Source organism: Rattus norvegicus, chromosome 2 (assembly GCF_036323735.1).
Source record: "Rattus norvegicus strain BN/NHsdMcwi chromosome 2, GRCr8, whole genome shotgun sequence".
Classification (NCBI taxonomy): Eukaryota; Metazoa; Chordata; class Mammalia; order Rodentia; family Muridae; genus Rattus; species Rattus norvegicus.
This window is the reverse complement of record NC_086020.1, coordinates 235,076,011-235,148,099: the sequence shown is the minus strand read 5'-3', so window position 1 is coordinate 235,148,099 and position 72,089 is coordinate 235,076,011. Positions and strand designations below refer to the sequence as shown.

The 72,089-nt window shown below is 39.6% G+C and overlaps 2 long non-coding RNA genes across 2 annotated transcripts; one reads left to right on the top strand and one right to left on the bottom strand.

Annotated features, from left to right (window-relative positions):
* The first annotated feature begins 31,275 nt into the window (after positions 1–31,275).
* LOC120100958 (uncharacterized) lies at positions 31,276–46,693 on the top strand. Its single transcript, XR_005501375.2, has 3 exons — positions 31,276–31,381; positions 34,871–35,142; positions 46,597–46,693. It is a non-coding gene; the product is annotated as an uncharacterized LOC120100958 (long non-coding RNA).
* On the bottom strand, positions 32,952–52,663 carry LOC120100959 (uncharacterized). Its single transcript, XR_005501376.2, has 3 exons — positions 52,528–52,663; positions 52,150–52,263; positions 32,952–33,728 (listed from the first exon to the last, which is right to left on the bottom strand). It is a non-coding gene; the product is annotated as an uncharacterized LOC120100959 (long non-coding RNA).
* Between the last annotated feature and the right edge of the window lie 19,426 nt (positions 52,664–72,089).

Sequence of the window (72,089 nt, the reverse complement as noted above, 5' to 3'; positions counted from 1 at the left end):
TCCGCCATGAGAAGTTTCAAAGTACTGGGCTGTGTAAATAAGAAGCAGGTCTGCTTTTATTATTATTTCATGATTTCTTTTTAAAAAAAGAAACATGCAAAGAGCTGAGTCATAATTATTATTGTTCTTAAACATGTGCTTCACATTTTGCAAAGATTTTTAAAGTCAACTTCGTGAAGTCTGAAAGGCGGCGCCTCATCTCCCACGAACCACCTCTAGCTCGAAGAAAGGACACAGAGGCTAGGGAAGGTCTGCAAAGTACCCTAAGCTTCTGTGCTAAGTCGTGGCAAAGTCGGAACAGAGTTCTCACCAGTCCCCGAAATTGTCTCCAAAGCATCACTTGTTTTAACATTTTAGTTTTCAGGAAAACTCAAAGATAATTTACTATTATGAAATGAAGGACAATTACAGGAGGTTTGAAATTTCACAATAAGTATCATCTACTGAAGAAAACATCTACACACAAATAGGCTTCAGAACTGGCCAAGGGCATCTGGCCAGGGAACAGGATTCCCTTTCACAGGTGGGCACCCTAAGCAGAGAAGTCTAACACTGGGCGAATGACACCACAAACATCGGGATACTCTTTTAAGGATCAAATGTTTATTCTATAACATGTGCTTTTTTTCAAAGTGGATTTTAGTGTAAAAAATACAACGGACTGGAAGGCCTCCCATCAATATCACGAAGTGCATAGAACATGGACATGTGTTATTTCCCTTAGAACACTTTTCTTTTAGAAATATCATAGCTATAAACTATTCTGAAAAATCCTGAAGGAGAAATGACATAACTAAGATTCTATGACAATGCATATACACTAGTCAGAATAACGCCTAAATTAAAAGCTGCCGCTAGGAAGAAACCCTGGAGGAAACGCGCATGTACGAATCCGGAGCGAACGGTAATAATGTTGCTGTTTTCCAAGTTTCCACAATGAGATCACGACTATATTAAAAGCCCGTGTCCAGCAGGAAAACAGCCACTTAGGGGAATTAAAAAGCCCACAGGATGCTTGTTCACTGAACCACACAAGACATAAGGTGGAGCAGACATTTGATGGAAGCCTGGTTCCAACACTGAATGTCTAGGTCTTCACATAGTGCACTCAGTATACATAGCAGAGTCCGCCAAGAAGTCACAAAACAGAATAGGGAGGCAGAAGGTGGTATTGGGATCCGGAGCAGGCTGGTTTGAAATTGGAGTTTCTATTGAATTCATTTTCCATGGGGAGCATTAGACAACCCCTTTACCTTCCCGCTAAAATGGTGCTTCCCTGGCTACAGGCTGGAAGGAAGATAAAAGTTGCAGGGCCCAGCCGTTTCCACCTCTGGCTAGGAAGGCAATAAAGGTGATGACCTAGGTTGTGTTTGTAGGTTTCACAAAATAGGATTAGAACATGCCCTCTGCACTGCAGCTACATGTATGCCACTAACATAGACCAGACACAGATGGAGAATGTTCAAATCATTTTCTTTTTTCAACTCAGGAGAAAACGTGTGCCTTAGGCTACAGAGAGAGTAAATGATGAAGCTGGTGGTAGCACAAATATTACATTGACTCTCCCACCAATCAGGATGCAGATATAGATAAACTTGATGACAGATACAGGTTCTTTGTCTCCCACCATCAATCAATATCTGGTAGCTGCTTCTCATGTGACTTAGAAAGGCCTCTCGCTTTCCCTTTTAGTCTGATTTGATTCTCCACTGCAGCTTCCAATTCTAATCTCCTCTGAAAAAAAAAAGGAATCCATCAGTGCAATGGAACTGCCACACTGACAATGCCTAAAGCTTCCACAGGAAAACTCCCCACAGATGCATTTCTAGTCTCAGCTGTGGAGAAGCTCGGGCTCCTGCTGAGGGCTCTGCACCAAGACCAGAGATATGGATGTCACAGTCCCATAAGAGACTTCAAGAAAGGATTCCTCCCTTCAGAGATGGGACAGCCTTGGAGAAAGAATTCTCAAGGCCCTACACCTGACCAGATAAAAAGAAACTCATTTAGAAGAAATACAACATTCAAAGCTATTGGCTTTCACCACAGAAATTAATTGATTAACTTTTCCCTCTGCAAATACATTACTGGAAGTTTCTCACTGCACAAACTCTCCAAACAAAATTAATGATTTTGTTTTGGAAATTAATTTAGATATTAAAAAATTATGTTTTCCACCAAGATCTCAGTTACTCAGATTAAATATTAACCAAAAGCTGTCTTCTGCTTAAATGGAATTTAGCCTTTGAAGTGTTTTTATTAATCTTTTCTGATGGAGGTGCTTGAAATTCTAAGAGAGTGGTGCTGCCACCGTTCCCGCATCACTTACTGTAATTTATTTTCAGAACATAATTCTATTTATAAATGAAAATCCTATTAAAAGAAGACAAGAAAAATTAGTCCTAGACTTTGCATTGGTAGAGTAGAAACAAAATGAGCGGCCTAACCTGAAGTGACATTTACAAATTACCTGTTAATTTAAACCGGGTTGAGGGATGACAGGATTTAGTCAGACTGACAGAAAGTACCAAAGGAATGACAGTTGAGTCTGGAGTGGTCATAAAGCTCTCCCTGCTACCACATTTATCTGTGTTCTCCTGCTCCCCCAATTCTTCCCCCCCAAAAGTTCCCTGCCTTATAAATAATATATTTCTAAAAATATTTACTCTTTTGGCAGGTGAAGGAGAAAGAGCAGTACCCAGGCAGGGGATTTATTCCTCTGTTTCAGGGTTTGAAGTCATGTCGTGAAGGTGGCTTCTCGCACTAGTCACGTGAGTGTCCAGCATACATGAACTGTAACAACAGTCACTTTCTTCAAAGGTGTCTTCAGTTAAGTACAAGGACAGGGAGTGTGAACAGTGCAACACCTGCATGTAAGCACGTTGACCTTCACCGTCTCCCATCCTGGATTCCGTGTGGTTAGACAAGAGCTTCATGAGGGTTTTTTGTTTTAGTTTTTGTTTTAAGAATTCTACTAGCTCTACAAAATGGAACATTCGAGAAAAATCTACAGAAAATCACAAGACAACAATTCTTTAAAAAGATGTCTTAGAAATAGAATTGCCTTGGACATGGATTGCTTTAGTTCAACCGAAGTCACTTTTAGCAACAATAACTAGCCGACTACATTAAGGATATCAGCTATCACCAGTGGAAGGGGAAGCCCTGGGTCCTGCTAAGACTGAACCCCCAGTGAACTAGATTGTTGGGGGGCGGGCAACAAGGGGGGGAGGATGGGGAGGGGAACACCCATAAAGAAGTGGAGGGGGGAGGGGGATATTTGCCCAGAAACCGGGAAAGGGAATAACACTCCAAATGTATATAAGAAATACTCAAGTTAATAAAAAAAAGGATATCAGCTATCGAAATTCTAGATATTTGACTAAATATCTAAATTGATTTAATAATTAATTTTTTCCCAAAGCTTTTAGTCTACTTTCAATTTATATTAGGATGCATGTTTTTCTCTGGTGAGGTATGTTCTTGGTAGCACTAATGAGTGGTATATTTTTAAAATATAGTGGACACACAACACACAAGAGATGTGCACATTCACAACACACAACACATCCAATGCATGCTGCACATATATTCACAGTGCACAAATACATAGACACACATGCTAGCACTTTGGTCTTTTCTGATTTCTATGTTTCTTAAAAAGCATGATTTCTGTTTGCCTCAAAAAATAGCAAATCTCATGTTTATTTATTTATTTATTTTTAAGAAATCTTTACATGTGTAATGCATCTATAGTAAACACATTAAGGAAAAATGGAATAAATACAAATTTAAAATATAGTTGAGTAAAGCGGGAATGTTTTTCTTAAATCCACACTGAGGCTCGCTGGTGTATCATTTGCTTGCTTCTCATCAGGACTCCTGTACTTTTCCCTCTTTACCTGAGTTTCTCGGTATCCAAACTCAGCACACTTCCGAGAACTGTTGTAGTCTTTCATTTTGTTGATCCACTCTCAAATTCTATTGAGAGGACAAGGATAATTCTGCAGCACAGAAATATTTACCGTCAATTATTCACACAGCTGTGTCCAGAATGTCCACACAGCGTTGAGCATCTACTCCACACTGGAGAGTTACCAGGAACAGGTCAACTTCTCTGAGCAATGACTCTTCATACTTGTGGTTAAGATGCTTAACAGAGTCAACGAGCCATTAGTGAATTATTTTATTAAAAAATGTTATTTTTAAAAGTAACTTACCTTCAAATTTTGATCCAATATTCCTGACTCTGAATTATTTGTTATCTGGCAATAAGGACTTAAATCCCTTAACATCCCTTTAATCAAAACAGCCTCATGAATAACTAGTATTTCTCAATGAGAGTCTAGTTGTCAATTTTTTCATTAAGAACAAAATTTGCAGACTGGGAAGTGGCTGAGTCGCACACTGTAGTCCAGTCTGTCCTCAAACCTCAGCTTCCCACAGACAGAATTATAGTTCTCTGCCATCACACTTGGCTTCAGTATTGATGCCATTTTGAATTCATTTAAATGCCAAAGTCTGAATCTAGGACTAGCTAAAAGAGAGCATAGACAGGATCCTCTGCTCTAACAGGTCCTCGGCCATGTTGAATGTTAGCCTGAACCATCTTACTTCCTGTCTTCTACTAGCAATAATTGAAAATTAGCATACAGTCCAAAACACTCTTAGAAAGGGAATAGCTAAAAGAAAAAAATTAATTTCTTCCTCCTTCTATCCCAAAAGTTTCTTCAAAAACCGTTGAAAACTGGGCGCTACTGTGAGTTCTGTGACAAACACTTTTTATACTAAATGCTACTTTTGAGTTTTTCTTCAGTCTGGGCTTAGAGATAAATTATAAATGATCTGAGTCTTGGGCTCCTCTGTCACTTTGCTGTCAAGAAGTATATGCTGGTTTGGACAATCGCAGCTATTTCTCTAAGATTTATGAAATGTTATTCTGCTCTAAGATTGATATCCGTGTCCTTATTCAGTATATCAAGGGCATATGATAATGATAACGATCAATGTTATTTTAACACCGCACAAAGGCCGGTGTCAAGGCTATCGCTTCATTAGACAACAAGACTATTGATTATTAACTAGAGACCAGCTGAAATAGAAAGGCCCTACCAATTTCTCCACAGCGAAGAAGAAAGTGTTATCACGAGGTGGGCAGATTACATAATCTGTCAACCGCTATGAAAACCTTAACAAAGCAGTCAGCGAGAGGTAGGCAGAGCATTTCAAAGTCTACTTCTCAGTAAGTGGTCTCTCTGTGATGTCCTCTGGCCCTCTGCTCTCCCCATTCCTACAGCTCAAGTCATTTAAGGCTTGCAACACTGCTCAAGTCTTGCTCCTCAAATGGAAACTTTGATCAGAAAGTGCTAGGTGGGGCTGCCTGTGAAGATTTGAGTGGTGTGGACTGAAGTAAATGGGGGGAAATAAACATGAAAGGCAAGAGCTAAAGCCTGCCAGTAATACCCTAAGCTGCCTTGTATGTCTAATGCTATTATTTTAAAAAGCAGATGTTTTCTAAATATCACAGGTCTAGAGAAAAATCTATATCATTTCCCCTTCCCGCCAAGATCCGTATTATTGTTTAGCTGTCCCTAATCACTTTTACATGCAAATTTATCAGCCTTCCACTTTCTTTGCCCTGAGCTATGCGCTCTGGAATTTGTACACTCTTTATGCAGGTGTTAAAGAGGCCCTCTAGCCTGCAGGTAGATATTTGGACTCTAAAGCGATTTCCCCATCATGTCTGACTTAATTGGACCATGCTTCCTAATCAACATAATTTCCCCCTTGACCAGCCCTCTATGCACAGGCACTTAAGAAAAAAAGAAGTGGGTTAAATGGAGGGCAGAGAGAGAGAGAGAGAGAGAGAGAGAGAGAGAGAGAGAGAGAGAAGGTGGCCAGCACAAGGCAGCAATTTGAGCTCTAGGAACTCATCCTAAATAAAGCAAATGGCAAGAGGCATGTGGAAAACTGATTAGTGAGGACCAAAGCAGACGTCTAGTGCCCAGAGGTAGAGAGTCCACTAATCTTTCCTGTTAAACCTGTCTTCATTTCCTTCCCAACCAACTTCACTATGAACCCAAATTCATCACCTGTCTTCAGTCTGAGACTGTTGCTGAAACCAAAGAGCTCAAAGGGGAAGGGACTAGACTGCCATGGGACTCTGTCTCCCTGCTCCCTCCTGGAGTTCCCATGATCATTTTGAAGTGTTGACCCATGGGGGATTTGGTCCCTTATATCATCCAATCAATTGCTCCTTTTAGAAACAGCCTTATGAAGCCTGCTATCAAAGGTCTGAGGACACCATTCCTGGTTTTGAGGAGGGATATAAGATTGACTAAAGTGAATTATTAAGCATGCTGAGGTAAATCTCTGACAAACTGCAATGCAGGGCTGTGACTAGAGTATTTGAGGACACTAGTCAGAATTGATAGTGTTATGCTAATAGGACAGAGTCCATTTTATAAGAGAGTGGCCCTGTACAGAGACGTCTTAAGATAAAAGCAACAAAATTTTGAGCCACAAACACAACCAAAATTATAATAATCCAAAATGTAAGATAAATATATGAGTTTATAATATCATAAATAGATGAAAGAAAAATAATAAGAGAAATATCTTCCCTGCACGAAAATTCAAAATAATTTTTGGAGAAGGTCTCCTCTCCAGGAGATGGTCCTTAGCACTCCTCACCAGTCTTCAGTGCCCTTGAGCATGGGACCTACATACTGATTTGTTTACCAAGAAGAGAATATGGTAGGCACATAAAGATACGAGAAGAGGACTCTGTTGAACATTAGTTGGACTTGGAAATTGAGATCAAAAGCCCCGGTGATGTCTCACACTGACTATAGTCTCTGAAAGTTTATAATAGGAAGGGTATCCTCCCAAATATATATAAAAACACTGATCTCATCAGCACAAAGGATATAAAATTAAAGGAAGAGGTATTCTACAGAATAACTGGCCAGTGTTTTTCAAAATTGTCATGGTTAGGACGATATTAGAAAACCTGAGAAACTATTACTGATCAGAAGAAAGATGATGTTTCTATGCAATGGTCCTTCTGTAAGGATGAAAGCATTAGTTAAATCCAATAAAGTCAGGAGTTTTAGCAGTAGTATGGTTTCCATGCAGGTTTCTTACCTCTGTAAAATATACCATGGTGACATAAAGTGTTAATATCAGGGGAAACTGTGAAAATAATATAAGCGATTTCTATATCCTCTCCAAATTTCCTTTGGAAATCAAGATAACTTCAAAGGAAAAGGGTATATACAATATACCAATATATTTTTATAATGACGACCCTAAAATTTATACACTTCATAGAAAGAAATAAAAGTGATATGATAGCATTTTGGTCCAGAAAATGAATGCAAGAAGAAAGGATAACCTGTTGACTGTTATTTTCTTTAGTAGCATGAATAGCATAGCACCTTCAAGCACTATAATAGCTATAGAGTGTGGACAAAACTTCCAAGTCCTTTCAGCTGAATTTAATCATGTGCTAAGATTCAGGCATGTGGTGTTTTCTGCAGTAGAATTCTGTCATTTGCTAGATAGCATGCCAATGCAACGGCAACTGCCTGTAATGTTTAGGAGCATCATAGAATCCCATGACAACCCAAGGCAAAAGAGGTAACCTGTGCCCTGGCCCTGAGCTTTCTGTTTAATAGCCCATGGTGTCTGGTAGGAAGCCATGTCCCTGTTCCTACCACCTTTATTAAAGGCCACCCCATTTAAACTCATTTGTATATGTTCACTACATTCTCCAGGAATCATTTAGCAGTAGGTTTCCACGTGGTGTCATCAAGGTCTTTAGTGTTAATTATTCCTTCTTCTAATCTGTCCTCCTATCCTCCACCTCATTTAAACTGTCTATAAAACGTGTCTTCTTGGTTTATCAGACTGCTTGGGTTCTGGTGTGGCTGATGGTGCCCACATTGAGATTCTCTATGACAGTCTGGTTAACGAACGAAACACAGTTTCCCACTTGCCTTCTAGGTGGTCTCATCCTCGCATCCACTCCACGGTCCTCCAGGAGAGGTCTTCTCTGCAAGCCTTACATGCATTCTTTCTCTTTCCTTATGAAGCACGGCACAACTAAATTATGTTATATCCTTGTGTATTAATGTTATATTTATAAGTGCACACATGCCCAAAGGCTTTAGCATGAGTTACATGTTCTGTAGCTTGAAAATAGTACATATTCAAAACATTAGTTTTCAAAAAACAAGAAAATTTCTTGAGTAGTTTTTCTCCTTCTACAAAACAAGAGTAAAGTCAAAAATTTCCCTAGGCTATTTAATAATGCATTAGACCAATTTGAAGAATTTTTTTTTTGCTTTAAGAAAAAAAATAGCTTTGGTCTTCTCTGGGTTTCTCCTTTCTTTTTCCTTTTCCTTCTTTTGTATATGGTATAGAGAGAGCTTATTTCCAGTCAATCTTTCAAGACCATGACTATCTATTGAGTTCTTTGCATTTTTCAAAGAATTTTCTTTCTAGTGACAATGTGGAATAAAGCAAACACCTAGAAAATAATAGTTTTAAATCCAGCTTAAAGCAGTTTAAGTTTAGTTGGAGCTCTTGGGAGTAAGAATAAAGGGGGAAAAAAGAAAAAGACATTTGAGTTGAAGCTTCAAGAATACTTATAAGTTAAAAGAGTAAGAAGTAGAAACCTAAACAGACAGGCACATGAACACAGTGCAAGAAACAATTATACAGGGCCCATGGTATGAGGGTTTTAAGAGGGTAAGACTAAGAAGAGACGGTATATGATTCTATGTTTGGGAGTGATGCTTGAGCCTTTTCTGTTTTATTCAGATTTGCATTAGCAAAACACCTTCACTGACTACTTTTAAAGGAGTTATGATTTACTTTGGTTCTCACTTTCATATATTTTTTCCAAAATCCTAATCTAATTGTCTGGGGGCTCGTGATAAAGTATTAAAGGTAGCTTACCTAATGGCACCTAGAGCATGGGAAAAAGCAATGGCCAGGCATGGAGAGTCCCTCCAAAAGCACGCCCTCAAGGATTCTGCTGGCCATTCAGGATATGCCTTCTAAGAAGCACAAAGGTTTGGAGACCAAGTTTCCAATCCATGAGCTCAGAGGCTCATTAAAAGTTCAACATATTTCAACGCAGGAACTAGAGAGATGGCTTAGTAGTCAAGAACACAGAGTGCCCTTCCAGAAGAGGCAGATTTGCCTCCCCAGCACCCATGTGGCATTTAACAAAAATCTCCAGCTCCAGTTCCAAGGGGATCTGTCATCCTCTTCTGACTCCTGTGAGGGCCTCATGCTCATGCTATACACTATTCATGCAGGCAAAATGCTCAGACACACAAAATAAAAACAAATACTATAAAAAATCCTAAAAGCTCATCAGAATACATAAAATAACTCTTAAAAATTGCATATTAAGCTAAAGAGTCTGAGGTTTTTAACCTAGCAACATCATATGGGTGATGCAGAAGTCATGACTAACATCAGAATTTAAAAATATAAACTAAGAAATATTGCATCTAGTAACTATTATTCGGGGGGAATTGTTATTGATTCGTTATACACACTGAATTCAGGTTTATAAATACAGATTGACTAACAACCGCATCCATTGTTCAGATCTCAGTTGAAAAGACAGAAGCTTCTCTGGACATTTTGCCCCAGAGTGAATTCAATATGCAAGATTAGATCTGTGAGGAAACTGGTGGAGAAAGGTCATGGAAGCCTCAAAGTGTTAAGGAAATCGGAAATAGAAAAATTGAAAGATACTGCCTCTGGTTTCAGCCATCTTCAGTATCTAAGTGTTACCAAGAAGAATCTTGCTTCTCTCCTTTGCCAGCCCAGACACCTTCCTAGCATTGTCCCACAGCAGCACCATCTCCTGATTCTGGGTTTCAACCTTTGCACAAATGTCTTCATTAGTAGATTCCAAACTAGAAGGCTGCTGGCAGAAATGATAAGAAATTCAGTTCCCATTCTCTAAGTTCCGGCTGTCGAGATGTGACAGGAAATGGCACTGAGTTGCCAAGAGTGACAAGCTATAATATGGATTAAAGGAAGTAAAAATACAACTTAAATTGTGTTTAAAGGACAGTGCTAGTAAACTATGTCATTCTCAAATATACCAGTAAAATAAAACAACATAATGCAAGAGGCAGTTAGTGTCTAAGAAGTTCGTAAGTCTAATTCCCCAACGTTCTCCCAACTCACGGGAACTAAGGAAGTGCGAGCCTTGCCCTGGCCAATCGCTGTACCCTCTGACTCCAGGGCTAGTTGATGCACTCTCAGATATTAATAATTGCATGCCACTGTTGCAGGATATTTGATTACACTGTGAAACCCCAAGCTTGTGTTGTGGACTGGGGAAAAAGTATCTGCTTTTTGTCGTGGTATGACTGACCCTAGCACACATCTTCAATCCACGAGCTATATGTTTATTGTAAACGGGACTAAATAAAGTCAACACTAGGTCAAGAATCAGAGCAAGCAACCTGTGGACAGGGTGTGAACATAGTAAGAAACCACATAGAGTAAGAGGAAGTCGGGAGGGCAGATAAGAGAGATAAGAGACACACAGGAAGCAGAATTGAGGGACATTCAGATTGAGGGGTTTTTGAGATGAAGTGGAAAAAGAAAGTTTCCTTTTGTGACATTAACTGAGAAGGAAGGTCAGCTGGGTGCTCTCCACCTCTCTGAGCTAGCAAGCTTTCACCCCGCATCTGGGTCCTGGGTCTTTAATGGTAAAATTGAATGTTTAAGATTTTTGTTAAAAACAACAGACCACCAGAATTTTGAGGAAATGAAAGATGGAAAAAATCTTCAGCTTTTTTCTTAATTAAATGGTATCACGCACATAAAAATAAAGCTTCGGGTTGGGGATTTAGATCAGTGGTAGAGCGCTTGCCTAGCAAGCGCAAGGCCCTGGGTTCAGTCCTCAGCTCTGAAAAAAAAATAAAAAATAAAGATTCAAGTGGGAATTTTTATGAGCTATTATGGAGTTCTCTATAAGTACCTTAGATAGGAAAGATCTGAAAAATATTGCAGTTGGGGGCTAAAGATAAGGCTCAGTGGTTAAAAGCACTGGCTGGTCTTGAAGAGAACTTGGGTTCAATTTCCAGCCATCAGTCATTCCAGTTTTAGGGAAACTAATACACTCCTCTGTCCTCCAGTGCAAGTTCCATGCATGATAGACACACACACACACACACACACACACACACACACACACACACACACAAACACACACCATTGCTTCTTGTTGATCTTAGGATAAACTATAGACTCAGAAATTCTATCAGTCACGACAGGTTAATGCCCTTGACTGATGTGGTGAACGAAGCCCACACTCTTTGCCCTCTGTTAGCACAGTCCAGCTCCCAGTCCTCTGTCTTTTCTTTTCTTTTCTTTTTTTTTTCCGGAGCTGAGGAAAAGCTTTGTGCTTTCTAGGCAAGTGCTCTACCACTGAGCTAAATCCCCAACCCCCTCTGTCTTTTCTTACCTTCCAAAAATGCCCTTTCCTCAATCTTGTCCTCTATCACTACTGAATTGAATGAATCTTCTCCCCTCCTTCTCCTCCTCCTCCTCCTCCTCCTCCTCCTCCTCCTCCTCCTCCTCCTCTGTTGTTGTTTCATATTATTTTGTTTTTATAAGATGCAACTTTCATCGGCACTTTCCTTGAGGTGCAGGGTGGTAGTGAGGCTCTCCTTATATCCCATTAATATTTCTGTCTTAGGGTTTCTATTGCTGTGATAAATGCCACGATCAAAAGCAATTTGGGAAGGGAAGGGTTTATTTGGCATATGCTTCCACATTGCTATTCATCCCCCAAAGCTATGAGTTCAAACAGGACAGGAACCTAAAGACAGGACCTGATTCAGAGGCCATGGAAGAACGCTGGTTATTAGCTTGCTCTTCATGGCTTGCTGAGCCTGGTTTGTTGAACTCAGAGTCACCAACCCAGGAGATTCTTCCACAATGAGCTGACCCACCTCCCATCAATTACTAATTAAGAAAATGCCCTACAGCCTGCAGCCAGATTTTTTTCTTAATTGAATTTCCCATCTCTCTCATTACTCTAGCTTGTGTCAAATTTAAATAAAAGTGTCCAGCACAAATGTCAACCTGACACACAAACACATCACTATTAAGCCATAACCTTTCCTTTCTTGTTCATCCCCAAGATCACACATTAATATGAACATCCCAATATAAAATATTTCCAGTTTTCAAAGCTCCAAAGTCTTTAAAATTTCAAACAGTTAAAAGTTTGAAGTCTCTTCAAAATATCCAAACTCTGCTTTAAAATCCAAAATCTTTGTAAAATCCCCAAATCTCTTTAAAAATTTAAAGTTCCTAAACCCTAAACTCCTGTCAAATAAAAAAGTAAATACCTTTTTCCTTCAAGAGGGAAGAACCAGGGCATAGTGCAAATATGAAGAACGCAGAACAAAATTCCCCAATATAAGTAACTCAGTGTTCAGTGTCTGGGCTCCTCCAAAGGACCAGGATCACTTCCCTGTCTGCCTTTTGTAGCACACACAAATTGTCTCCTGGCTTGGGTCAGCTCTACTTCATACTTCCTGCTGTCCCCAGCACATGTACTATGGTACTAAACTACAAAACTGCAATATACTTTCCCCAATAGCCTCTCTTGGATTTTCTTCAGGAACTCCAACCTTGCAGCACAGTCCTGAGCCTAAGCTGCTCTCCATGACTCCTTTATGCCTTTAAAAGCAATATCACCTGAGTGACCCTTCCAGACTAAGTTTCTAGGCCAGAGGTTTGTGGACTGTGGAATGCATCTTGCATGTGCTGTCTCAGAGGAAACAGTTCCTAGAAGATTCCACCTTGACCATGCTGGTCTCTTCTTAATCACTGCTAATTTTGTAACTCTATCGAACCAGTATCAATTGTCTCAGTAAAGAAAAAAAAATATTGCTTCAATAGTTCTTGTATCTTGTTGATCACAGCTGATTATTCAACCTCAGCTAACCAGAACCAACAATTCTTAAATCAAAATTGCAAACAGCCCTAATAGAGTCAAGGAACACTCAAACTTCCCTCTAAGATGTCACAAGCCAGGCCTCCATCATCTGCATTGCTCTCAACATTCTGAACTTTCAAGACCCCACAGAAGAGCTCACCAAGCTTTGAACACTTGTTGGCTTTTCAACCCAAAGTTCTTCTGTAGTTCTTCTATAAACATCTCTGTCACAGAACCATCCCATTTCTCTCTTAGTCAGGGTTTCTATTGCTGTGATAAATAGCATGACTAAAAGAAATGTGAGAAGTGTCTCTTAGGGTTTTATTGCTATGAAGAAACATTGACCTCTGTAACTCTTATACAAGAAAACATTTAATTGGGGCTGGTTTATTGGGGCTGGCTTGTAGGTCATAAGTTGGTCCATTATCATCATGGAGGGAAAGGTGGTAGCATGCAGGCAGACATGGTGCTAGAGAAGGAGTTGAGAGTTTTATATCTTTATTCAGGGGCAGAAGGAAGAAGAGCATTGACTTGAACTTCTGAGACATAAAAACCAAACCCCTAGTCATGTGCCTCTTCCAACAAAGTCATACCTACTCTAAGGCCATATTTCCTAAGAGTGCCACTCCCTATAGACCTATGGGAGCCATTTTCTTTCAAACCACCACAAGAAGGAAAGGTAGTACTTTTTGGTTTTCATTTTTCTTTTTTTTGGGGGGTGTATGCTTTCACATAATTCTTCATTATCAAAGAAACTCAAGACAGGAGCCTAAAGACAGGAGCTGATGCGGAGGGTACTGAGAAGTGCTGCTTACTGACTTGTTCCTCATAGCATTCTCAAGTTGCTTTTTAATAGAAGCCAGGACCATCCGTCCAAGGATGGCTCCACCCAGAACGAGGTAGGCTCTCTGCTCTTTAAGAAAATGCTAATTAAGAAAATGCTCCACAGGCTTGCCTGCAGGTAGCTCTGATGGAGTGTTTTCTCAGTTGAGGTTCTCTCCACTCTGATGATCCTAGTTGTGTCAAGTTGACAAAAGACTACCGAGCATAGTCCTCATTTTTCTCACACATTTTGTTCTATTTGTCTCCCTCTCAGAATTTACCCAGTGAGACTACTGAACAATTGGCATAATTTCTTCTTTATACTTCTGTCTCTTTCAACACATTCCACAAAAGTCATGACCTCTATTGGTCTTGTTAGAATTATGTATTTGGAGGAATAACCCAGAACTTGCCACAGCAGACATTCTGGGACAATTTATTCAGTAGATAAAGAAAAGAGAGAGGCATGGAAGGAGAGGAGAAAAAGAGAAATAAAACTATAATAATATTCCTACCAGTATATTATAAAACTGCTGTTTATCTTGTAAACAAATTCTTATGAAATTATATTGCCTAAAACTTCCCTTAAATTATAAGAACTCTAGAACCTCTGATTGTCTTTGATATGCTACTCAAGTCATGTTAATTCCCCCTTTTAAGGCCAGTGAAAGTTGCACAGTCTCTGGAAGAGATTTAGGAAATACATATTATTGCTTGGGAAATGGATCTTTTATTGAAAGAGAATGTCAAGTTTCAGCAACATGGAGCCAGGTGGCCACACCCATGGCCTCTGCCACTAGATGCACAGGGCTCTGGCATCTTGTCCGGGATGAAAATAGATTTTTAGCAGCAGAAGCTTTGTCTCTTGTAACTTCAGTCCATGGCAGCTGCATCTTCAGTGTGGCAGGTAATCCAAACTGGATGAAATTAGCAGGAAAATGTGCTTATTTGCATGCTGTCACCTAAAATAGTTTATGAGATGGGGGAATGCAGGGGGAAAAGCAGATGTAAAATGACTGAGGATAAAGCCAAAACAAGTGAGGCTATTACTTTCTAAGCCTATTGATGGTAGGTGACTGCCAGACACTCTTGATTTTCACGTGTAATCAGAAGCAAAAATCTCAAAGAAAATCCAGCATACAGGGACGTTGCCTTGTTTGCCAACACTCCCCAGGGACCCTAAAGTCCTTAAAGCAATGAGCAGATTACAATGAAGCATAAATTCACCGTTTTTATTTCTGACAGATACAGTTTTATTCTAAAATGCCCTGTTTAGAAGAAAATGATACCTGGCTTTAACAGCCCAATCCCGAAATGTTGCCGTTTCAAAGCACCTCAGCTTGGGTGTTCTCATAAGTATCTGAAAATTAAATTTTTGTAATCCACAAAACTTCACATTTATAAGGAAAGCCACAAAATTGTATTGGCTTTTCTGTTTTTTTTTTTTTCAACTTAATGAGCAAACACAATCAGAGACCTGACAGTTCCTCCACCATTGGCTGCAGAATAGCATCATCGTGCAGTTTGGTGTAAACAGCAGAGGGGAGGTGAATAACTAACGCACTAGAACAACAACAGAGGGTCAAATTCAAGGTTAGGAATTGATCCCCACTTCCTACACACACACACATGCACACACATGTGCACACATACACACATGCACACACACGCACGGACACACACACACGCCACAGAAGTAGTCTCCATAGAAGCATAGAGACAAATAATCTGAAACCTAAATATGCACCACATACAGCCTGTTTCCTGATTTTTGCTGATGACCAACATTGCAACTGATCAGTCTGTTGATCCATGCTCTAACATAGATTACTTATCTGTACAAGTGAATAGCAATTATTTTCCCCAATGATTACTGCTAGACTTGAGCAAGCTACTAAACATTATGCCATTAGCATGATTGCCTAGACCATAGCAAGCTATTGATATGTGGTGCAGCTATAATGATGCCCGGAAGCCCAGACTCTTCTTCCAAAATGAGCCGTTAATATATATGAGACTATCTTTGCACATTTCCATTGTGGTGATTTGAATAAGAATGCCTTCCATGGGCTCATCTATTTGAATGCTTGGTCCCCAGTTGGCAGAATTATTTGTGAAAGATTAAGAGGTGTGGCCTTGTCCAACAAGCTATGTCACTGACAATAGGCTTTGAGATTTCAAAAGCCCATACCAGTCTCAGTTCTTTCTCTTTGCCTAGTCCTTGCAGATGGAGATGTAAAGTCCTTAGCTACTGCTTCAGCACCGTCCCTGCTTGTCATACTTTCTGACAAGATGGCCCTGGACTCTAACCCTGTGGAACTGTAAGCCCCACATAAATGTTTTCTTCTATAAACTGTCATGGTCATGATATTTTATCATGGCAATTGAAAATAATTAAGACATCCATTCAGTACTAAGTGTCATATACTTTCATAAGTATGACCCGGGCAATAAATCTGTGTATAATTTTGAGTCAAATGGCATGTGTTCATTTAAAGCCACCCTTTAATTAAGACATCAGTTTTTACACACACTTTCCCAAGTGAAGGGATTTTACAAAATGACATTCAAATTCTTTCTTTAACCTTGTGCTTCCCAATGCTCTTTATGTGTAAGAGAAAAGACCCTCCTGACATCACACCAAATTCTTTAGGAGGTAATTAGGAAGACGCAGATTTTCTCAAAATGTATTGATATATATATATATATATATATATATATATATATATATATATATACATATATACATATATATGATATACACATAGATAGATGCCAATCCAAGGCAGTTTACTCACTAACAAATTAATTTACCACTTACACTATGTGCCAATGACCCAAGTGATCACGGATTTTCTTGTTCAATAATGAGGACTATAAATGCCAACAGTGGCACCTCAAGCCTAGATACACAATCTGAGTCTTCCCATCTCAATTAGCAGCATCTTATAGCACCTAACTCACCTCTCAGTTTTCACCTCTTCCCTTCTACTTAATTCTCAACTTCTAGATACTCCTTACAATGAGTGCCAGTTTGTGTCATTTTCAGCTACAACTCTTTAGTGACTTTTACTCAGAGAAAAGTGGCACTGTGGTCTTCTGGATATGATGAAACTGTTGCACTTATGAACTTACAGCAGATGTAATTGCGTGTACAAGTCCTGTACATGGTCAAACCAGGCAGCATCTTAGCATGGGGCGGGAGGGAAGGGGTTCATCAGCCCTATGCATAACTGACGTTCTATGGACAGTTGTTGGCTTTATGGCGAAGGAGAGCCAGTTTTCTAGAAGGGTGTGATTTCTAGTAAGTTGACCATACTCTTCAGGGTATGACCTAACACTTGTAATGTGGTCAGATCAAATTGAGGTTGCTGGGCTATTTAACAAAGAGAAGAGAAAATAGGAAGTTGGGAGATAGATAGGAGGTGTGGATCTGGAAGGAAGTAAAGGGAAGAGGGAAGCACTAGAAATGAATATGATCAAAATAAGGGGCTGGGGATTTAGCTCAGTGGTAGAGCACTTACCTAGGAAGCGCAAGGCCCTGGGTTCGGTCCCCAGCTCCGAAAAAAAAAAAAAGAACCAAAAATATATCGTATAAGATTCTCTCTCTCTCTCTCTCTCTCTCTCTCTCTCTCTCTCTCTCTCTCGCACACACACACACACACACACACACACACACACACACACACACACACACACCAGTTGTCATAGCAGCCAGGCATGCCTTCTCTTTGGCCCTGTCTCTCATCACTGTCATCTTCTAGTCCCTCTGTGTCTACTTCTTCAAGACTCTTATGTTTATTCTTTCCCAGGCCAAATCCCTTGATCTTCCCCACCTTCAAGTATTTGTTCACTTGCTTCCTTCCTAGTGAACCAACTTTCAACCTGAGCACAGTGGCAACCTCTCTGGCCACTGTCCTTATCCTCCTTCCCTGACTCATACATCATCACAATCCTTGCCTTATACCTGCTCATTTCTTTTCTTGCTTCTGTCTCCCACATGTCAGGTATAGTCACAAAAATATTAAAGGTACTTTTCGTTTCAGCCCTCAGTTGTCTGTGAGCAAAGGCAACATTCTCAAGTAAGGCCAACAAAGTGGTGGGAAGTTCAACCCAACTTCTCACTTACATAAGCAGCTCTCTAGAGGTTATTTTAAGACTCAGGGATCAAAGAGACAGCAGCAAAGGGCCCAAGCAAGCATATCTCCATTACACAACTGCTTTAGGAGAAAAAATAAATGGGAAGAATGGGAGACACCCTGGGTAAGGCATCAAAGTTGTGGGATGAGGAAAATAAAAATCAAGAGTTTAGATCTCAACCTTCAGCTAACTAGTTCATATCACTCCTCCCGAATCAGACTCCAGCCACCTGAAGTCGTGTCGTGTTGAGGCTAGCATTCAAGGAGGATCCAAAGAAGTGACAATGTACATGTCAAAATTAACTCTGAGCAGTGCATAAAAGAAAGTCTACGCTAAGCTAGATTTCATGGATGCCACTCTGAAATCAGAAATGAACTACTCGGCAGACATAAGGGGGGGGGGTTGGGGAGGCACAGTGGCTGTACAAGACCAGTCATCACCAGAGTCAGAAAGGGCTGAGCAAACACAGCAGAGGGAGCAGCCCCCAGCGGGAACTGTTGTTTCAATTCTCGGAAAATACAACTCAAGGACCATCTGGAAATTCTCATTGTGAAATGGACGTGGAGAGACACAAATGCTTTATTTCATGTTTTATAAAATGTGATCGGTTTGCAAAGAGGCTATAAACACAAGGAACGGGCTCTTGCTTGCATTTAAAGTAGTTAAAAAATCGCAGAGATGCATCAAAAAGTATCTGGAATTTTAATAATTTGGAGAGAGATTTTGAAACACAAGGCTGGGGCAGGGATTAGATTCTTGATATCCAGTTCTCATCACACCAGGAATCTCATATTAATGTTTGTTAGGAAAAGGAATCCGCCCTAATTCCTACTGCCTTAATGTTGAACAGAAATGTCAATATGTTTTATTCAACCTTTTAGTTTCCCTCATAAAGTAAAATCTGGCTCAGGAATATCAGTCCATGACAATCTTCACAAGTCTAAAATTGTGTGTGTGTTTGTGTGTGTGTGTGTATGTATTTTACAAACATTTAATAATTACTAACTTTCAATTATTACCCAGGATGTACCCTTATGTATAGCAATTTGAGTGTGTGAAAATATTTATGTAAAGCTACATTGAAAGTCTTTCAAATATTCCTCAAAGGATTAGGGAGTAAAACACCATTGAAAAAATACTGTGGTTTCTAAGGTTGCATCAGAGAATATTTTAACCAGATTTCCCTTCATCTCTATCCATTTATTCTGTATACAGTCAGAATGCATGTGATAAGAAGCAATGACAAAACCTCAGAGACTGGGCAAAAATGAAGAGAAATAATTTGATGAGAGAGTGTAACCTTTGAAGCCAAAGAAAGCTTTACAGAGTTCTCAAGGATGAATTCAGTGCTTAAGGGGAAAGGGAGGAGGAATTTGATTTTACAAATATTTTATCAATGTTTTATAATTCAGGAAGCTGTTGTTGAACAGTTCAGAATATAAGGATCCCACTCTGCTACTATCTGTGGCCATAGCTGGGTTTGCCTGTAAACACACACACACACACACACACACACACACACACACACACACACACACGCACGCATGCACGCGCCTACCTTTAAATGGAATTTGTCACTATAGAATATTTAAAATCCAGACTTGCCGCATTTAAAATGTATGGAATTTATTTTTAAACCAGCCATATCTGAATTCAATGCCTTATATTTTGAGTTTTAATTCCAATCATGCTAATTTTAAGTCACAAACATATATCTGCCGGTAATGAAGGTTGTTTAATTAGGTCCAGATAAAATAGCTTCAATTCTGTTTCTGATCCACCTGTCAAAGCAAATCAGTCTTTTACATGGCTAAAAAAAAAACAAATTAGACTAGCTGATGACTTTTTGAATATTCAAGTAGACGCACTGAGGATAAATCCACATAGAACTTGTGACTGAACAAAAGCTTGAGACGTGACCTAGAGATGAAGATACCTTATTCTGCCAAAAGCAAATTTGCAAGCCGAGTTTTTCCAGTATTCTGAAGTCAAGGACAGGGTACTGGAAGGAATGAGGGGAGACAAGGATGAAATAGCAGAGCCCTACAAGAAGTAAAATTATCCCTGTTTCGGGGCGATGCAGGAGCTTACTGTCCTGGCGAAATAGACAGTAACATCAAGGAAGTCTCCGGTTGGGAGGTTCACTAAGTATTTTCTCTGCTATGGAGATTCCAAAGGAAGAAATACCCTTACTCCCAGAGTCTATAGACCCCAGAGAAGTTGGCTTGAAGAATTACTAAAGGTAGAAAAATTGAACCCCTCATGGGTCTGACACACATGCCTTTTGAATATTTTTGTCTGTAACTAGTCTAATTATATTGAAGTAGGACATAAGTCAGTATAGACCAAGTAAATAAAGAAGCAATGGATTTTGAAACTGGCATGGTAGCCACATAAGCTGGATGCTTTAAATAAGAAGATACAGAAGGGAAAAGAGAAAGAAGTCCCTATATGATTGTGAGTTGCCTCACTCTTAGACAGAGGGTACAGCCCTGTCATGGCTACCTCCTGACATAACGTGTCAGACGATCCCCATATGGTTATGTGGCTGTTCTCCTATTTGCTCATCATTACATTCATAGAAGGATCTTGCATTCAGAGAAGGAGTTCATGTTTAAATCTGTCCTTTTTGAGTATTTAAACAAAAGGCATTACTGTGAAATCTCTTTTCTCAGGGAGCTGCAAACAAGTGTTTGCCCTCTCTTTTCAGACCACCAACTCCCAAGTACAATTCTACAAAAGTCCAATTTAGAGACCTCGTGAGGCTGTTGAGCTTACAGAGCATGGGTAAGAGGTTGGCAAGTCATAGGAGTGTGGGTGATTCCAAACTGGTCATGGCAGACAGTCACACCCAAGGATGAAGACTTCCCCATAGCTGCATACCGAGCTGAACATTCAGTTAACCTTGGCCTGTGTTTGTGATCACCTTTTATTTCTTGAAGAAAGATCGAGAATCAACAAATCTGATGTTGGAGAATGGCCATTCTTACAATTAGCCATAGCTACTCTGATGAAGATAATAGCTATTATGCTCAGAAATAGCATTCTATGAAAGGCATGATAATGATAAATAATAATAATAGCATTTCATTGGAGATGACAGAGAGATTAGATAGGTAAATGGATAGACAAAAGATAATATATGCATTATTTGATTTGATATTTTAATGAGGGAGAGATTTAAAAACAAAGCAACACAACAATTGAATATCCATTTTAAATAAACTAATCCCAATCCTTCCATAGCTCTATACTGTGACTGAAATTCACAGCACTCTCCAAAGTTGGATATATTGAAGAGTTGATTCTCAATGTAGCAGTGTGTAGAGTTAGGATCTAGAGAGACATTTGGTGAGGCATTAAGAGTTGGGGACTCTTTTGAGTATGTGGGTCATTGAGGGTGAGTGGTGCTTTTGAAGGTCTATCTTGTCCCAGCATCCCCCTTCTCTCTTCCTCTGCTGTCATGAAATCAGCAGTATAGCCCGTTCTTGCACACTCTGACTCTTTGATATGAATCTCTTTATCACATCAGGTAAGAAAGATGGAGATAGAGGACCAGAGACTGACCTATGAGCACAAACAAATCACAAATTCTTCTTTTATATTGGTTTTTTTTTCAGTTTTTTTGTGTCCTTTTGACAGAAATAGACCATTCACAAAATTAACTTAAAATTGATTATATATCTAAATAAAATGGTGAAAATTATAATGTATCACAAAAGTAGGACACATTTTTCATAATCTTCAGGAAGGCAAAGTCTCCTTAGATTAAGACACAAACAAGAATCCCAAAAGGCTACAATAACCTTCAAATTAAACATCTTTACTCTTAGAGGTATTATTAAGAGAAAAATCCATAGAACTCATTTAAACACACACACACACACACACACACACACACACACACACACACACACACACTCTACCCACAAAATAAACCCCAGTTTGTAAAAGGGGAAAATATTTGAAAAACTATCTCCTAAAATATGATAGACAAATTACTTATAAGTGCATAGATAAAAGGATGTCATTAAGTTAATGTAGCTTTGTTCTCATTTTTATCATACAAGTCTAAACTATAGTGGGTTAAAAGCACATGTACTAGAATGATTAAAGTTGAAGATTTAGAAGGTCAAGGACTGGCAGAGATACAAAGGGACCATCTCTGCCACACAGTGACACAACTTCCATAGAAAACACGTTCCTTGCAAGTTAGTAATATACCTTCTTGGGGGAGGACCCAGAACATCCACTCAATTCCACTTCAACTCTGACCCCAGTCATTCTTAGAAATTGTTTCATTCCCACACCAGAATCAAGGGCCTTAGGTAGAGCTCAGCAAGTAACAAACTTACTGCCAAACGTGAGAATCTGAATTGAACCCTAGGAAGCAATATGGTAGGAGATGGATTCTCCCATTGTTTGTTCTCTGACTTCTACAATTGTGCTATGGTAAACACTCATACGCTTACACACATAAATAGATGATGATGGTGGTGGTGGTAGTGGTGGTGATGATGACAAATAGATGATAGATAAATTATATACTGATATGTGATAAATTATATATAGGTATGGATATAGATAGATGATTGATAGATAGATAGATAGATAGATAGATAGATAGATAGATAGATAGATATAAAAAATAATCCTAAACCAAATGTCCATCAGTGGAAGATGACCAGGAAGACACAGAAGACATGTTGGGGAAATAGAAATATTTCTATAACCCAACTTTGTGCATAGTCACAAGGGTGTAAAATTTATCCAAAATTGTCAAAAGATCCCAGATAAATATATTTCCTTTATCTAAATTAAACATCAATCAAGTTATATTAAAGTAGTACAGTTAGAAATGTGTCTTCTAAACTGTTTATTGTTTAAGCAAAGAATGTGAAGACCATGAAACTTTAACCTACAGCTCAGCAAATTGAAAACAGAACTGGGACCTGAATCCTATCTTTTACGTCCCAGTCAACACTGTGTCTATACAGCAGCTACTAACTCAGTGGACCATAGAAATACTTCAATGAACTTTAACCTAAATGGTCTGGAGATGAGGGGCTTTGGCTTCCTAAATGTTAGGAGATTCTGTGGAGGTATTCAGGATGGTAATGGTAGTGGTGGTAGTGGTGATGGCTGTGATGGTGGTTGTGGTTGTGGTAGAGGTGGTGGTGGTAGGGGTAGTGGTGAAGTTGATTTCTGCTCTACAAATGTCATTCTCTTTTGTCCAAGTATCAGATGCTAATTTTCATTCATTTGTTCCCCAACTATACTTATGTTATCTAGTATGAGGATTGAACAGGAATACTGCTTCACAAAGTCACGAGGTAGTTTGTAGACCTTAGAACTTCCTTGTTCAACACAGTAGTGACAAACTACTTGTAGACACTGAGCTGGGACTTGAAATGGGGATGCTTCAAACTGAGAGATACAAAGTAAGTTTTCTTGTATATTCTTTCCTTGCTAACAGTAAATAAAATTGTTGATTTTATATTGAATATTAAAACAATGCTATTTAGGATGTATGGTTAAATCAAATATATTTTCAAACTCATTTACTGTATTTGTTTACCAGAAAAATCTTACATTAATACATGTCTCACATCTGTGGGTAGTAATATGTTTCTGTTGGACAGGGCTAATGAAGCAGGTATCAGAATCTTTGCTTTCTCCACATGGACTGATTTTTACAGATGTGTCTTCTGGGATACAGCAGGATGACTATGCTTTTTATAATAAGTACCCTTCTACAAAGTACTATGTAGTCCACAGGCATTTGCATAGTCAATGCCTTCTTCAACCAAAGATTACTGCCACTGACAGGAAACTGAAATTAACAGAAGCTGAGTAGCTACCCAAGGTCAAGGTGGCAGAGAGGAACCTTCAGACCCAGATGTTCAAGACTCACATTCATCCCTTGAACTATTCTAGTACCACACTTAGCTCCCAACATTGGTATGTACATTTCAGAGTTGAAAAAGTGTAAATGGAGATGGCTTGTCCTTAGAAGGTCCTTGTCGTAGACTTGATACCCTCAGAATGATTTGCCACATGCTGCTCAGGAAATTCAGGTGTGTTCCCAAGACTGTTGGGTCATGCAAAGCACAGGGGTGAGTAAGCAGAGGAAGACCAGAGAACACTGAAAGGAAAGAAAATGAACCCCATTTTCTTTATCCATTCTTCAGCTGAGGGCCATCTAGGTTCTTTACAGTTTCTGTGTTATGAATAAAGATGCTATGAACAGACTTGAATAGGTGTCTTTGTGGGATGGTGGAGCATCTTTTGGGCATATGTCCAGGAGTGGTATAGCTGAATTTTTAGGTATAACTATTCCTGGTTCTTTGAGAAACTGGCAAATTGATTTGCAAAGTGGTAGTACAAGTTTGCCCTTCCACCAGCAACGGAGGAGTGTTCCCTTTGTTCCAAATTTGCACCAGCATGTGCTGTACCTTGAGTTTTTGAACTTAGCCATTCTGATCAGTATAAAATGGAAACTCAGAGTTGTTTTGATTTGCATTTCCCTGATCACTAAGGACTTTGACTGTTTCTTTTTTCTAATTATTTTATTTATTTACATTCTAAATGTTGCAACCCTTTCCAGTTCCCCTTGAAGAGTTCTTGCTGCTCCCTTTGCCTCTGAGAGGGTGCTCTGTCACCCACCCACTCACTTGTACCTCACTGCTTCCCACATCCTCCTTTCCTGAAGCATCACATCTCAACAGCATTAGGTGCATCGTCTCCCCCTGAGGCCAGATAAGACAGTCTCCTGCTACTATGTGTCAGGGACCATGGACCAGCCCATATATGCTCTTTGGTTGGGAGCTCCCAGGGGTCCTGGTTAGTTGATACTGTTGTTCTTCTTGTGGGATTGCCATCTACTTCAAATTCTTCAATTCTTCCCCTAACATCCATAGGGGTCCCCAACCACAGTCCAATGGTTGGATGAAAGTATCTGCATCTGTCTCAGTCAGCTGCTGGTAGAGCTTCATAGAGGACAGCCATGCCAGGCTCCTGTCTTTAAGAACAACATGGCATCAGTAAGTGTCAGGGTTTGGTGCCCACCCGTGGGATGGATCCCAACTTGAGCCAGTCATTGGATGGCCTTTCCTTCCATTTCTGTTCTGTTTTTTCCCCCCTGCATTTCTTTTAGACAGGAACTATTCTGGGTCAAAAATGTTGAAGATAGGTTGGTGACCCTATCACTCTACTGGAGGCCCTGTCTGTTTACCGGAAGTACTTTCTTCAGGTTTCACCTCCCCACTGTTGAGCATTCTGGCTAAGGTCATTCCCACTGAATATGAGCCTGTCACATTCCAGGTCTCTGGAACTTTCTAGAGATTCCCCTGCCCCACAAGCCCTGCAGCTGCATATTTCCTTTCATTCTTATGGCCCTCTGGTATTCTCTCCTGTCTCCCCTACCTGATCTCCCCCCTTCCCCCTCCCTTTCATCTTTCCCACCCAGACCCCTCCCTCTTTCTTCCTCCTGTGATTATTATGTTCTCCCTTCTAAGTGAGACAGAAGCATCCTCACTTGGGCCTTCCAGTTTTGGTGGTACATGCTGGTAACATTTGTTGAAGGAGGCAGAGGCAAGAGGATCTCAAGTTTGAGGTGAGCCTGGGCTACCACAGAACATTTCTCTTCCCAGTAATTCTAGATTCCTCTGTTGAGAACTCTCTGCTTAGCCCTGTCCCCCATTTTTAAGTAGAGTTAATTGGGCTACTGGAGTGTAACTTCTTCAGGTCTATCCTTTCCCAATTGTTAGGATGCTGTTTTGTCCTTTGCCTTATAGAAGTTTGGCAGTTTCATGAGGTCCTATGTATCAAGTGTTGGTTTTAGAACCTGAGCCATTGGTGTTCTGTTCAGGAAATTGTCTCCTGTAATGATGTGTTCAAGGCTATTTCCCATGTGTATTCGGAGTGCTGCAGCTTGGTCTTCATGTGAGTCCCAAACAATGCAGCAAGGGCTATAGCAAAGCTGAGGCCTGTGTGTGTGATATGTTCTAGCTGGGCTGCCTTGTCTGACCTCAGTGGGAGAGGATACACCTAGCCTCACTTGATGAGGATACACCTAGGATCACTTGATGTCCCAGGGTTGAGGGATATCTAGGCAGCTCCCACAGGCTCTGAGGAGAAGGAAGGAAGGGGGAAGAGTCGTGGGAAGGGGTGACTGTGAGGGAAGCAGTGAGTGGTATGTACAGTAAATAAGTAAAATGACAATAAGAAATAGAAATAATAAAGAAAAGAAAATGTGAGAACAAGTCCTTTAGTTGTTTATTTCTGCCTGCCTATGACATATTAAAGCAACATAATCTAAGGTTTATTCTGTGCTCTGGTTAAACTATATGTCCTGGTTATTTAAAATATAAAAAATATGTTTTATAAACTACAGTCCAAATCACTTTGCTCATGGAGACTGCAATCCAGTTGGGGATGTAGAGAAAGAACATATACCAAAGAAATAATGTAAGGGAATTCACTACAGTGCCAAAAAGAGAAAGCTAACTATCAGTGATATGTGCCAATGGTTAGCTATGTTGTCCCATTCTCTACAGGATAAAACCCCAGCAATCTTTATTAAGAACTAGCTAGCCTGGTCTGAGGACATAGGAAGGGTTATTTACTTCGCTGTACCGCACTCACCTCTTTATAAACCAAACATAGTGATATCCATTTCACAAAGATGTTATAGAGATTAAATATGTAATCTAAACTCTTCGGACAATGCCAGACATAGAAATGCTCTCCGTATAAATGAAGGAGAAGCAGCAAGGCTAAAAAGCCATGAACCAGTAACTTCACCAAAGTATGTCTCGAGAGCTTCCTCTGCAACTCAGTTTTCCCCCTGCAATGAAAGGTGCTGTATAAGCGAAAAAATTATTAGTAGTATTAATAAAAATATTTCAGCCATGCTGCTTCTTGCATCATGTGTAATTCATTAGCAACAGTTCATAGGCAAGACCAAATTTTCCTGTGAAATAATGTTTTATGGTTCTTTGGGACATTAGACTCACTGGGTATCTCCACCCTATGAGGAGACCTCCAGAGGAGGGAGGACAGACCGGGAAGGCTTTCTGAAGCCCTTTCTTGCTCAGATTCACTCAGGATTTTTTCCTTCTTATTTGACAGTCGTATGGTGACAGGAGGCTTACGTGGCTCTTCAAAGGGTGCATGTTGCATTGTTCATGGAAATAGGATTTATGATGATGTTCACTCAAAAGAAGAAATTAAATATAAAAAGGTTAATGAAAGGGTTCCATCATGATTACAGTGGGCATGATCAATCAAGGGCCAGAGAAGTGGCTGCTTCACAATTAAAATACCCAAACACATTGTTATTTATCACTATTGTATATTGCAGCAGTGGGCTACAATTAATCGTATAAATCACCCCGACGGACTAAATTCTGAAGTTCCCTTTCTGTCAAATAAGATGCCCATGTTATTGTTAAAACTGATGAAAAGACATTTTCTGATATTCTGATTAAAAAACCCTCTTATTTAAAAAGATCTTTTATGCAGAGATTATAGGGAAAACTCTAGGCAGGAAACTTTAGTGATTATTTCAAAGCTCATTAGATTTCAAGGATGGATATATGCCTCCCATTCAAATGTATAATAGCATTTCCACAGAGGCTTATGAAAGGGTGAATTAATTGGACCCTATGCTAGGTAGTCATTCACTCTCTCACTCACTCACTCACTCACTCACTCACTCATTCATTCACTCACTTACTCATTCATTTACCCATTTACTAAATCAGTACTTATTGTGCTGGATACCCAGACAGACTTCAGAACACTAAACTCTTGAACTCTGGCCTCCTGTATCACATAATCTGTCAGGGGAGAAAATAATAACCAGAATTGTGGAGAATGTAAATGTGGTAAGGAAGATCACAGAATCATAGATATAGTTTGAGTTGTTGGGTGAAAGAGAGATTTCTACTGAGACCTGAAAGGAGAAGGAGGTAGAACAGGGCTAATCATATGATGGGAAATAGTCAGGCAGAGAAAATAGCCTGAACAATTTATCACAGTGGTATTACCAAGCCCAGACTATTGTAGACACACAATAAATATTTATGCAACGGATGGATGTCGATTGTTCTGTTCCAGTAGGTTCTTGTCCTTTCATAAATGGAGCAACTCCCTAGAAATTGATGGTCCCTTGGACAAGGCTCAAACCAGCTCCTTTTTCTACTGATGGTCCCACACAGAGAAATCAAAAATGGAAATACCAGGTTGGAAGTCAAAGAGAAACACCACAAACGAACAATGGAAAATCCAGCTAAAGAAGAGCGGACCAAGTGTCACCTGTTGGCCCTCCTGAGACCAGCTGGCATCAAGTATGTGACTGTAGGGCATTATAGTTTGTTTTTCTTAGTAGGGGAACATGTTGCCTCACTTTCATATCACCATGCAGTTAGCTTGTCTTACACCTGGTACAGTGCCATAACCAAAGACCAGGTGTGAGAACTGACACCAGATTAGATTCCCACTCCAAGTAAAATGTTCTAGTGTGGCAATGTCTCCTCTGAGAGATGGCATCTCTTCTTGATTCATTGATCCACAGATGCTGCCTTTTATTACTTCCTTTAAGGCACAGTGTGAATCCCCCTCTTCATTTCTTTTCTCTCTGGATTGAGAGGTGAAGAAATACCAGTTCTGTGTTTACACTAAAGTGTTCACTCAAAAGAGTGAAAAAATCTAAACCAAATGACCCCATCACAGCAATGGGAAAGAGTCATAGCTATTCTCAGGACAGAGATGAAGTGACCAGAACAAAGGATTCTGTGGTCCTCTGCAAAGGATACTATGATTGTCTCTATTGCCTTTGTGAGGAAGCCATTGCTGTGAAATTGTTTCTTTTATGTCAAATCCATCCTCCAACCTCAACACTTGACGACTTGAACACTTGAAGACAGTGGAGTTCAGGCAGTTAAGTTGAGGCACTTTTGTTAGAGCCAGCCCCTAAGTTTAGCTTGCATACAGGAAACAGACACCTAAGAGTTTTGTCACGGCCTTTAGGAAATTTACATACATTAAAAAGATATGAAAATGAAAATTGTTTTCTACCATGAACATACAGTAACAATTGTCCATCTGTATAACTGTGAAGTGAAGATGTGCTTGGATGTATATAAATATAACTTCACGTAAATACATATCAAGATCACGCATTCAACATATTATTCCAACAAAACCTCAAGGTAACCTTGAGGCATTCGGTGTCTAAATGAAAGAGATGCTGGTGAAAATCAGTGATTCACCTAAAAGCACTTACAACCCAGTGTGGAAATTAGTCTGTCTGAATCACAACCATGTTCCTTTTACCTAAAGTACAAAATAAAAATAGAAGAAAGGGACAAAGGAAGAAAAGAAGGAAGGAAGGAAGGAAGAAAGGGAAAGAGGGAGGGAGAGAGGGAGGAACAAAGTGAGGAAGAAAGGGAGGAAGGGATGTAGGAAAGAAGGGAGGAAGGAAAAAAGGAAGGGAGGAAACACAAATTTAAAAGCTGTGTGTTCCTTTTGTTTACGAGCTGGAGAGGACATGGGGGTGCTGGGGCCATTCCAGACAGGGCTGTTTTGGTTATGTTATTATAAATGTCCAACAGAAGGGAAACCTGGAGGGTGAGAGGTGCTGGCAACATGTGGTAGTTAATTGAACATATAATCAGGGATGCAACGCTGTGGCGGCTCTGGATAATACCATCAGGCATAATGACGTTTCTAAAATTATGCACCTACAATTATCCCTTAAAGGTAGGCGATAAATGGATTAACTAAGTACTGAAGGCACAAACCTTCAATATTTAGAAACTGACTGCCGCGGGGTATGCAGGAGCAGTGCCAGGGCAAGAAGTCATCATTCGGGGTGACTCTTCATTTCTTAAGCATTGTAAGGGTTTAGGAAGCATTCGTACAAATGCTTCATGTGACTGTAACGCTCTGAAAGGGAGGAAATGAATTTATGCGTTGGCTCTGGTACAGGTGGCAGGTGTAGAAACAACACCACACAGAAATTAAGCAAATGCATCAAAATAATCAAAGTTTCTCTAAGCAATAGGGTATGAATGGTCATGTCTTCAATTGGCCATTCACCAATACACGTCGTCATGGTCTTTCAGTCTGGAGAATGGCTAGCAAGCTTTACCCAATGGGAAATCCGCATGTGAGCAGAGAATTGGAAAGAGATCAAACAACAGGTACCAGGAGCATCCTCATCAGCATCACTATGTGCTTAGAAATCCAAGGTGAAGCAAGTTCTGGGGCCAGAGTGAGAGTATGAGTCTGTCACTAATCTCCTATCCTGGGTTCTCTCAAGAAAAGCACACAGGCTGAGTTTTAATCACTGTAGAGTTTGTTTCCCCAACTTCAAAACAGGAATGAAAATGGCTCTGAACATCTTTGTCTTGTTGTAAAATTAAACAGTTAAATTTAATGGTTAGTTTGGCTCATGGCACAGAGCTAGGGAGTGCTCATGGCACAGACGCTATTACTGTGGATATAATTGGGCCTCAGGCAACCATGATCTATGTGTGCTGTATTACAGCTAGGCATGCCTCAACTGTCTAATGATACCACATGAATTTCCAAATCTTGTTTTGGATATGAAATGGCCCCCAGAGGCTCACAAATTTGAACACTTGGTCCCAGCTGGTAGTATTGTCTTGGAAGCAAGCAGAACCTTTAAGAGGTGAATTCTAGCCTAGGGATGTGGATCACTGTGGAGGCAGGCCATGAGGTTTACAGCCCGTGCCCCATTTCCTTTCCTCATTTTGCTTCCATTCTGCCGAGATGTGAGAAAAAGAGGCAGCCCAGCAGAATAGTCTTGCTACCATGGTCTGCCCACCACTCGGATGGAATGTACCTCCTAATAGTGTGAGCCAAATAAACCCTCCCTTCCACGAGTTGCAACTTATCAGACAGTTGGTCACAGCAATGAGAAAAGTAGCAGAAGCAGCCGGTATCTCCACTCTGGTGTTTTAAAGAGAGCCGGTGGACAGCAGGAGTCATCAGTCCTCTTTGTTTCTTTGTAGCACTTTAAGCTGGGTGGGCTCTCAGCCAGATCAACAAAGAAACAACAAACAAACGTCAGCCACCGCCAGCCACAGTTCGGGTGGAATACTGGGTAGATGGAGAAGTTTAAAGGTAATCAATCACACAAAGAAGAGAGGGGACCACTTCTGTGCCATACTCAGCTGTGCCGGACCAGTGTGCATCATTCTAGATAACTGATAACTGACTGCATTTCCAAGGGCCCCTTTAAAATGCGAAGCTATTTGTGACATCCATAAGATTCGATTAAAGGGCCTTTATAAGCACACATCCAGTTGCACCAAATGAGAGATAAATTAACCTATAAACAGCGTGCTCTTTCTGGTGGAGTCCTCTAATGGCCTGATTTAGGATATCAGCAGATGGGAGGTCAGTGCCTAGTGCTTTCAGAGTTCAGCCCATTCATTACAATCAGGTTCACCGTGCCACAGAGAGGTTCTAATGAAATACACTCCAGCCAACCCCATAGAGGGGCAGCTTGAGTATGCGGGAGGCGTGAGGGGAGGCAGCAGGCAGGCAATGGGGATTTTGTATTTCCGGGAAGGTAGGGGTCCAAACAGAGCCTCTGCATGCACTAAGTTGTATTTCTTTCAGGGAGAGCCTCTCACGGAGACATCTTACCTGTAAGCTCCTTCAAGCTTTTAACAGAAATGCTCTAGTTCACATTTTACAAAAATAGAAAAGAAAGAAAGAAAAAGAAAGCGCGGTTACTAGTCAGTCAGTGCCCTCCAACACCAGGGCTCTGATTTCACCGAATTCCTCCCAAAATCAGCTGGCAGTGCATCCCTTGAGCCTCCTTCCAGAGTCTGGGGGTGGGGCTGGGGGTGGGGGTGGAAGAAACACGTAGACTTTGAAACCTGCAGAATCATAGTTTCACATAATAATAGAACATACATGCATAGAACATACATGCTTTCTGGATTTGTTTCTTTTAAAGAAAACCAAAGTACTTTAGAGGACTGAAAAAAAAATGTCTGCTTTTGTGTCCACATACCCCACCCCCCCACACACACACACAAGAGCGTTATAATCTGTCTGTGAACCAAATTACAAACATCTCGACAAGAAAACATCCATTTTTAGCACACACATATCACATCCCAGGAAGTCTTACTGGCTTGGAAATATCCAGTTTCCTGCAGTATCACAGGATAAAGGAGAAAGCTGCCTTTTGCATGGGCTTCACAAGGGATGCAGAGGCGCAACGTGATGCATGTGTAAGCGGCCTAAGTGAATTGTAGATAAAGCCCAGGGATCATTGGTGCTGCTTCCTGTGAGAACCCCTGCTAGGAGGAGAGCATTCTTCAAATGCTCCTTCTAAATCTGTGTCACTTTACTATGTGAATTCACCATGTGAATCAGACAGAAGGTCCGGGGGAATTCATTTTATAGAATATTCTAAGGCAGAATAAATCGTTTTTTTCAGGGTAGTTTTTTCTTAAATCCATTCTTATTTGGTTATTAATGGCTTATGTTTTTCCAGATCAGCACATATACACTTTTCAAACATTCTTTTCTGTCATGCTTGGAGTTGACAGAGGGAAGTCAGCTGATCAGAGCTAATAAAAACCAAGTGTAAACCATTAGAATATGGGGCTGCGGAGACACTTAATGGTTAGGAGCACATGCCACTCTTTCAGAAAACTGGAGTTTGGTTCCCAGCACCCACACTGGGTACCTGAAACAACTGCCTGAAACTCCAGTTTCTAGGAATTTGATGCCCTCCTCTGACCTCTGCAGATACTATACCCACACGAACAAACCTACACAGAGACACATACATGTTAATTAAAAAGATAAAACCTTAAAAATCAAACATTAAAATCTGAGATCTTGACACTATGTAACCTGTTCCTTCTAAATAGATTGCTTTATCTAAAATGCTTATGAATATAAACACACACACACACACACACACATACACACACACACACAGAGATATTTTTAAATATTTTATTTTGAGTGAAACATTTACATGTCTTAAGAGAATGAATTGGTAATGTTGTAGCAAGCTTTTTAACTGGTGACTAATTACAAATACCTAGTATAAGGTAGTCGCCATTATAAGTAGTCGCCATTATCGCCCCATCTGGCTGTTGACCTCGCCTCAAATAATAACATATGATAATATATGGTATCACGTGACCTGACCTCATATGATAACAACCGTTTTCATGCGTATGGTGACTCTTTCAAAGCGTTAGATGCTTCTCCATGCTACAGACAAGTTGTGGCTATGCAATGCCATGGGAAGTTCAGTTATCTTGAAGGTTGCTTCTACTGTTCATGAAAAATGCGTGCTCTTTTCCCCTTTCCTCTCAAGGATGCTCAATTGTAATGACATTCAGTCTTTTGGTAAGTATAACCTCAATAAACATTGTACCGCCTACACCTGTGTTAGCTGCTGGCAGAGCGAGCCAGCACTCTGGGCCTCACAAAATTTAGTGCAGTACTCAGGAAGAAAGACACACCAGTTGGACTTGGTGGAGGCGATACAGAATTACATGAGTGGAGATCCAGGAAGGGAAGACTCTGTGCTGAGGGAGTGGGGGGTTTTAGGCCAGCAAAGGCTTTCATTGACTTCCTGAGTTGACACTGGTCCTAAATCTGGCTCCTGTTGCTTTCCGTGCTGCTAGTTCTTGTCCCTTTTGTCATAGCTCTTGTTACTGCGATGAACGATCCTTATCCCACAAGATTTGAATGCCCAGTTGGATAACTGTGGTAAATGCGGCATGTAAGTGCAGAGAAAGCGTCATGAGTTTTAAGGACTGCAAGCATTTTATTTGATCACACACATACATGGGTGTCAATTTGACACAAGGCTAAGGTTTTCTTTCTGGAGGGAGCCCTTACTTTTTTATTTTGTTGCACAAGCAGCACAAAAAATTTCTAGTTCAGAGATTTTGTGATACACAAATATCTTACAGAATTTAAAATAATTTTTAAAAAGCTGCAGAATAAGCAGCATTTACCCCAAGGTTTTATAGCTTACTGGTTTATAATTTATTTGAGTTAAATGTTGGCAATTTTATTGTATTTATCCAAATGTTACAAATTATTCCTTCTGAACTTATCAAAATTTGCTGTTAAATAAGTTATATTTTGACTCCTCTTAGAAGTGGAATTTTTAACTTTAGTGATTAGACCATATGCTTAGAACTCAGGCTATATCCTGGTTTCTATTGGCATACATAACAATTGAAGGAACAAATATTTAAAAGGTCCGTTAAATCTAGGTAAGACATTTAAATATCATTTTAAAAAATGGCTTCCGATCCTCCTGCCTCTGCCTTCAGAGAGCGGGAACTATAAGTTGTACCCTTCCCATGTCCAGCTGACGTGATTTTATTTAAATAAAATAACTTTGGTTGGAACATGAAAAACAGGAAGAGACCAGTTAAGAACAGGAATAAATAATGAACCAGAGGACAGGTAATAATGGCTGTGAATTGTAAATGAAGTGATCTTGTTTTAAGCCATGTTCAGGGGAGAGAATGCAAAGATTAGAAATGGGTCTGTGCTGTCTTCACACCTTTTCGTCTATAAAATAGTAGTATCTATGATTTGCCTCACCTGTAAGAGGGTATCAAAAACTCTACCTTGTTACCTCCATATTCCTCCCAAAACAACCACCAAAGCTTATGAAAACTATATTATTCAATAAATGATTCAGGGTGCAATCGCTCTTTAAACTTTTACTTTGTTTTCCTCCTACATGAAACTTGAGCTGAATGTCAGAGAATCATAAAGAGCTTTAACCCTGTGTTTAGGACCTAAAATCATTCAAAGTCCACAGAAGTCAAACAGAAAGGACAAATAGAAGCCAAGCCATGTGTTGTGCCTTCCCCCTTTCCTCAGGAGGTTTCTGCAGAGGGTAATAGATTCGAGGAGTACTGCAGCATCAGAGAAGTGCCTAGTCCCTCTTCCAGACATCTTTGAGAAGAGCCTGAAAGAACTGTGGAGGACGCGAGAAGCAGCTAAAGGCTCTGAGTTCAGCATCAGTCTTGCTTTCAAAGAGGCTTTTAGAGGGCAAGAAAACTTTCCTGAGATACTCATCCTAATCAAGGATTAGGATCAATGGGAGAAGGAAATCTTTTGTGCACACAAAGACACGTGTACGATACCAAGAGGTAGGTGGTTTTACTCCTCTGTACTACACAAAATCTCCCTAGAACACAGATTACTGTTAATCATTTATCCTCTAACCTACACTATGTCTATTGTGGAATCAGAGGCACAGCAGCTGGTGAAGAAATGACAGTAGGACAGTGAGGAGAAATCATCGAGAAAGGCATTCAGTAATGCTTCAGTGAACAGTTGCTGCTGCTGCTGCTGCTGTTGTTGCTGTTGTAGTAATAGTGGTACTTGTTGTTAAAAAGTAGATGTGACAAAAATAAGTTATTAAACACATCATTTTGGAGAGATTAGGGCAGCATCTCGGTAGAGGCACAACCGGAATAGAGAGACTGCCCTGTAGAGAGACAGAAGCCTGGAAGAATGGCGGTAACAGACCAGAAAGGGGGTGATAGGTGCCAGAGTTTTCCCAAAGGGGGTGATAGGTACCAGAGTTTTCCCACAGGAAGAAGTTTTTGAACTTAAGGATGAATCTGACATGAGAAGGGAGAGAAGATAGGGAGTCCAAAATAACTATAGGACTTGGAGAGGCTACAAACTGGAAGCTAGCAAGGCCAATGGGCCAACTGCAAGAAGACAGTTCTACGCTCCTGCAAGGCTGAATCCATCCAAATCTTGAGCCAACATTCTTTGCCCAAATGGCACAGCAGAGGGAATAATGAGACAACCGTGTAAGCTAACCAAGTCAGAATTTAAAAAGGAAAAAAAAAGGAAACATAGATAAAACAGATTTCGCCAAAAGAAAGCCAACCCAGAACTAGAGTCTCAAAATCAGGATGAAACCCAAGGCCATGTCAGAATGCAAAGGACACAGGATGCAGGCATACGGTGATAATAAAAGCTAGCGTGGTTTGAGAGCGAAGTGGCAGATGTAAAGTTATTTTGTCTTCACATATATGTCTGTTAGCTTCAATGACTTACAGAGTAGGACAAGCTAAAACAAGGTTAAGTTGCTTGTTTAAAGTCACCCAGTTGATACAATGCCACAGCCCTTTACTCAGAATCACACTGCCGAACTAATGTCTGAAATTTAACCATCTGGCTAGGTGGCCCCAGTACAGGTCTGTAAACTCAGAACCTAGAGGCTAAGATAGAACATCTCAAGTTTGAGGTTAGCCCGTTAGCCTGGGCTACACATGGAGACAGGGTCTCCCCCTGGAAGGTCTTCCCCCCAAGGAAGATTACTTATCAGCCCTGTTCCTATCTAAGAAGCCAGGGCATCAACAGAAAAGGGAAACTCAAGCTCACACAAGTTATTCTTCCTTGGCCAGACCCTGACCCACTCAGTTCCTCAGCCAGGCCACTCACCCCTCCAGACACTCCACTAACAATGAGAGATACAGTGTTTTCAAGCCAGCACAGATTTTAAAATACCTATGAATTTTGATATACACGAGGTTTACAGAGGTACACAGGATTCATATAATGTACTCATTGAGACTCAAACATTTATTCTCCGCTTTAACTGGAGTTGTAATTTATATAATTCTTAAACTGCATATGAGTTTCCTAAGATCTCACCTCTCACGATTGCACTTCTTTCTGGCATTTCGCTAAAGACCTTGAATGCAAACTGATATATGATTCCATGTATTTTCGCTGTTTAAAATGTATATATATGTAAATTATTACTTGTTGGAACCTTTCACATGCAAGATATAAATGATGAATCAATGTGGGAAGCATCAAGTGTCTGCTTAAACCCGATTTGATTATACCTAAATATAAAATATAAATTAGCATTCTATTCTTGGTTGTATTTATTGTTGTATTATATCATGCATTAATTAAAAATACATGTATTTTAGAAACACCTAATTTACAATTCACCTGCATATACCGTCATAAGGTTAAAATGAGTAAAGATTGGGAGATTTATATTTAATTTATAACAGGATTTGGCATATTCTTATTGATTATTTTTTGGATTATTATCAATTTTATCTCTGTATCAAGGCTCTAAAAAGTATCAAATAACCAAGTTCCAAGATGTCTGTGTTTTGTAACATTGCCAAACATCATTTTTCTAGTCTATTGATTTGATTGACATGTAGGTATGATTCAAGGGGAAGCCATTATTAATAGGAAGGAAAGTTATGACTATTGAATCATGACACTTTGCTGTGTTAAGTAATTTGCTGGCTTTGTGTTCTCAAAGAGAACATGGTTGAAATGGAGAACAGGTTAAGAAGTCTGTACCTTTTAAAAAAATCAAAACACTAATGGAATGAGATATTGAGGTTTAAAATAAAATAAGTACTTTGGGGTGGAGAGTGTCAGGAAGGTACAACACCAAATCATACTTGGTTCTCACATTCCCACTCCTCTGCTTTCCTCACCAAGCCCATTCCTGGTTCCCGGAATGTGAATCTCCCACAGTTGTCACACAGTGAAAATTATGGCCACGCGACTGACCATGAATAATCAAAGAAGTTTCATTTGATGAAATACAACACAGCCACAAACCTGAGACAAAGAGGTCTCCAAAGCCAATGGCATGCACTACCGGGGACCCCCTATAACTCATTCTGTTCTTTCTTTTGTTCATATGTGGAGTCGGTTAAATCACAGAGAACAGGGAGAAAAGGGGGCTCAGGCTTACACTTAGTTTCCTTGAACGTTACTTTCTAACCTATATCGTTGTCATCCATCCAACTTTAATCACCACTTAGAAAGCATTGGGTACTCTTAAACAGAGCAGCGGAGATAATGGGATGGCCACGGGTCTGTAAGTCCACCACTACATTTAGTGTGGACAATATTCTACTGTTGATGCGGCATCTCTGGGATCTAAGTAGCCCATTCCTCAAATAGGCGTTGGGATCTCAGCATCTCATCATGGTAGCCTCTTTGAATTGTCAACCTTTATGCCCCAAAGTTACAGTTGACCCCAAGCTTGGTTCTTCCTTCCTACTTCCCCAAGTAGCACCATCTCTCAAATTCACCATTATCAGTCATAAGCACCCAATCACATAGTTTTAGCTATGCCATTTGCACCCTGTACCTAACCTTTTGTCACTCCTTCTGTCTATCGTGTGTGTACATGCACACACATTTATGTGTGTCCACGTGTTACCGCTTATGAAAGGTACTGTTTATATGGTGAGATTAAGATAAGTAATGTAAAGTAGGGGGAGTGCTAGGGAGTTACTCTACCAATCTCTCTCTCTCTCTCTCTCCCTCTCTCTCCCTCTCTCTCTCCCCGTGTGTGTGTGTGTGTGTGTGTGTGTGTGTGTGTGTGTGTGTGTGTGTGCGCGCGTGCACACATGTATATGTCTGCATGTTTGTGGACATGTGTGTGTGCATGTGTGTGGACATGTGTGTGTATTTAGTAACATGCTGAGATAATATATATTAGGCATTAAATGAATGTCAGACTCAAAAAGGATTAGAAATTAAAAGTAAAGGCATTAAAAGTAGCCAAGAATGACTTCATGATTTAGAATCTCAATAGCTTGGAAATTAATGAGATGACTGACAAACTTGGAACAATACATATACTATGTTGAAGGGATAAAAAATCTTGGTTTCGGGAATGTTGAGTTCCAACTGACCCGGAACCTTAATATGCAGGCATTTAATGGCAATCAAGATACAGGATAAATAACAAATTAGAAATACAGAATGTGTTCATTTGTTAATTTATCTATCCATTCAGTAAGTGTTTATCAGATATTGTCTGAATTTCAACCACTGTTCTGGATGCTGAGGTAAAAATGGCCACAGATACTGTGGTCACATAGCAAGCACTCCAGTGATAACTTAATGACTACCCCATCAGCTGCAAATTGTGAGCGACACAAAGACACACCGCCATGGGGAAATCACACTTGAATCTTCTATCAGCATGGTTAAGACACTTCCTAAGTGTGAAGAGTGATGTGCATAACTTGGTCTTGAGATGGTCCTTGCCTTAGAACAGTTGGGAAATTTAACAGAGCTCGCCGTGCCTTAAGAGGAGTGGGTACAAGTCAGAGAAAGTACGTGAGTGGCTGATGTGAGCAAGGGCACAGGATACTGCAGAAACCATGACAGGGAGAGAAGAGAGAACAGAAGATATTGGACTTGGCAGTTGAGAAGACTGAGCGTCTTTGGAAGGACTTCTGAGGAGTAACAATTAGTAGTCAGAGAGCTAGGGCAATGGATGGACTGGCACGGAGGTCTAATGCACAGAGCCACACTGCTAGAGAAGTCTGACCTAAAAAGTCAGTCAAATTAATAAATGAGAAGAGTGTGTGTGTGTGTGTGTGTGTGTGAGTGTGTGTGTGTGTGTGTGTGTGTGTGTGTGTGTGTGTATGTGTAGGGGGGAGGGGCTATGGGAATCTAAGAAACACAGTTGCATTTAAATTAAATTTTTAGTTAGTATACCAAATAGCATTTTATTATGACAGTTTTGTGTACATATATATGTATATATATGCATATCTATGTATGTATATATAATTGAATTTGGCTTTTATTTGTCCTCCATTACCCTTCAAGGAATAGATTTTTCAAAAGCTTATATAGTATATAAAAGTAGAAGCTGACTTGATTATCAATGAACACTTCAAGTGTTTCGTTTAACTTTACAACTGGGGTTCCTTCCCCTTGTAGTAAGGATGTGATTTTTTAACTGTTTAACATCCTCCTTGTCTGAGCCAGGGGAAGTCTACAAAAGATGTTTTATTGTTCAGTTAAGTAGACAGTTAAAGACTTATTATATAAACCAAGTGAGGGGGGTCTAGTATCTGGTGTGATGGGTTTAAACAGCTTAAGAAATGGGACAGACATGATGTAGATACAGAGTGCTTTTTTCAGTCCTAACAGCTTGTAAAACATCTCATAGTAGATGATACAACCATGATATCAGAGAACTGGTAGATAGTAATTGTCGGTACAAAATGAAATTCTTCTACAATAAGATGAACCGTCGCCCAGCAATCTGTCAGGCAGCCTCACAATCCCCATCTTTGGTTCGTCCCACTGAAAAATGTTCATTGTATGAACCTACACTCACGTAGATCAAAAGGATCAGCATGGCGGTAGTAAAGAACATCAGATTCTCTGAGCCGTGGTTGGGTGGTTCTACATTAGGAGCTGTGTGAATGCTGATCCAAAAAGGAGGATCAGTTCTGACATAAGGACAGGACAACAAGTGGAGGGACAGGGTTGCCATCCCACAGTCAAAAGGTCTGACCCAGAATTGTTCCTGTCTGAAGGAACTGCAAGGACAAAAATGGAGAAGAGCACGAGAGAACAGTGTTCCAGTGACAGGTCCAAATTGGGATCCAGCTCAGGGGGTGGCTCAGGGCCTGACACTGTGACTGATGCTGTGGTGTGCTTGCAGACAGGAGCCTAGCATGGCTGCCTCTGAGAGGCTCAGCAAGCAGCTTTAAGAGTCAGATGCAGATACTAGCACCCAACCAATGGACAGAAGCTGGGAACCCCTGTGGTTGAAATGGGGAAAGCTGGAAGAAGCTGAGGAGGAGGAGGGCAGCTCCATTGGAAGACCAGCAGTCTCAACTGACCTGGACCCCCAAGATCTCTGACATTGAGCCACCAACCAGGCAGCACATACTAGATGAGATGGGTACCCCAACACATACACAGCAGAGGACTGTCTGGTCTGCTCTCAGTGAGAGAAGATGCACCTAACCCTTAAGAGACTTGAATCTCCAGGAAGTGTGAGGTCTGATCGAGTAGGAGTGGTGAGGTTGGGACATCCTCTTGGAGATGGGGACAGGGGAAGGTATAGGATGAGGAACTGTCAGGGAGGGAGCAGACCGGAAGGGAGATGAAATCTGGAGTGTAATAATAATAATAATAATAATAATAATAATAATAATAATAAATTTTAAAAAAGAAAATAAAAATATTCTCAGAGTGCTGGGTAATTCAATTTAATCCTTACATACAAGGGAAAGGGAAGGGAAGGAGGAGAGGAAAGGTAAGAATTGAGGTGGAGTAGAGAGGAAATGTGAGAAGAAATGAAGGAATGGGAAGAAAGGGAAGGGAACATATAGAAGAAAATCACATAGGCAAACCATTAAGAACAACAATGTACATACCACCTCCTTTATATAGTACCAAAGAAAGAGAACAATAAAAGATGTCAAGACTTACGTGGATACATGTTACCACAAGGCAAAGGGAGATTATTCAGACACTGACTGGCCTTGTGATCTTAGAGCATGTCAGATCTTGTAGCCACTCATTCTCAAAAAAGAAATTTCTAGAAGTTAAATGACAGTAAGGATTCTTCACATATCTTCCCTACTGTAACCTTATGCTCAATGAACTCAATGTTCTTAAGAAGATGCCAAAGAAATTTTCAAGCTTTCTACAACCTGCAGTCAGGTATGACTATGTCTGGAGGTAGACATTCTGTCAGCAGAGGAAGCCTAAGAAGCACAGGGGATATTCCACAGTTGTCAGATGATTAAGTTAATAGTGTCCACTGAACCACTTCTAGGGGGGCTTATAAAAAGGCACTATCACAAAATTCCTATGTGTTGTGCAACTTCCTGTTCAAATGCTAACACAATAGCTATTTCCCTAAGTTGAAAAATAATTGACATTTTCCATTTTGCATTGCATGTGTCCAAAATTATTTGATCAACACTCAAAAACCAGTTAAATTCTCAAATGACCCAAATCTGTTGACATTCACAAATTGAAATGCAGAAAGGGGAGCCTATCTCTGACCCCATCGTCTTCTAGCATGGTGTTTGAGAGCACATGCTTTTGAGTCACACCTTCTGATTCCGACTCTGTTTAAGGGAGTTCTATCCTTTGACTTCATGGGGAAATCATTTAAACTGATCATCTGAAAAATGTGGGTGGTGATTGTACCTACCTCATGGAGTACCTGAAATATTCATATATAGTACTTAGAGAAGTGGACTGGTTCACAAAAAAGCTCTCAAAACGTTGGTTGATATCAGAATAGACTATTAACTGTGTTGTTTATTTGATAAGTATGCTTTAAAGTTTCTTTCTGGAATTACTACTTCCAGATTTAAAGAAAAAAATAATCCCAAGTTGTTGTCTTTGTCAAGCCCAAGGTTAAGGACTGGATGTGAATCTGGCTTTGGGAACTCTCAGAAGAAGCAAACCTTGATTTGTTATTTGATAGCATTTTTATCAGAATGACCCAGGCCAGGGCAGAACCTTTTCCAGAGTTGAGTCATTCTTTTACTGCCTCAGCATCATATGAGCACATTTCTTGTCATTTTTCACATATGTATCCTCCTTACAGGTGGCTCACTTTGTCTCACTGGGATTTATGGGCACTGAACATGTCCGTTAGCATGGGGCTCCATAACCAAAAGCTCACTGCTCTCCTGGCGCTCTCGAGATACCCCATATACTATATAACAAACCTGCACTTTTATTTTGCACTGGGCCCCACAAATTAGATAGCTGGTAATTTCTGGGATCTTTATTGTTTCTTGGGTATTCCGACTTGAGAGGCTTTGACAGAGCCTGACAAACCCAGACGCAGATGCTCTCAGCCAACCACTGGACTGAGAACTGGGTCTCCAATGGAGGAGTTAGAGAAAGGACTGAGGTAGCTGAGGGAGTTTGCAATCCCGAAGAAGAACAACAATATCAACCAACCAGATACCTCAGAGCTCCTAGGGACTAAATCACCAATCCAAGAGCAACTCATGGCTCCAGCCCCATATGTAGCAGAGGATGGGCCTTGTCAGGCATCAATGGGAGGAGAGGCCCTTGGAACTGTGAAGGCTTGATGCCCCAGTGTAGGGGATGTCAGGGCAGGGAGGCAGAAGGGGGTAGGTGAATGGGTTGTAGAGCATCTTCATGGAGGCAGGGGATGGAGGGATAGGATGGGGGGGTTTCCAGAGGGGAAACCAGGAAAGGGGAAACACATTTGAAATATAAATAAAGAAAATAACCAATAAAAGAAAAGAAAAGAAGATAAAAAATTAAATGTAAAATTTTCACTACCCCGAGAACAGTGCTAAAAACGTTCCATCGACATTTCTTAAAATAATGTTGTTTATGAACAAATAAATTAATTAAATAAGTGAATGATATTAAACATAGTCAACAAATGAGACTTTTAAATCCAGTATTTCTTTTTTTCCATAAATGGACAATGAGGAGCCATGCTGGGCTTCAACCTCTTAGCATTAGTTGGGATGTCAGCCTTTCTATAGCACAAAGCCAGGGGCATTGACTTACATTTACTCTGGGACTCTCCTCAGGGTTAGAGGTGCCCGGGAAGGGGATTCCTGATAGGATGAGCAAGGTCTGCAATATTCATTCTGATAACTAGATCCAGTCACATTTACTCCTTCAAGGTTATTAGTTATTTTAAATAATTTTGTTAAACGCTCAAGAGGGAAAATGAAGACATATTAATAAACACACAATTATACAGGTTAGGGCAACAATGCAGTGCTGGTCATTCAGGAACCTCGTGCTAATTTTAATTAGCTGCTTTCCCTTGCTTTCAGATGTAATTAAAGGAGCTTAGTCGTGCTCAGTGATGCAAGCCACCTTATTTAATCACTAACATTATTTCCCTGAACTATTAATGATTTTCAAAACGCTTGTTTATGCAGAATTAGAACAGTAATTACCTTACCAGTTAATTTCGTACCTTCACATTTCACACCTAGCTCAAACGTCATTCATTTACCCCAGCCTCTCTGTCAAAACAAAGAAATGCTTGTTCTAAATGTGCTTCTGGGTGCCAAATTGAAAGCCAAGTTTTGTAACACTAATAAAGTGGCTCCCGAGTGAAACAGGTGTAGTAATTTAGACCCTTCCTGTCTCGAGCTTGCACGTACATGCTATGTCTTTTCTTTATTAGCTTTAAAATGAGAGCTTGGTGTGCAAAATAAGCTATTTAATTCAGACTTGTGGAGCAGAATATAATCTTTAATTTAAACTAGTGCAGTAAAAAGAGCCCTTTAATTTTAACTGGCGTGTGCGTGTGAATTTGAATTAATAATCCAGAAAATTGAAAGTGTTTTGCTGCCGTTGCTGGATATTGACTGTTCTCCGTGTACCCTTAGCTTAGCTCACTCGATTTCTCTCCCAAACCTTGGCCAGTACTTCCTTCCCATTTTTTTCCCTCTTTTCATAGCTGCATTACATGAAGCAGAGCTTTCTGAAAAAGAAAGTCTCAGTTGACTGGATTCTCTTCCCCAAAAGAAGGTATTTTAATATAAATACTAAATCTGTATTAATTTGCTTTAAAGAAAAGAATATAATTGGTGTATTCATTCTATCTACTTAACATGTAATTCAAGCGTGCTTCGAATATATGGTTGGTTGGACATGGAGATAGGACTCAATCTACCCATACTCTCAGGGACCCAACCAAACCACTTCCTATTTGGAAGATTATTTTCACATTAGGGGAATTTTTTGAGAAAATACTGGTGACAAGAGTTACACCCATGATGCCTCATTGGTTCTGCTTTGGGTGACTTTTAACCATCAAAGTTCTCATGTTAGAATGAGGCATCCAGACATTAAGCAAACATGTGCTAGACTCTATTTCTCAGCAGCCCTGAGCATGTGTAATGCACATTCAGTTCTTATTGCTACATTAATAATTTATTCTCTAATGTAGAACATTTTAACTTGGTAATACATTTCTTTGTTAAAAATTCGTCCCCATATTTTCAAAACCAGAAGGTTGAGACCCGCATCTTTTCAGTTAATAGTTTCATTTGATTTAATAGTTTTACAAGACGGAAATCAAACTTAGAGGCATGGACATACATGGGAAAATGTTAAGTAGGCAGGACGATTGTGCACTGGACTGAAATGGGGTTGGTAGAGAGCATACAATGTATATTATAAGGTAAGGAAAGGGGAGGAAATAACATACTAGGGTTAGGAAGATTGCATATTTTATTTGATATACATTTAAAGTAGAAAAGAAAGAGACGGGAAAAATAACAGAAAGACTAGGAAAGCCCCAACATAGTGTTGTGTCTGGAATCAAACATCATCAAGCACATACCCTTGGCAGGCCAGAGGAATATACATGATTAACATTCCCCAAGAACTTCATATTGAAGAATCATGTTCCCCTCCAGAGGGAGAAGAGTACTATCCTGCAGGAGACACTCTGGGTAGAATCCCAATGGCCTCACCACCCACCAAGCCAAATATAGATACCCAATAGATAAATAGACAGCCAGACAGAAATAGATATGCATTTATGTAAATGTGTATACCTTTTGCTAGCTCATGAAGCTCCCTTAATAGAAGGCAGAGCTTTTCATTAATTAAAGTTTAAAATTTAAATTGCTAGAAGGCAAACGTCTGGGAGGGTAAGACTCATTCACATCAGAATCAACAGTCAACACATGTACCTCACAGTTACATGAGACTCCAACCAGATGGCTACAGGTAGGGGCGCACAGAGGCCAAAGGGTAAATGCACCTTTTTCTATGTCATGCATACTTTGTGATAAAAATACTCCATGTTCAGCAGATTTCTTAAACAAGTGAAATTGTTTTAATTCTTGTAATTTGGCCACATCTCCCCAATTAGGTAGTAGAGAGAATGCCTACGTCAGAGCTAGCATCCATGCTGAACTTGCTTATTTCCTCATCGTAGTCCAGTAGTGCTCTGATTTAAGAATAGAAAGTTGATATAGGAGCATTATTTGATGCATCTAGCTATACAGAGCTCAGTTACCCAGACTTACTACACCGCGTAACAGTTGTCAATATGGCTAGGCATGCGGACCCCTTGGCTCATGTCATGGCTGTGCATAATACAATTTCATTTAGCAAACTGACTCTAAACTTCCATGTACTGGCACTGCGCTGAGCTCTGCAAAGATAAAGATTACTAAGACCCCATCGGTGCCCTTAGCAAGTTAGAGAGAAAGACCGATAAATTGAATATGCTATGAGAGGCATCACAGAAGGGGATAGGATCTCTCAGAATACATTGTTGCCATTTCTCATAAAGATCTCCAGGGATATTTAAGAAATTTGTGTTTAGTTCTATATTCTAGCTCTGTTCCACTCTGTAATGCTATTCTAGAAGGCTGTCGAGGGTCTTTTCATTTCTAAACTGTTAGCTATACTTTTTGTGTAAGTCAAGCTGGAATATGGTCTATTCTAAATGTACTTCCAAGTGTCAAATTTTTATAGATTGAAGAAAACATAGTCTTACTTTGTATACATATGTTTAATAAACTTTGAGCTTCTTCTTTCTATACCTATTCTCAAAGGATGGAAAAGGGTATTCTTACTCTCTAATAAAAATGCAAATATGACTGTTTAATATTCATAAAGTGTACTTCTGCAAGAATAGTTAAAAGTAATTTTAATAGTTAAAAATAATTTAAAAATCATTCATTTTAATTATTTGTATCATTGTTTTCTTTTATTTTCTCCTTTGTTTCTTTCCTTTCTCTTCTCTCTCCCACTCACTCCTTGGTGTGTTTTGTAATGATTCTCCATAGGATATTTCTGCCCTTGAAGAGCTTACCATTTTGCCCGAAATACAATATAAATAATGTGTTAAGCAAACCACAAATAAAGTGCCTTGAATTACAGAAGGAATAGAAATGAGTAATCAGGAGAGGATCGATGGAAAAGGTAGGTAGGAGTAATCTCTCTGGGAGGAGGAATGGAGAAAATACATCCAGAAAAAGAAGCTGCCTACACAAGAAATGGAGTGTTTTCGCACAAGCATCCCATATGCTTTGGGAATTCTCAGTAACAATGATCATTGCATGGATGTAGAGGTCACTAAACGATCCTAATGGAAGTAAGAACAAGAATGGAACAGAAACAAATTGGAGTCAAGGGTGGAAGACCCTTGCACGCCATGCAGTCCTGGTTAGACTATCCTCTGGGGCAATGCGAGGCATGCTGAAGACCTTGCAGCTAAGAAGCAGAATCAATGAAGATGAAAACAAATTAGTCTTCTTGTCTCCTCAAGGTAGAATGGGTAAAGAATGAGCTGTGAAATTAGGATTACTCGGTTAAATTCTGGCCACTCAACTTTCTGAGAGCTTAATTGCGTGAACATCCCTTAAACCTCTCCCTCACCCCCAAGCCCCAGTTTTACCGGTAGGATGGGATGTGTCATGAAAATGGACTGGTGTGCTCTGATGAAATGTCTAAGCCTGGCATGGACTCCATGTTCTTGATTCTTCCTGTGACTCCTATGTGTATTTAGTAATTGATTCACTTCAATGCCTCATTCTACCTTACCCCATCCAACTAATGGGTACATCCCCTATTGTTCATTTCTCACTATTAGTTCTTGGGTTTGCATGTTCCCCCCCTCTATTCTGCTTCAGATCTTCATTTTTTACTTTATTGAAGAAATGCTTTGAATTTCTCCCTAGCTTAGACCATCATTATACCCTATTGCCTGACTGGATTCATCTTCCCATAGTTCTTGGTTGCTACAAATGTCCTGGCTAAAATATACTCTGTATTTCGACCTCACGTTCAGGCTTGTAGAATGCCTACCACATCTTTTCTAATGTGAGTGGTATTAGTTATGCTTTAGTAAAATTCAATTGGTGCTTCCTGCAGAAACCCTGCCAAGTCTGTGCCATGGTCCATGCAACTCAGCTGCCACAGTCTGGTCTTTCTATCATGATGTCTTTCAACTGTGTTATCAGAGTTGTAGAAGAAGGCACTAAGAAAGGTAGTGGCAAAGAAAACAGGTCTTTGGTGACATCGAAAACCTTGAAGAAACCAACCTGAGAGCCACCCAGCTTTCCTTGGCAGGTTCTAGTATGTGCACTGCACCCAGCTTTCCTTAGCAGGTCCTACTATGTGCACTGCATCTGTGCACTTTAGCCAGCTTAAGTGGGATTTTTCCCTATTATCAGTACTTGAGGGCATATATCATCCTATCATGGTCATTCCTAAAGAGCTGGCAATATAGCATTCAGCATTCCCATAGTGGAAAATAATTTGTAAACAAATATAGCTTCTTTAAAAAGGGAGCTTGTCTGCTGGGATTCATGCCTCTGTATGTTGTCCTAGGGATTCCATAAGGTGTTTAGCTTCAGTGACCCCTTAGTGGTCCACCTGGTTGGTACCCACTGTAATTTTCATGCCTCAATTAGTCTTCTTGGAGCTGTCTGACAGACTATTTCCTTTTTACATACCTCCATGAAACCTTTCTCTTTTCTCCCCCCTGACACCTTAGATGTTCTAGCTTAAAAGACTAATGAATACCTTATATAGCCAATATTTAACATTTTAAAATTTACTGACTGAGAAACAGAGGCCACATCCTTAAGAACTAGTCCGAAGACAGTAAAATGCCAACACAGCTCTAAATCAGGCATAACCATGGGCATCACAAACACACAAAATTAAATAGCTGCCCTATTTCCCTCCAAGTTTGGCTCAAACCTCTTTCCTTATATTATCAAGGCAATCTAACTCAGAGCCCTTTATAGTCCTGTGATGGGTAATTTGCTGAGAGCTCTGATTAAAACATCTACTGTCAACTGTGTTCTTTTGCATTATGGTGTTGTGTGTGTGTGTAAGTGTGTGTGTGTGTGTGTGTGTTTATGTATGCCTCATATTTTTCTTAAACTACAAGCTTTTTAATTATTTACTTCTGAGATTATAATTATATTACTTATCCTTCCCCTTCCTTCAAATGCAATATAGCCTTCCTTGTTCTCTTTCAAGTTCATAGCCTCATTTTTTTTTCATTAATTGATGTTGTACACATACATGTCTATACAAATATATTCCTAAGTATACTTGGAATTTATATAACCAGTTTGGCAGCTCCTCCTGAGGGAAGACTATTTCTTAGCATTTCTTAGATACTTACAACAAGATTTTTGAGTATGTTTTTCTTTTACTTCATTTCACCTTTGTTTTTTTTTTATACCTTTGTTTATTCCTGGACATAACAGAGTCTCTGTAATGAAGGGGTAGATGGAAGCCATGTTAACAACAGTGAAACAGACCTAGGGAAACTACTCAAAACCAGTTATTTAAGAGGACTCCCCCAGGCCAGTTGCACTTAGGGGAATAAGTAAATACATTTAGGAGATAACCTCCCATGTGATGAAGGCATTGTGACACACTGGAGAAAGGATGACACTCAGCCAACTTTGTGAAGGATCGAGTTAGAAGACAGCAGTCGAGATGGAATTGGGAATGAGAATAAGTGAATTAGTAAGTTACATCATCAGAGTTGAATACCATGTGATGCTAGACATGTAGTTGATGGACTGGACTGCAGAGTATTTCCTTGAAAACACTTCTCAAAGAAATATAGTTTACTTCTGATTCTCTGGTTCTGTATTTCCTGAAAACATAGTTTTTCTATATTATCTAGTTCTTTCTACACAGTGAGGTGGCTACGTGGGTTCTTGACGATGTACTAAGAAGTACATCACTCCCAGCCCTACACCTTCGGACTGTACTAACTTCTCTGTGTTCACACTCGCAGTGTGACTTATCCACACCCGCACTCTTGCCATTGATTGGGTTTCAAAGCTCCTTACTGAACCCTCTCTACATGAAATAAATGTCCAGACCCCAGTGGCTGCCTCAAACTACAGAAAATCAAACTTATATTGGACTTCTTTCTCCTCCTTCTCTGGGCTTTTAACATGGATTACACCCAGAACTTTTGCAGTTTAAGGTGAAATAGTAAAATTGGCCCACATTTTTGTCTCCTACCTTTATCGTTTCAAGGATAGAAGGTTCATTCTTGCTATAAATCTGTCCAAACTCAATACACATTTTTCTTTTCCTTATACTGTCCCACAAGAACATTCCTTCCCATTGTCCTTTCTTCTCTTTTGCATCACTGCCTCTTTTACATTACATCATGGGTACCAAACATAATATGGGGCACACAAACACTACAGCAATGTGGCAGCTTATCTGGTAACCAAGATGGCTACTCAGTGATTCACTGCTCTAAAGTGCCAGCAGTGTAGATATAGCAGTCAAAGGGCTAAATCACATCCTACAGTGGGGCGGGTATGGTGTGTGGTTTCATCATTCTGCTCAGAATGGTGGACAACTTAAAACATAAGGTGATCATCTCTGGAATTTCCCAGACTTTGGTTATCATGACTAAAACTTTATAAGTAGAAATGGTAGAGAGGAGACGATTACTCCATCTATAATAACAAGTTGGGGGTAGAGCCAACAGACAGGTAAGCAGGATCTTTCAATGTGGAGAGCAGCCAAGTACTCACTAGGCGGGCTTCCTCACTGGGACTGCCCCTCACTCCTGTGGGCTATTACATCAAAGGAGATGCACTTCCTTTTGTCAGGACACACACTTATAATTGGGTTTCCTCACTGAACCATTATCTTACCACCAGTAAAAACCCCCCTTCCCTTTTGTTTGTGGCTCTTGTATTTTGGGGAAAAAAAGTCAAGGGAGTCATCTTGAATCAGACACAAAGGAGAGTCCCACTGGTCTCTCTAACCTTCACTTATCATGAGGACATGAAATTACTCACAGAGCAATAGGGTGTGCTATTGCAGATCACGTTGACAAAATACATTTGCAAGAAAATGTTCCCAGCTTTCAGAATCATAAGGCATTTGTTTGTTCTAGGCACAAAGGGGGTAGGGTGCACATGCGTGTGTGTGTGTGTGTGTGTGTGTGTGTGTGTGTGTGTGTGTGTGTAGAGGGGCTATGGAAAAGAAGAAATGGAGATGGTATAATTATATTAAAATCTCAAATTTTAAAAATCTAAAATGGTGCGTGTTTCTTCTTTTTTTTCTCCTTTCCCTCTTCTTCCTTATTTTTACAAACAAGCTTGTTCCAGTCATTCTATGGTTCCTAGAAGTCTCAGAGCTATATTGCAATGGGGAACTAGATAATGCATTAGCAAATGCACAAGACTGTGAACAGATAGTCTAAGATATTTTGCTTTGACTTCACTTATTCTTACTTTCTCTTCACTAATTTATCTCATGTATGAACTCTGACCTCCTGAATGGCACTGGATATTCAAGGATCATTTTAAGCCATTTTTTATTATGCTAGCCATAAACAAAGAGATTGAACAAGAGAGAACATAAAATAAATAAATACATGTTCAGAAGGACCCCTCTTTTCAGAAGGAAAGTTTTATATGCAGAAGCTATAAAACCCAGAGGGACATTGTGTGCTGTTCTGAAGGTGATTTCGAAACACGGCCATTTGGATAATCTACTTTGTAGCCTGCAATTTTCTGCTTCTTACATGCAAGAATATATTTATTAAGCTATTTATAGATTTTTAACATATAATTTGCTGTTCTAAACACTCATTTCTTGATCTTTGCTCTTTACACCAAACATCCACTTAGTACGACACATATTATTCAACTGTCATAATAAGAAAGGCAAAAGGAAAATACTGTTTTAATTTAGCGAGAAATTGTGTTTTAGTAACTCATTTCCTGCTCTTTTAGTTATATTATTTATATATAAATTAAATAAATCATTTTCATAAGAGATTTAACAAAATTTGAATGGGCTTTTTGTAAGGGTTGCTACCTCCTGCAACTTTAATAATACCATATTGGAAGAATTATATAATCACTGAAAAGATTCTGGAAAGTAGCACAGTAGTCAGGTTGCACCTATTCAAAACTACAGGAAAGGTCAATTCCATTTAAGATTTCAAATATATACCCTAATTTTAAAGCAGCCAACCACCTCACATATAATCATGAACACTTTAGGTATAATAGTAGCAATGTTAGTTTAAGAAAAAGGCATATTGAACTTTACACTAAATACATTTAGTATTTAAATATAGTTCATACTTTAAAGGGATTAGGAAACTTCAGGTGAAAATAATTGCAATATTTCTGCAGTGCCCTGGATTCCTGGTCTTTAGCCAAGTTGGCATCAGAGAGCAACACAGGTTGGCCCTGCTTTCACAGTGACAATGACTCTTAGGTGATGACTTACAGAAACCCGATTTCAATCCTTGCTGTTAGCTACACAACTCCTCATTGCTTTAAAACAACTATTCCATCATTCATAACTGTCAGTAACCGACTCACTGAAATTAGGACTTCTCTAGTCTCCAAACTTGTAACCTAGAAGACCCTTTTCCTCATTGTTGGTTGGCATACACACATGGTTCCGTTACTTCCTAATCTTGTTTGTGTAGATACCTGAAAAGAAAGTCACACAATTTTTAAACAAGCCTATCACAGGACACACACTTGAATCGTAACTGAACATGACATTTTAGAGTTTGTTTGCATGCAGTTGATAAAGATGGCCCTTGAATGCCTCTCAGCTAATCATGAGTACAAAATATTGGCTTTTGTAGACTAAAAATAGACCATGGCATGTACCCAGTTAACAATAAGCAGCCAAATGACTAAACCATTGAGGAGATCTTCTAACAAAGGTGGCTGAAAGTGACCCCTTACCTTAGGCAGATAAGCATCATTGTCTTCTTTTTTTGACTTAGGGTTTCCTGTAATAAAGTAATTGAAAAAGCATAACATCTCAGAGAGGAAAGTCAGAGAAGAACAGCCACATTCATAAAATGTTAAAAATAGGCAAATAGAGAAAGGAAAGAATGGTTGAATAAACGTCAGGGCAAGACAGAGAATGAGATCTAAAGGGGAACTCAGTTCTACAAATGGTTACAAAATGACAGTTAGCAAAGCCTGGATCCTTCCTAATTAGTTTGGTGAGAAAGTTTTATGAAATTTTTGTAGTTGGAAAAAAAACAGTGTTCTGGTGTTCTCGATCAATTTGAAATGTCAGCCCTAATATTATGAAGACGCAGGAGATCTTCATGAGAGAATTTCCTAATGTTTGAGTGAAATAGTCCAGAATTTTGACAGAGGGATAAACTGGCACTCACTCCATTTCTTGTGCAGCTTGCTGCTTCTCTCTGGCTTTTGAGGAAAATAAAAAGAGCATCAGTTCCACTCAGTTAAAGAAGATTAGAATATTGATGAAATCAGAGAAAGCAAAGCTGTGGGGTGACAATGCCACCCACCCCTCTCTAAGAATGCCACTCACCCCTCTCTAGGAATGCCACCCACCCCTCTCTAAGATTGCCACCCACCCCCTCTAAGAATGCTACCAATCCCTTTCTATTTCCCTTTCCACAAGGCCATAGCTGCACCTCAGAGCCCAACACTATTGAGCTAAGTTTTCACCAGCACTAATAGAGTAGGGTAAAATGTACTCAGGGACATTAAGACGTGAAATGAAACAGAAGGTTACAGAACATCAAATCTCTACATTCAAAAGCTGAAAAGTCTATTAAATGCATAAACAACGTTTAAGGTGTGAATCTTGGAAACTTTTTAGCAATTAAGCATTTACTGAAATAATCTTAATATTTTATGTGTTGAAATGCTTATAATGAAAGCTTATAGGTAAAGGAAATACCTCCTTCCAAATTCCAAATCCAACAATGGATGATCTTAATATTTTTTAGATATTTCTCTATAAGCACATACACCACTTCTAGGAAGGAATAAAAGGATGCTTACCATTAATATCATCTTGAGGTCATTTAAGCTCAGAATGAAAGACATATATGTGCTTATACAGAAATGCAAGTGTATATGTACACATACATACATACTATATTCACACACAGTCATACATGCATATTACATGTATAGGTAACCCTTAGAATAAAACACATTTCATACCTTCAAAGATTTTTGAAATTTTATCCAGCCTTTATACCACATGCTGTACAATAAACTCTGTTATTACGTCATTACATCAAGCTAACATGGATATTACCCCCAAAGAACTGGCTCAGCAAAATGTCTCAAAATGGCAGCTTGTCCCATCTCTCTTTGGCTTGGATTCCAATTAAGTCTGATCACTCGGGAATGGCTTTCTGGCAGAAGCTTAACAAAAGGAAAGGATAACATGAGTCTTAGGCCATGGGGAAATTAAAGGTAATAATAGAGACCCATGCCTATGGAGCTGCTCCTCTCAGTCAACCAAGGAAATGCTGAGAGGGGTCCAGCGGTCACCAATCATATCCTCCTGGGTCCTGACTTGTTGGTTTCTTTCCGTGTAACAACAATGGTCAGCATGAGAACCCCAGAGTGAAACTGTGACTCCGACAGACTGGTGAGCTAATGAGCACCACTGGACCAAGGACCTCATGCCGATTCCTCAACACCATCAGTGCGCTCAGTTCCCAGAGTCTGGCTAACACAGCTGAAGCCAAGACTGCTCAGGAAGAAGCAGGTGGGGACTGGTGCTTTGTCAGCTCCTCCTTTCATTAAAGTGCGCATGAGTCCCTCTTTGGTTCTTGAGCTGTGATTTAATGAAGACACGGGATATGTGGATATGTGAGTTGTGACCCCACTTCTGCCACCAATTTAGATTGCCCCAGAAAATGGATTTCAGTTCCCTGAGCATTTGTTATTCTATAAAGTGAAGATGATTTTAAGGCATTCAAAGACCTCATGGTTCCTCTTAGAGCAAAATTCTTACCACAATGATACATAAGGGTCACCTGCATATCTCCCATGTATACAATAGTATACAATGGAGTTTTCTAGAAGTGATATGAGATAGGATACAAAGCAGACTGATTAGGAAGCTAACATTAAATTCTATCTATGTACCATTAGACCAGATTTTAGAAAGATTTGTCAAAGAGACAGGACAATGCCATTCTTACAACTCTTCATGAATTAATAAATATTTGGAAATTTATTCTTAAAAGGTTATTTTAACATAATGAATATTGATAGATACTAATCACACCAACTGTAAATCTTGGTTGTTCTCAGTACTTTTTGAAACTACCTGACTGAAATCAATGACTTGTGGGACAAGATGATTTTGAGACTCTTTTCAGCTCTGTGATTCTTTGACATCCCATAGGACATTGAATGTGATTGCCTAAAGCAGCAACTTTTTAGACAACTAACCCTTCCTGTTTATCTTGGCTTATATAGATACCACCTATAAATAATTGAGTTTATTTTAAAATTGTACAACAAAAGTAAATAATTGATTGCCTATCCAATGAAGTTATTAGAGACACAAACTTCTGCATCAAGAATCTACATCTAGTTATTCACACCTAGATTACTCTGCATTTTGAGCTCTCCTTTATCCTGAAATATTTATTCTGAATGCTTACAGCAGGATTTAGCACCCATCTAAAGCACAACACTTGCAGAATGGATACTGAACCCATACAGTGACTCTGGGTAAGAAATCTGGGCAGTCTATGCTGAAGACAAACCCACACTGTTTAATCTTTCCCTAAGGGAATTCGCATGTAACACATCGTCTTAGTTACTTTTCTATTGCAGTGATAACACATCATGACCAAGGAAACTTAGAAGAGATAGTGTTTAATTGGGCTTACCATTTCAGAGGGGTAGAGCCCATCATGGTGGAACGAAGGCACAACCTTCGTTCCAGGAGGGAAAGAGGGAAGCTCTCATCTGAAACTGCAAACAGGAGCCCGAGAGCATATTTGGGATAGGAAGGGTCTTTTGAAACATTGAGAAACCTGTTACATACTTCCTAGAACAGGCCATATCGTCTAACCCTCCCCAAGCAGTTCTAACCTCTAGGGATCAAATACATAAACATATAAGACTTTGTGAGTCATTCCCATTTAAACCATCACATATATAAAGATATCTAAATGGTAACATGCCAAGTGGTATATAAAGGAGAATAGAATAGAGGGGGAAAAGTCATTAGTAAGTACAGTGTGTGGTCAGAGAGAGGGAGACAAAGGAGAACAATGACACATAGCATATCTGCCTTAAAAAGAGTAACCTCCTACTAGAGTCATCTGCAGCCTACTCAAGATCTCAGGGAGTCATGTGTCTCATGCCCACATGCCACAATCAGTGCTTATTTTTACATGTCTGTGTACATGTTCAATAACAGGACATAAAAGTCTGACAGTGCCACACTGCTAGAGGACCTATTAAGTTAATAAAATTCAAAGTGACATGGGAGACAAGGAAGAGAAGGACAGTACATGTAGGGAAAGCAGACACCCAAAACAGTTACATGTACAGAAATGTGATTTCATTTTGTATATTGCATATACACCTGCCCAACTCTTCTTTTAGAGCTAATGGGCTCTTTATATTTAAAAATATCCACAAAAAATGTCATCTAACCATAGGGAATGGAAGAAACTGACCATTTCAGAGGCAGAGGGAGAGTCCTTTCCAAAGCAGAAGCAAAAGAATTTGGACATGTAATAAAGGGCAAAGGTCATAAAAAATCATAAGAGTGGTATTCTTTGAGAAGCTGCAAGAAAAACTAGCTGAGAACAGTAGTCAAACATAGAAATCATCATGTACTGAGATTAGAGGTCAAAATGGATTAAAAGGATACAAAATTCCATAGACCTTCCTATATGGTTTTCTAAGGAATGGAGTACCTAGATTTTCAGATGACTGGTCTGACTTTATTGCTAAACTGCAATAAAAAGAAAAAATTAGAATATCACAAATTTTAAAAGCTTGTAATGATCTTACTAACACATTTCCTTTCTATGTGATCATTTGCTTGATATATGTCTTTGCTGTTTAATTTCACATAAATGATTGAAACATATGCACATATTAAACATCAAGAATTTGAGGGAAATTTGATTTAGGTATTGACTTCCAAGAATCACAATGGCTACAAGAATAGAACAAATGGGCTCCTTCCACAAATGTAGACATAAAGCGACTGCAGTCAAAAAAGATCACACAGGTGCTTTTGCCTTGAAGACTCCCCTGAACTATGGTCAACAAATGAGGATGTGGTCTACTATGAAGAGCAGAGAGATCCTCATGATGGAATATTCCAATTGGATCCTAGAAAATGGGCAGATGTAAGGCAGGTGAGTATCACCTAAAAGAGGAAATAAGTGAGAAGAAAATAGAAGAGAAGAACCATACATTTAGATAGGAATAGGTCCTATTTGGAGGCAGTAAACGTTTGATAGGCTCAATGTGAATGGGATACAAAGCAAAACAAGGCTGGAACATTCACATCGGGTCAGAGCAGGAGGGTCTGTTCAAGAGCATAAGGTTGTAATTGTAAAGACTTCGGTACAGAGGACTGACATAAAAATTAATTACTGTCATTTGGAGAGTTTGTGCTAGAATAATTTCAAAAGATAGTCACAAATTCACAATTAAACCATTTTAATTCTCATTATACTGAGGAGAAAACTAGGACTCGGGGAGCTCATCCTAAAATTTCTCCAGATTGCAGAGTGTGGGGTTGGATTGACTCACATCCATGTCTGTCAAACTTTGATGCCAGTGTTGTTAACATAGAAGAGTGTAGAGTTCATGGCCCTCACAAACGTATAACTGAGACTTGTGACTGAAGAGGGAAAGGGGGAGCCGAGGTAAATGCAGAAGATAGGGAGGCATTTGAATTACAGACAAAACATGCTAGCTGTGACTAAGACCTATCATTCAGGATAAGAACAATGACTTTGTTTCCTCACTAGCTCTGCTGACTGAATGCCTTTCTTTAATCTGACTACCAGTGTGTTTTAGACACTTGGTCTGAAGGTTTATGAAGAATTTGGTCAAGAGGCAAGGGAACGACTTGATATATCAGCATATTTTCTGTTGAAAGAGAAGTCTGATACCTTCCTAGAAAAAAAACAAGGGCATCATGTGGCATGTGTCCTTCTGAGGCAAGGTGATGGTTTTGAACTCCATGAAAGACAGTTTTGGGATGAAACATCCCTGCCTGCCCAGTTATTTTGACCACAAGTGCACTTTATCATTTGTTCAAAGTCTCCAAAGAGTCTAGACTCATGAAGACCATAATAATTAATGGAGTCTTCAAAGATTTTTTATGAAAACAGAAATAAATGTGTCACTCATATCTGTTCATTGAGGTGGTCTACAGCTTCAAATCCCATCAGATGCTTACCTTTTCCCATTCTCACACATACTTGCCACAGATTCATTTCAGAGTTTATTTCGCTTTGTTTTCTTTGCACTATTCTCTTAAACTAACTCTAGGGGTACCTAGCCACTACTTCCATTTATTCATATTTTTAAGAATGTATAACTTATTGAATGGCCCTTCCTTCAAATTCTACTCTTTTACCCTGCAGATCTGTAGGCAAGGACAAACTGTGGGTCTAAGCTTTTGTGGTTGGGTTGATGTTCTAATCCTTCCATTGGATGTCTTGCCTGGTTACAGGAGATGGTTGGTTCAAGCTCCATATCCTCCTTGCTGGAAGTCTTAGCTAGGGTCACCCTCATAGATTTACCAGAGTTTCCACTGTTCTAGGTTTATAGCTTGTCTCAGAGAACCTCCTTCCTTGCCCCAATCCAGTTTTCTCTCCCAGTACCCCTTCCACACCTCATTCCTCCTGATTCTATCCCTACAAACTCTACCCAGTCCCCTTCTTCTGTACAATCCCAATCCTTAATCTCTTTCCCCTTCTCAGTGAGCTTCAAGCATTGTAGATTGAGTCCTCCTTGTTTCTTAGCTTCTTTGGGTCTATAGTTTGTAGCATGGTTAGCCTGTACTTTATAACTTATATACACTTGTAAGTGAATGCATGAATGTTTGTATTTCTGGGTGTGGGTTATGTCATGCAGGATTGTCTTTTCTATTTCAGTCCATTTGACTGGCCTGTTTTGAGATCCATGCCATCAAAGGGAGCCAACCCCTGACACTATGAATGATATTCTGCTATACTTACAGATAAAAGGCTAGAATAAATGTCATCAAAGAGGCTTTAAGCAGCAAGCAATAGGAACTGATGTAAAGTCCCATAGTCAAAGTTTAAGTGGAACTTGTGGAATCCTGTGGAAGATCGAGGAGAAGGATTGAAGGAGCCAGAGGGGTCAAGGAGACCATATGAAAACCTGCAGAATATTCTAACCTGGGCCAATAGAGACTGAACTGCCAACCAGAGAGTATGAATGGGATGGACCTAGGACCTCTGCACATATGAAACAGTTGTGAAACTAGATCTTCACATGAACAAGTGGGAACAGCGGCTGTCTCTGACTACACTGCCTGCCTTTGGATCCTTTTCTCCTAACTGGGCCATCTTGTCTAGCCTCAATAGAAAAAAGTGTGCCTAGTCTTACTGCAACTTGATATGTTAAAGATGGGTGATGACATGGGAGGTGTCCTCCTCTCTGAGGAGAAAGGGAGGGGATTTTGGAGGAAGAGAGGGTAAGGCAGGACTGGGAGGAAGCAAGGGAGGAGAAGCTGCAATCAAGATGTAAATAAATAGCTTAATCAAGAACAAATAAAAAAGAATGTATAACTCCTTGGTTCTTTACTAAATGAACAGTTCAATCCTTCCATACCACTATCCCTCACATATAATTAACCTTCCAAGGCCAAGGCCACATGAAGAAAGGCCAAGCAAAGCTTTAGCTCCTCAAAGGAGTTCTATACCTCAGGAAATTGCCCAGTCACCATATTTATAATACAGGTGCTCATCCCTAATATCAGCGACGCTTCCTGAGTATACTTCACTTGCATTTTCCCCAAAGTGATATGAAGACATTTTTAATGAATAGGAAGAGAAGGACTAACACATGGAAGACAGGTATGCTGGGAGGATAGGTGTGATTTGACCAGATGGCAGAAAATAAAGACCTAAGAACCCATTACTGGTGCCATCTTCCTCTCTGCCCTTGCCTCCTACTACTTATATGGCCCACCCTATCAACCCCTAACAACTGCGTCTCCCAAGATCGTGCCAAGCACCCTCTTGAAATTGAATCTCTGCACCAGCTGTCCTTTTCCTTGAATTCCCAGGTAAGACACCGGAGGTACAAAATTTAAAGAGATAATGGCATACAAGTGCCAACCCTGAGTGTGAGTACCACCTTAAATTTGGAAACCTAGGGATCTTGTTTTTGTGCCCTCAAAGCAATCCCTAGTTCTTTTGTGGTTTAAGTAAAGTTATACACTTATTTATTATCTGTTCATTATCTATATCTGTTTATATGTAGCTATAGAAACTTTTATTTGTTTTATGTGTAGATTTTAAATGCTAGGACTCTATCCAGACTATAACAAGATTATCAAATGAGTAAATGATAGTAATATGCTTCAGAGAAATGATAGTAATATGTGTCAGATAAACCAAAAGCTGCATGGATAGAAAATTGATTAAAGCATTGGGAATAGATGGTTGTCGGGTTGTGTTGGCCCAAGTCTGCTCTGTCACAGGGCACATCTGCTTGGAGAGATGGGATTCGAGGAGTTTGACTGCATTTATCCCATGTCGCCCCCCAAGCTATTGGACATCTAGGTGTTAGGAGTCACTGTGGATGAGCTGAGAACAGAGTTGGTAGTCCCACGGTGATTGTCCTTGGCTTGATGGCAACAAGCTTGGTGGCAGTTGTGGCTGGGAGTCCAGAAAGGCCTTCTACAGGAGATTAGACTGCATGCAGCTCTGTAGTCGAAGACCTTCTCCATGGCTCCCCATGGTGGATCTCGATGAGAAGAGACAGTCTGTAGTTTCAAACTGTTTGTTGTCATTGGCAGAAAATGGATGTGTAAAACCATACCCCACTTCTCAGGGTGAGCCTGAGATTAAATACCTTTTGCAGAGAGGAGTGTCTGGGAAGGGAATCTTACTGACGATGCCCTCTGGGTCTCTAGGTACCTCATTAGCATAGAGATCTCTGTCTTATCTTGCATGACCACAGGTCACATCTCTTTTCTGATTGTCCTGGTCTGAGAGGTTAGGGATGCCTCATCTACATGTGGAAATGCTTGGAGCATTGCCTAATGTGACTAATGGTCACAAATCTATGTGGAGGGTGGAGCTGCGACTACATGACAGGGGCCTGGTGCTGGGAACATGTGAAGTTTCTTCTATCCCTTCAGGATCACCAGGGCTTCCTTTAACTGAACTGAGGACTGGGCTTCCTCTCATGGTTCACTGCCCCACAGATAATCACTATTTCTTTCTAATGACATCCTTCAGCATAAACGTAATAGACATCTGAAGGTCGGAAGGGAAATGAAAGCAAATTGTGAGGTCTCTGTTTCAGAAGGTTCTATCTTAAGCGGGAAAGTGTCTGTTATCTTTTCCTAAAATTTGTCATTAAAGAGAAGTCTGAAAATAAAAACCCAGCTAAACCAGACTAGGGATTCTCTGAAAACTCAAAAGAAAAGAATTAAGAGTACTAAAACAGTCTCATTTGAGGGGAGGTTACTTCCAAAGAAAACTGAAATCAGTACGACGCAAATTGCAATACCGGTGGACCTAGGTTCATTGTAACACTGTTGGGAATAGCTCAGGCGTGCAATCTTGGCAGTTGTCAATCAACAAGGAGTCTACTAGCATAGTCTAATGGTGCTACCTAAAAAGTGGTGCCAGGGAATCATGTCTTGAAGCAATGTGGGGTGATCTTAGTTGACAATATGCTAAATGTAATAAGCCAGATAACCCAATGATTTCAGTGATATGTGGACTCTAAAAGTGTTAAACCCAGGTTTGGGGAAATGGTTCAATGGTTACAATATTTCATAAAGGAGAGAACTAGACTTCATGTATCCAGAACTCACATAAACACATGGTGAACATGGCAGCCAGACTAATTCCTGCCAACCTTAAAAGGCAGAGATACGGAACCCTTAGAGAAAACTGCCTAGCAAAACTAACCATAGTGGTGACTTCTGGGTTTGATTTAGAGACTCTGCCTCATTGAATATTGTATAAGTGCATTTGGGGATTATTTCAGACACCAACACTGAGCACTTATATTCATGGGCATCCATGTTCACAACACACACACACACACACACACACACACACACACACACACACACATGCACACAAACACCATACACACACCATACACACCCCCCCACACACATACACACACACACCATACACACACCATACACATCACACACACACACACACACACACACACACACACACACACACGAAAATAGAGATCAATCAATAAAAAAATCAAGCTCATGAAGATAGGCAAGTAGAAGGCTGCTTAACAGAGGCCACGACAGGTATCTGATAAAAATGGGGTTCATGACCAGAGGTTCTGTGTTCCAGTTAGGCAGAAAATAAGCCTCAGGGGTGCATTTTACAGACTGCTAAATATATTTAAATGCCTTTACTAAAAAAATAAATAAATACCCACGCTGATGAATTTCTTCTTTAGCCTTATCTGATCATATCATATAGTAAACATTTATCAAAATATCACATTGTCCCCCATAAATTAGTGCAGTTATGATTTAACTGAAATTCATTGTGCATGCCTTTAGTTTGCAGCATGGAGTCAAAGGGACAGTGATCATAGGCTGGTACCCAGACTGGGATGAAAGGGAAACTGTGGATAAGAGGCAACCAGGAGAGAGCCAGAAATGATTAAGCTACTAAGCATGAAAGACAGTGGTTGGTTAAATGGCAAGAAGAATGGGGGAGAAACAAAGAGGAAAGAGAGACCATAGACACACAGATCTGTCTACTGAAAGCAATTGTCTTGAAGAGAAAGTGCTCATGGTTCTGTGGATAACATCCTCCTCATAAGATTAAACTGCATTATTTGCTAGCATTTCCCTTTTGTGGGAAAAGCAGAAACAAGTTGGTTCACACTGAGAGTCACCTGAATGCAGTGAACAGCCAGCTTACAGAGAAAAGGTTTAAAAAATATATATATAATTATTAATTATATATAATTATTAGATATATGATTATATGATATATAAATAATAAATAATAAATACTATGTTGTTAATATATATTAATTTATATATAATGTGTGTGATATACATAATATATATGTCACATTTATAAAATTTGTGCTTTTCCTACAGGGATCTATGGTACAGAGAATGTAACTGCATATCTCATGTGATTGATATATACATACACACACACACACATATATATGTATATATATAATGTCCATATATATTATATATATACACATACATATATATATACATACATTACATATATATACACATACATACATACATACATACATATATATATATATGTATAATGTCCAGTTAGTCTTTAGATCATTTCAAGAAGGATGTATGCCTGGTAAAATACAATTGAAATTCTTTACCAGAGGAATCCCAGCATTCACACCATTAAAATATCCACTGAGTATCTAAACTTAGAAATGAGTCCTACATATGCACCTGGAGCCATGTGTCCCTCCATGTGTACTCTTTGGTTAGTGGTTTAATCCCTGGGAATCTGGTTGGTTGATAGCATTGTTCAGTATCAATAGGAGGAAAAGTCCTTGGTCCTGTGACGGCTAGTTCCCCCCCCCCCCACTGTAGGGGAATGCCAGAATATTGAGTTGGAAGTGGGTGGGTAGGCGTGGCAACATCCTCATAGAAGTGCAGGGAGGGTTATGGGGTATGAGGGGGAGCGGAAATGTAAACACATAAAATATTCAAGGAAAATAAAATTAAAAAGAAAAAGGAATGAGTCCTATTGGCAAGGCTTTGATGTTAAGAGTATTAGAACATGAAGAGAGAATGGATAGATGGATGGATGGATGGATGGATGCATGCATGCATGCATTTCTACGTATCTGAAGTTAACTATAGGGCTATTCAAGGACATAGTTGAGATGAAGTACGGGCGAGAGCATTGTATTAACCTGGTGCTCGGCAATGCATAGGGATTTAATTAGATGCTTGCAATTGCAGTTCATCCTCTACACCATAGATGCCTGTGGGAAAGGGAAAAATACTAGATTCACTTTCACCAGGAATGAGATTTATTTGCACTAAGCTAAGACCAGACTATATATCCTATGACATATGTATGATTCAGATATAGGTATAGGTATAGAGATATAGGGATAGATGTGGATATGGAATTTAACTCAACCCCTGATTTTAAAAGGACAATTAGAAGAGTGACTGGGTTCATTGCAGATTACAAAGACTTACTCAGTGTTGCTTCAGGAATTTTCCACAGTTCAGTATCTTGCTCAAGAGCATAGAGATCCCTTTGCCCAGGATCATCTGAGATGCACATGTACCTTCTCTCCCCTCTTCTGTTCCTGGAAGATCAATCATACAGCACAATGCACTGCTCGGTCACTTCAAACCTGCTTGTATAGAACCGATTTTCATTGTTTCATTACTATTGTTTCATAGCCAAAATGAAGAAGAGGAAGAGGAAGAGGAAGAGGAAGAGGAAGAGGAAGAGGAAGAGGAAGAGGAAGAGGAAGAAGAAGAAGAAGAAGAAGAAGAAGAAGAAGAAGAAGAAGAAGAAGAAGAAGAAGAAGAAGAAGAAGAAGAAGAAGAAAAGGGGCTCTTGAGTAACTAGTATATTGTATACATTATCCGCTCTCTCCAGGATGATTCTCTATACATGTTCATTAGGTGCTAGCATTTTGGTTGTAAAGTGCCACTCACACATTGTGAACAGTAAGCACATACTCCTTTTAGCTGGCCCTGTTACTATATAAACTTGGAGCTCAGTAGCCACAGGTGCGGGAGGCCGTATCTGATTTCTCAATCACATTCTATTGTCTTAGAAGCTAGTCCACTAGGGTGACCCATAAGGCTTTCAGTGAGCTGTGTATTTCTTCAGATTTTTCACCCAGTGTTTCTGTCCCTTTCCCTTGGCACTTCTGAGAGCAGGAGAGCCTCAGGGAGGGGTGGCAGAAATTGGAAAATATAAATAACAAATCAAAAATTACAATTGATTGGATAAACAATTTCCCTTAGTCTGTTTCTTAATAAGTGATCGATTTTATGATCAATATTCATTATTTCCCAGAACATACCACACTGCTTATTGAACAAATGAATGTCTGAAACTACAATGACACAGAATCAAAAGGGTGAACCAATTTCTTTAATAACATGGGTTGAACAGACTGTCTCATCTTACCCAGTAGTTCCACATCGATGCACTTCTCCACGTAGCCCTTTGGAAAAAGGCTGGAGTTCAGGGAGGTAATTCATCACTCATTAAAAGAAGTGGGTTATGGGAGAATGTGTGTGGAAGGATGAGGACTAGCCTGGCCTTTGTGTGAAATAAAGTCTCGAAGCTGCTAAACCAGGCTCACTTAAAGCTAGTCCTTTATTTCCCTTTATGTTCTGAGGGACAGAACACAGCAGCTTGTGCACACTGGGCAAATGCTCTTCCACTAAGCTCTATGTCCTCAGCAGGTATTGCTTTTGAAGTTGTAGGTACTTCATAGACAAATAGTGGATCAAGTCAGGTTATGTGCACTTTCTAGAGATACTTTTTACTATGATTAAGGAAGATAACTAATGGAGTGATATACTTATAATCTAGTCGACTTCTTCATTGACATTGCTTTTTTGATTGGCCAGTTCTAGCTTCACTGTTGAAGTATTCCACCAAACTTATTAGTTTGGAACTAGTTCTAACTAGTTCTGGAACTATTCAGAACTATCTAACATGCTGCACCGTGTGGTTCCCTTTATCATCTTAAAATGACATGTTGACCAAGATATTTTTAAAATGCTGCCATTAGCCTGACTTTTAGTGGTTTCTAATGGTCCCATGGCTATGGAAAAAGGTCCTGGGGAGATACAATTATGTGGTCAGTCAGGGCTAGCACCAACTTTACCAAAGTGATGGCATGGGGTGAACAAGGAGTGCTTGTTAAGGCCCCTCCCGTCAGAGGTCATTGCCCCCTCGTAGGTGAAACTCACACTCCAGTTACTATAACAACCTTGCTCCCACCAGTCCACCTGGGTGTGGATAAGGAACCACAGCAGCTCATCCTTTAGACTGGCTCTCCTTTCTCATCTCTCATGTCGTAGTTGCACAGTGTCTGTAGCAAGTGCCTAATTACACAGCTCTGGCAGAGTTGCTGGTCTGATCAATTAAGAAAGCAACAAATGATTAACTTGCTTAAAAAGAAAAAAAAAAGAAGCCATCACTTACTTTAAGTTAGTCATCCAAGGCTTTTCCACCCTACTTAGGAAAACCTCATTAAGTCAGGCTCCCCTAATTAAAAATTAGATAATACTGACAGAAGCAAAGCAAAGTTTACCTTTGTACTGTCTGTTTTTTTAAAAAAATGTTTTTGTGAAGTAAAAGAATAACAAAAACAAGTTATAATGATCCCTCTAAATCTAAAGTTCTAGGATAGATGCGATGTGTCCCTAAGAGTCCTGACAAATAGTTGTCAACCACCATGCTGCATGTAAACCTCCGCCTACAGAAAATATTCCAAGATTTAATTGTGAAACATTCTTATCTATCACCAAAGAAAAGCTCGGTAAAGACTTTACTAGGTAACATAATTGGAGCCTGGTTGTAATTAAAGCTATTTTAATATATGCATAAATGTCTCATTTATACCACATCATCGGGAATTCATACAAGTAAAATTTCAGACAACTGAGATATTTATTTTAAGAAGCAATGCTTATTTATTTTAATTAGGGAGGTGTGGTACTGTGATTAAACAGGAATGCTGAATCTGACTTGATTTCTGTACCTTGGGCAAAGTACTGTGGATTTGTTTTATTTTGGTTTTTTGTGTGTGTGTGTTTGTTTTCAACCAGAGTCTCTGTCTGTGAAATGGGAATGGTGACAGTCATGCCGGATAATGAGGCTCTAAGGATTTTATGATACAATGTCCTTCTTAAAGCTTTCAGTCAATGCTTGTGTCAATGTAAATCCTCAATGAGCATAAATTACTATCATTTAACATTTCCCAAGACATGACAGACAGATTGTGGACTGGAGAGACTGCTCAGTGTATAGCCATTTGCTACTCAAGGATGCAAATCTCACCTCATATACCCAGAACCCATGTAAAGCCAAACGTGTCTCTTATCCCAAGGCATCTATAGCAAGAAGAAAGGTGGAGATAGGAGAAACCCCTGAAGGTTGCAGGCCCACTAATCTGACGTACACAGTGAAAACAATAGGGGAAACCCTGTCTGAAAAGGGTGGGACAGGAGAAACAATAGTCAAAGCAATGCATCATGGGTTGTATGCAGCCACATTCACACCCCCAACACACACAAGACTAAAACGAGAAATAAAAGAACATACTACACAATCATCTCCCCTATCAAACACTATATCCAGCAAGATTTACCATATTCCTATCTTCACAATCAACATCATGAAGACAAGTTTCTATTCCATCTAATAAATGTATAAAATTGCCAGACTTCTTCCCACCTCCTCTCTTTTTCCATGATGCCAACCATCTGCTGGTAGAACATCCCTAATGCTTCAATAAAGTGACATTTTATACAGTGTGATCTGCATAAGGTTCTGCAGGGTATGTGCACTCACCACCAAGTGTACTGTGTGTCGCCCTGAAGCTGCTTTCATCCTTGTTGGTAAGAATTTTTCGTCATTCTATGGAATTCTAGAGTCTAATCTTTATACTTGAGTTTTCTGAATAGCCAGACTTTCCATTTAACAGACTAAACACCCGTTGTCCCTCTTTATGAGCTATGCCAGCATATTTAAAAGGCTTGGTGATTTACTTAATACTTATTTATATAAAGTTCTATGACTGGATTTTCACTGATGTTGTCCATCAGGATTTTTACATAAATTATTTCAATGAATCATGGACTCCTTTTAATTGAAAGGAGGTCATAATATTCAGAGTGATGTATTTATGCTCCGTAGAAGGAAGTAACTGCTAATGTATTCTTTTTCTCGACCACCTACTTGTACCTGTGAGTTATATTCATCCAAAAGAAAAGTTTGGAAGGTATTGGGAGTAAAATTCTTTCCTTAGGCCTTCATCATCTAAATCATATAAAAAGATTTGTGAAGACTTCAAGTATGGTGAATAGGGCCATCTAATGAGTTTCTATTCATCCTCATGAGGTTCACCACAAATAGACTACGAACTATTTTGCACGTGGAGTTTGTGATCTCATGGTATGTACATAAGCTGTTATGGAACTCAGAATTCACAACACACACCCAAACACACACACACACACACACACACACACACACACACACACACACTTCACTTAATAATTAAGAACACATTTTCTAGAGAAGAACAAACTGACGACAAAAGACACATGTTCTAGAATACCATATTATAAAATGTCCATCATATTTTTCCATACATGAGACTTAAACGGATCATCATCTAATTGCATGACCCAAATGTGAGTGTTCATGGTGGTGAATATGACAAGTGTCAAATGCTGGTAGTGATTTATCATGTCTTCTAAGTGGCATAGCACAGGACATGGTGGGCATGACAACAGGATGGAAATAAACAGAAGCATTGAGGTGATGACAACGCAGGGTTAAAAATGAAAACAATCAAGTGTATAAAAGAGAATTCATTCCTGATGCTAGACTCAAGACAAAATAAGAGAAAAAAAGCTCACAATTCTGAGGAACTTTTATGAAAAGATTTATGGAGCCTGAAAATATTGCTTTTGTCATTCACCTGGATTGAAACCCAACTAGAGACTGTTTAAACTGAACATGTGTCTCGGTCTTCTCCACTGGAGAATGGCAGCTAGAAATACTATGCTATCTCTTACATATTAGACTCTAGAATGAATGCTAGCTTGCATTCGCAATCTAGGGGAAGCAATCAACCATCTATTCTTGGGGTGACACGATATCCTTTCACCAACCTGTTCCCCACAGTTGCAAGCCATGTCTTCTCTCTTGTTAAACTTGACCATATCTTGGTGACCCAGTGCACAAGGTTACTGTGAGAAAACCTCGGATTGCATTTGTATTGTTCTAACTTACAAGGCGTGAACAATATTTTTTGTGCCTCTAAATTCCAATAGGATTCCCACTGCCATTAAGTGTCAAAACTATTTACTTCACTCATGTTCTTGTCCTATGAAAATCTAGTTGTTAAAAAGGTTGAATTAATCAGTCTTGAGTGACATAATTATTTCCAGTGCTTCTATCAGCCAGCGTGGTTCACATTATGACAGGAATCAATGCCATGTAGATAGCTTCAAATCTTGAATACGAAAGATGATGCGATGGAGTAGCAAAGGGAATTTATTAAGTCTTTTAAACGGGTGTATCTTTTTTGTTATAAAAAATGAAAAGGTCCCATATTACTTAGTCAACTAGGATGTCCTTAATTAGTCTGTCTTTTGAATGATCCTATGTCACATAAGGTATAGGCAATGACCTGAGATAAGAACAGGAAGTAGACATTCTTTAGGAGGGATATTGATGGAAGTCCTCTCAGATCATCAGACTGATGTTCTGTTGTGATGTGAGCAGTCTGCTTCAGAATAGGGGTGTGTTATTTTCCAAGCAAAAAGTAAACTATCTCACAAATGGATGAAACGAGTTAGACATTTATGTCCCAAAATACCTTTTTACTGACATTATTCAGAAGCCAAAGTGTCTAAGTCTTATAACACTAACAGCAATCATGTCAAGCCCAAAACCTTTAAAATGTAGTAAACTATTTATAACTCTTGATAATGAGATACGAAGGACCAGCATGCATCTTTTATACCATACAGAGGTTAGCTGTTTGTACCATGAACAAAAAAAAATGTAAAAATCTTATGACATTTCACTGTAAGTCAGTAGTCTTCTTTTTATAAAGGTAAGAGGAATAAATTGTGCCTCTTCTTGGAAGAAAATATACTTTACTTGGTCCTTAAGGTTTCACTCATTATTTTAGTTGTGGATGAAAAACATGGTATTTTTTTTAAAGGACTGAGACTTGGGCTTTAAGAACTGATAGTAAGAATCATTTCCATTGTAATATAATTTTACCACATAGAATATGTTTGCCACCTATAAAAAGCTACCATCTTCTCACACTTCTTAGCAACTTGACAACAGAATATTATAACTTGTTTCAATGCCGCAGATCAAAACTCAGAGGAGTTTAAAATTCATATGCTTAAAAATGTAAGAATGTATAGATCCTAATTAGTTTATAAGACAACTGACATCAGAAGGCGAATATTTGCTTATTAGAAACAGCACAGATATCTTTCTAATGATAGGAACAAATTAAAATCTGGAGACCACACATAGTACATGCAGCCAGCAGGATATTTTTTGTTTGTACTTTGTGATTGCCAATGCTGACTGTCAACTGGGTAAGATCTAGAATCATTTATGAGACGAGCTCCTCGGCATGCCTTTGAGAGGTTGTCTACATTCTTTTCATTTAGGTAAGAAGACGCCAAAGCTGTGCATACCACAACTCCATTGGTTTGGTCTAAATCAAAAGGAGAAAGAATGGAGAGATGATAGTCATTGCTCTCTGCTTCCTGGCTATGAATTCAGAGGGCCCTGACTGCGTACCTCCCATTCCTACCACCACATCTTCCCTCCTATGAAGACTTCCTTTCAAACTCTGTGGAAATAAACCTTCCTTCCTTAAATTGCTTTTGTTGAGGTTTTCTATCAGAGCAATAAGACAAGTCACTGACGCATAACTATGATTTGATAAGGTGTTCTTTTTTATAACTCCAATTTAAACTAAAATTTAAAATAAGAATGTAGAACCAGACGTTGGATCACAAAGTATTAAAGCAACATGGTAAAAAAAAAATCAAATGAGAACAAATCCTGATCATAATAGTAATTTGCGTGAGAGGAAGGAAAACCTTATGTTGTTATTTAGAGTAGTTTTCCTTAGTTTATTCCTGATAGTTGAACTACTTATACATATTATGTTAGGTACCAGCACATGCATGCAGTAGTACATATATAATTTATAAGGACACATATATATTTGGGGATAAGTGCCAGAAAAAGAACATTGAGTGATGTTTGAGTTGAGAATTTCGGACAACTTTTGGAGGCTGGTTCTCTTTAGCATACATATTTTGTTTCATTAAATAAGACCTCATGGATGTCATTTCAGACCCTTGTTAAAAGAGGGAAAGACTGGCCACAGGAAACTCCTTTCAATTCTAAAAGTGGTTTCGAGTCTATGAATGTGTGAAGCCTTATATTCCACCTCAGAACTAAACCAAGGAAGTGTGTGATTTTCACAGACATAAGTAAAAGTCAGTGCATTTCTTGTTCAGCCACTGGTGAACAAACATTCAAAACATTCAAAAGTTTTTCTTGAGATCCTACAGGATCCATCCCAGATGCTCAAGAAAGTAGACCCAGCTCTTCTCACCTCTACCTGCATACAGGAACCAAGCTCAGAAAGAACCCACCAGCAGCCACTTTATGATACCCCATTCCTTTAAATTTCCGGGCAAATTACACCTGTGGTTTTAAAATATCCACCAGCATGTCTTAAGATGCTCCAGCATCAGCTGTAGGCATCGTGCAGGCAGCTGCTATTCCAGCTACTCTATTCCCTCCTCTGTCTTTCTGCCCACACATTTCACAGAACCACCAGCTGACATCAAGCGCCAGGCAAAGATGATGATTTCAGAAACTTTTTGAGGTAGGTTTTCCAAATGCCAGAAAACACAGAACAAAGAAAATTAGGCCTCTGACAATCACAGTGCAAAGGAGAGAATAAGGTCACTTCTGCACCCAATTCCAAGAAAGGGCAAGTGATTTAAGATCTGTTTTGAGGACTTGTAGTTAAGAACACATTCCTTGAAAATGTGGAGGCAAAAATCATTCACATCTTCCAAACGATCCTGAGAAAGTCCTAGAAATCTCTGGGGCAAGCTTCACAGTGCCAATGCATTTCCACAGGAGAAGTCTTGAGTTTCTGTCTTTCCCCAAGGCTGCTTCTCTCCATCTTCCAAAGCAGTTCTCCTCTTAGAGCCCACAGAAGTGATGGATTATAGTACATTACTTTAGGATGAAATGTGTAAGTAAAGAAAGAACAGGGAAACACACCTACCTTTCTCATTATTACCCTTGCCTCACAGCAGGAAAGCAGAAACAATGAGAACCAAGGTCCACCTACTAGTTGGTATGGCTTGTTTCTTATGGTGGGATAATTGGCAGCATATGATGGTCTTTCATCATCATACCTTGAAAGGTCATAAATTTAGTTTGCAAGATTGTTTGCTAGTTCCCCATTTCCCGGAGTTGTATAATTCAGTGGGATCA